General features: G+C 36.8%; 4 protein-coding genes across 8 annotated transcripts; all 4 read left to right on the top strand.

Moving 5' to 3' along the window:
- The first annotated feature begins 1811 nt into the window (after window positions 1–1811).
- LOC144442849 (uncharacterized) lies at window positions 1812–10974 on the top strand. Its single transcript, XM_078132236.1, has 8 exons — window positions 1812–1887; window positions 3859–3969; window positions 4442–4548; window positions 4961–5034; window positions 7341–7459; window positions 8595–8701; window positions 8993–9297; window positions 9879–10974. The coding sequence occupies exons 2-8, from the start codon at window positions 3870–3872 to the stop codon at window positions 9889–9891; spliced, it is 825 nt and encodes a 274-aa protein (XP_077988362.1). The 5' UTR covers window positions 1812–1887; window positions 3859–3869; the 3' UTR covers window positions 9892–10974.
- A 2876-nt stretch (window positions 10975–13850) lies between these two features.
- LOC144442364 (uncharacterized) lies at window positions 13851–22866 on the top strand. Of its 3 annotated transcripts, none has more exons than XM_078131693.1 (8): window positions 13851–13972; window positions 17810–18008; window positions 18455–18561; window positions 18883–18938; window positions 19529–19641; window positions 20584–20690; window positions 21051–21424; window positions 22583–22866. In XM_078131693.1, the coding sequence occupies exons 2-8, from the start codon at window positions 17831–17833 to the stop codon at window positions 22587–22589; spliced, it is 942 nt and encodes a 313-aa protein (XP_077987819.1). In that variant the 5' UTR covers window positions 13851–13972; window positions 17810–17830; the 3' UTR covers window positions 22590–22866. The 3 variants fall into 3 exon arrangements, with proteins under 3 accessions (XP_077987819.1, XP_077987817.1, XP_077987818.1); XM_078131691.1 differs by having other exon boundaries at window positions 22421–22866; XM_078131692.1 differs by lacking the exon at window positions 13851–13972 and adding an exon at window positions 15297–15545 and having other exon boundaries at window positions 22421–22866.
- Window positions 22867–25866: 3000 nt separating this feature from the next.
- LOC144442341 (uncharacterized) lies at window positions 25867–39941 on the top strand. 3 transcript variants are annotated; one of them, XM_078131655.1, is made up of 12 exons: window positions 25867–25911; window positions 27624–27760; window positions 28096–28202; window positions 28805–28968; window positions 29411–29550; window positions 29837–29872; window positions 30687–30725; window positions 33015–33134; window positions 33322–33508; window positions 34030–34367; window positions 35978–36049; window positions 38251–39941. In XM_078131655.1, exons 2-12 carry the CDS (start codon window positions 27649–27651, stop codon window positions 38520–38522), a joined length of 1587 nt encoding a protein of 528 aa, XP_077987781.1. In that variant the 5' UTR covers window positions 25867–25911; window positions 27624–27648; the 3' UTR covers window positions 38523–39941. The 3 variants fall into 3 exon arrangements, with proteins under 3 accessions (XP_077987781.1, XP_077987783.1, XP_077987782.1); XM_078131657.1 differs by lacking the exon at window positions 33015–33134; XM_078131656.1 differs by lacking the exon at window positions 35978–36049.
- A 9425-nt stretch (window positions 39942–49366) lies between these two features.
- Window positions 49367–71774, top strand: LOC144442246 (ATP-binding cassette sub-family C member 5-like). The gene is made up of 23 exons (XM_078131529.1): window positions 49367–49412; window positions 51648–52351; window positions 52671–52829; window positions 53734–53881; window positions 54270–54503; window positions 55384–55560; window positions 56246–56393; window positions 56865–57121; window positions 57320–57670; window positions 58228–58497; window positions 59057–59260; window positions 60266–60521; window positions 61090–61274; window positions 62349–62489; window positions 62750–62879; window positions 64452–64734; window positions 65028–65214; window positions 66347–66436; window positions 67035–67224; window positions 68515–68674; window positions 68981–69173; window positions 69297–69461; window positions 70438–71774. The coding sequence occupies exons 2-23, from the start codon at window positions 51693–51695 to the stop codon at window positions 70546–70548; spliced, it is 4698 nt and encodes a 1565-aa protein (XP_077987655.1). The 5' UTR covers window positions 49367–49412; window positions 51648–51692; the 3' UTR covers window positions 70549–71774.
- The last annotated feature ends 315 nt before the right edge of the window (window positions 71775–72089 follow it).

Raw genomic sequence — 72089 nt, 5'->3', positions numbered from 1 at the left:
ATAATCATTTACGCAATTTGTAATTGTACTATTAGTAAATTTTACCGCATAACACCCTTACCACCCACGTCATCACCATTCTTTCGTGTAAGGTTTGGGGTATGTCCATGGCAGTATCACCGTTGGTGATACTTCCATGGTTTGCCATAATCAAGACAAAAATACTCACAGTAAGTTTTTCTCTATAACCACTTCATTTGGGCTAATCTTCCCAAAGTTTGCCCAACTTGTACTTCTAAATCTCCTAAATATTCTCTGTCATGTGTGACCTAAAGCATCGTCTTAAAAGTTCATTTCACAGGTCAAATTTATTGCAAGTGATGATTATCGTCACAGAGCAACTCAGAAGAATCTTCAAAAAAAACTTTAAAAAGAATGCTTGAAGATTGATTTACTTGAATCAGTGGCATCATACCCAGGTCTGTCTTAAAAAAATGATGAATCAGCACATTTGTAAAATAAACATGGAAGAGATTATATGATAAATATAGCTATTGTCATCTTCACACTAATGCCCTTTCTTTGTTTATTTATATTTTACCAGCTTCAAAATGTACTGCGGACGTGGTTAACGACAGCTTATTAGGGATCGTCATTGGATGTTGTCTAGCTGGTCTTATCATCATTGTCGTCATCGCCTACTTCCTCGGCAGGTATCGCAAGAGGAAGGCCTACACCAGTGTATAATGTTGTCCAAGTAAACGAGGCCATACAAAAAAATGTACCTAGCTAGCGGAGAATTTATTGTTTTAATAATTCTTAATACTGAATTGTTGTATCGCATTTAATATTCAAGAATAGCACACATTGACATGACAAAGTCAGAGTATTGGTACAGAATATTGTCGTTGGTAAGGTGGGGCTCCAATACTGTCCGTTTCACGAGGTGAACTTAACCTCATCGAGCGGAAATTGAACTTATCAGTTATAAAACATCTTTATTGTCTAATTTTAAAGATTAATTGCATGTTATCAACTGACTGTGTGTTGCGTATAATAAACTTCAGACAGCTTCTTTTTTATGATCAATAAAAGAAGTTAACTAAATGTTGAAAAATGCCGTTACTACCCCTATGCCTGCCTATCTATCTATGCATCTATGTATGTATGTATGTATGTATGTATGTATGTATGTATGTATGTATGTATGTATGTATGTATGTATGTGTGTGTGTGTGTATGTGTATGTATGTATGTGTGTATGTGTGTATGTGTGTATGTATGTATGTATGTATGTATTTATCGATCGATCTGTCCGTCCGTCCGTCTGTCTGTCTGTCTGTCTGTCTGTCTGTCTGTCTGTCTGTCTGTCTGTCTGTCTGTCCGCCTTTTTAAAAAAAACATATTTCAGTTATTATCGCCAAATATGTCAATATTATCGATGATTAATTATATACTGAAATACATCTCAGGTTATAAGTGTCTGTGTAGACTGCATATCCAGAGTCACAAATGTTTGTGTAGACATCGCTTATTTGAGATTAATTAGACTACAAGTAGTACAACTTGAATTTCCTCGCAAGCTCGAGTAAGCCTTGTGGTTTTGAGGAGATTTTTCCGTTCATTTTTTTTGAGGGGGGACGGGGTGGTAAAAGGCCAACAATCCAAGAGAAGAACATCTTTTTTTTTCATCCCCAGCAAAAAAAATAACATGAAATAAATAAATAAATATATTGTTACAAAATAAGATCACAGACACGCATAGTCTATAATGAGATGTATGATGTTTCCAAATTTATGTATTGGTCTCAGCCAATCGGTTGACGTTATTTGTCACGCTTGCGCTGAAGTGTATATCACACCGTCAAAGCCCGCCCTCATTTTTCCTGCCCCACGCGCGCCAACTCTGTCAAACCGCCATTTTACTCCAAATTTGAAGCGTTGAAGGTGAGTTCCACACATTGGGTGTAGTTTTGTAAAATATCCTATATATCATCTTATTTATGCCTTATGAGCTGTAATTATTATGGCTAAATAATATATCTTTTCATTTGGGTTGGTTTCAAGACTGCTTATGAACTTACGATGTGTTTAAAACCAGTTGAAAGCTCAGTTGTAATGAAACGAAAAAACGACGCCATTTGTGTTTTTCCAAACCTCAAATTGTCGTGCTGTTTTTGAATTGCTTTTTCGAACATTTCTGAAAGTAACATGTGATACTTATGATGACAAAAATAACCTATAATACCTAAGTTACCTTGTGGTGGTTATTTCGAGTGAAATTACGCGACATTTTTGACATTTTGAAACCGTAAACTACAACATGCTCGCTTTTCTCCTTGAAATGTACTTGCTATGCCATGCGTCACGCTAGCACATGCGTGCTTTGGCTTTGGGCGTTTTACTCCATTTTCAAATATTTCCCGAAAAATTAGATCGTCATACATTAACTCAACAGACTATATCAAGTTATTTACCTTTAGGTATTAGATGAGGGAGGGAAACTATAGCTGATTTTGATAAAAAGTGAGAAAATGTGGGTTTTTTCCTGGGTGCTGGGTCACGTGGGTGGGAGTGAGAACAAAGGACTTTTTTAAGGGGCTTTAATTCCCGCGTTGCTCTCAATCTGGAACAGTGGTCATACTGTCTCCGAGGTCAGTGAAGACTTGCTCGCCTTTTAAGACCGAATTTTTACGGAAGCCATATTCCTTTCATATTTATACTTTTGAAATGGACATGTCTTGTATCCATAATGATTAATATTTTATTTCGATGGTGCTGGTCAAGGTTATTTTATGGCTTCATCGTTGTGAGAGGTCATTACACAGGTTTAGTCACGTTTCAAAATTCAGAATTTGCAGGTCTCAACACTTTTGTTCTGTATTCATCATCCTGTTTTTTTTATGGCAACAACATTCAACATTCAGTTGTCCTCGTTTTTCTCCCAAAGTGAAGTAAAATATTGTGTGAAAATGCAATTTTTATTGAACTGATCCTAACATGCGTCCATATTGATTAGGAGCTCAGTCAACAAAAGGGCTTTCAGAATTTTCCATTTTATTGTACATGTGTAAAAATAGGTGATACTGCCTTTCTATGAATGTTCAAGTTTTCCACATTAGAACAAATATATGAATTGTAGTGCATTTGTCTTGATATGTTATTAAATGGCCATGAATATTTGTTAGCGCAAGTGATTTATTTGGGCACAAGAGGATTAATCTAGACTCCAGGTAGCTGCTGTGATTTTGTGCTTTTTGTTGTTCTGGTTTTTTGATGGAATCGCCAAGTTGGGTGAAATATCAGATCTGAATCGCCAAGTTGGTTGAAATATCCTGCTAAATTACACTGTTCCTGCCAAAAATAAAGACATTTCCTAACTCCAACATGAGTTACGGAGCTTTCAAGATCCAAGAAATGTCCAGGGGTACTCCATTCCCGTCAGAATTCGACAACAGTAGCCGCACATGCAGCATTTTGAAGTGGGTAGTATAAGCTGACATCTCACTCAGGTTTTCAGCGCGATCTCCTCTATTTGTGTTTACGTCACAGGAATTGTTGCGTTTGCTTCCAGTTAAACATTGGAACGACAGAAAGCCCCAAAACAGTAAAAAAAAACCCTCAAAATCACAGTAAATGCTACAATTATTGCAACTAGACCCTGGGTTGTTTCCGACATATCTAAAGTTTGCTGATTTTTTGTCTTGCTTATATAGTGAAAATTAACAGTGATGGGTTGGTTGTTGATGACAACATATCGCCCCACCCACCTGGTACTCTGATTTCCTCCTGCATTACCACTGAACTCATGCGGGATGACTCACTGGACTTTTTGTGAGACAACTGTATATATACTTACTGTCCAGTATAAATAAAGATTATTTATTTAGTGGTACATGTGTTCTGTTCATTTTTCAGAAACTATCAACATGTCAGAGGAGGGCAAATTGTACGTTGGGGGGCTGAATTATAACACAAATGATGATGCATTGAATTCTGCTATGAGGGGGTTTGGCTCTATCATGGAAGGTAAGACATGTTTTGCAAGTGTAATGAAATTGTTTCTCAACATTTTCTTTGTTCAGCCAAGGAAAATATGAGTGATCTAAGGGGCCTTGTCACTACAAACCCTTATGTCAGGAGTATTTTGACCGAGAGTGCAATGTATAATGTTCAGAGAACCAACGGACCTAGGCACGAGTTGTCACGATGTAGAATAACCAGGGTATTTTGTTAAATATTTACTGTTCAATGACGATAACTTTTCTTGTGCATAGTTAAAATAATAACTAATAGATGCAATGCGTTGACAAATTGAATAAATATGTTTACTTAGTCAAAACTGAATAGTATTTCTTCTTTAATGAAGAGAATCTGCAAGAGTTAGTAGTAACACCAATGGAGGACAGCAAAAAGCGTGGAGTTCTTGGCAAGAAATGTAGATATAAGATGAGAATCTATTGTGCTTTAACTGTTTCTTTGAACGTTTTTCCCCCTGTAGCTAAAGTTGTTTTAGACAAGTTCACAGGCAGGTCACGTGGATTTGGTTTTGTAGTATATCACAACCCAGACGATGCCAGGGCTGCAATTGATGAAATGAATGGAACAGTGAGTAGTCTACTTATTTACTACACATTTGTGTACTTGTTGAAATGCCAATCCTTCCAAGTTGTGAATATTTTAATAATTATGTAATGAAGACTAGTAAAGTACCAAAAATCACTCACATTTAAGAAAGTCGACGTGTCTTTTCATTATTTCAAGTCGACCAAACAGATTCGAACACAGCAACTGAATCGGCTATTGTAGCAGCATCAATTAACACTTCAAACGACAGCTGAGGTCACTGCAAACTCATTTTGTAAAGGACATAACATTAAAAGTCGCAATAAAAATGTAATGAAACGAACTGAAACGTAACACCTATGTGACATGCCGACATGTCGCGCATTGTGTCTTGGCAGCAGAAAATTGACTGGATCTCCTTGGTGTGTACTTACATGATGTTTTCTCTACACAGGAATTAGATGGTAGAAATATAACTGTTAGCTATGCCAGGAAAGAGTCTTCATCACGAGATGGTGGCAGTTATAGGTAAGTTGAAAGATGTACTTGTTGTACTTTGCCAACTGTTAATGAGCAAGTTTACAGTCTTTGTAGGCAAAAATGATTCGATATAATATGACACACAAGTTTTTCATTGTAAAAGTCTAAAATCTGGTCCTTTTGTTGGCCATCACTAATGGGCCTAACATGAAATTATATTCACGATGTTTTTTTTAATAGCAAAATCTGTGAACTTGTTTCTTATGCTGTTGGCCACTGATTGGTTTCTTTTATGCTTTTGAATCAAATGCAGAGATCCAAATTCCTTCAATGTCTGTACATGGTGTTGGTTTCCCCCCACTATTCAATGTTTGATTTACTTGTGCCTCTAAATCAAACGAGATTAATGCATTGTGGGAATTAATTTGACTTCATGTACTGTGGTGAGTAAAAGTTGAAGGATTTGGAACTTTGCAGTTAATCTTGCGATGGCTGAAACTGGGATATTTTTACTTGGAAAAGACAAATTTCATCTATAGTCAAAGATACGCGTCGTGTTGCCCTAACAGCCAGAACGCCAAGCAGACTGAGGGCAGAACAACACAGTGTATCTGAAGTCTACCTCATTGTATAGACCTTTTTGTTCTTTTCAATAGACTGTTAATACATTTGCATGTTACTCATTCTAAGCACAAGTTTGCTTGACAACTTGCGTAACAGTAACCTTGGCAGAAACCACGTATCTGATTACAAACTGCAAGATTTGATGTTCATCTGGTTTCACAAAAAGAAAGTTGCTTTCATCCAACCAAATACATATCCGACAAGAAGCTATCGCAAGAATAGTGTTATGAAGTTCCTCCATGCAAACATTTCACTTGAAGTGTTATATGAAGAAATTTTCATCTCAAATGGTACATCTTCTTGGATATTATGTCTTTAGAAAAGTATGCATTTGTTCTTGGTATATTATGTGTTAAAGTTCACAGGAAGCCGTTCAAGAGATGGATAATGACATGAACTCATTAGTCTCTGAAGCTGATACAGTGAATCTGTATAAAATTAGTTGCTGAAACCTTGTCATGTAGACTGTTGTCAAGAGGCCACGAGTATACTGTATACTGACTAACGTATACACTTTTGTATTCAAGCTAAGGAGTTGGTTAGATTTCCTAACATAACCCAGATTTGTATTTTCTGCGATGAGTAGACACTGTTCTACATGTGTTCCAACAAGAGAATGACTAATTTATTACTCTGAATAACTAAATTCCGTTGAATGAAAAAGGACAAGGAAAGAAAACACAGCTTATTTTTAGTTCGGTTTAGAGTCATTAACCCTCTTTGGGTACAAAGGTTTCAAGTTGATTTTACAAGTTGCCAAATTTTGTGTCTCCTGCAACACATGAAACACACTTAAAAGTCGTGGATCGATAGTATTTGTACCTCTTGATGACATCAGCATGATTAGGAGGAAAGGTTTCACCCATTCTGGTATTTGTTTATTTCTCGTCAAAGAGAAACCTTCAAGGGACAATAGGAGTAATTTTATGCAATTTTTTTTGCAGGAAAAAATCAACCCAATATTCACTGAAACTGTTCAATCCCTTCCTAAATACTGTTTTACGTGTCATTAAGTCGCATTCTTAGACTGACAAGCGCACAGTGACTGGTGATGTCAAATGCATTGTCGAATTTCACTCTAGAACTCTCAGATCATTTTTCCCATATTGGACCATTTACTTGTGAGCTGCACACACAGCTTCGTCCTCAGACCGAGTTGCAGTGCTTCGGCAAGTACATGTAGATCATCAAAAGTAAGTTACTTTCTAAAACAAAAAGTACTGGAAAAAAACAACACTGATATCTCGACACCTATTGTCCCAGTATATGTGTAACAATGATGTACCTTGAAAATCAAAGACGTGATGAATTTTGCACAAGAAAAGCTAAAGCCTTCCTCTGATAAATCTTTACATTTGAATATTTAGAGTTCAGTGAATAAAATGGAAATGTTAGACTAGTGCAGATTTCAACCATTATGAGTTTGAACTGTTTGTTTGGTCTTGGGTAAAAAGTACAAATATAGTTTGAATTGAGTAATTTTTGCAGAGAAGGCACTTATTTTCATGTTGCAAAGTTTCACCAGGTCTTTTGATTTCATGAATGAGGTTCAGTGGTACATCTCATTCATGATGGTTTTATTGCATATTTTGGGCAACTCAGATTCGTTTGCAAACTTCAGATGGGTTTCTGTAAATGAGCAAGCAATAATTTTGGCCCACGAAATCACATGTGAATGTGATATCCAAACCAGACACATGAATTTTCCTCTCACAATTAATTGTTCAAAGTTCACGAAGATCAGATAGTGGTAGTGATCCGTATAAGCTGTACATTGGCGGTCTAAACGAAAACACTGACGAGTTTGTCCTTGAAAAGGAAGCCAGTCGATATGGAAAAGTGGAGGACGGTATGTGCTTTCTTATATTCCTGTGGAAACTTTGTGCATCAGCAGCTGAAATAACGTTTCTCATCAAAGTTTCCTTCAGCAGACATCTTTTCCCCAATGACTTCCACGACTTCTGGATATACGACCTCAACTGCCATAATTTGCACAACATAGCAAGACAGTACTACAACATGACCTCTCAGGACAGCCCTGTTGTGCCACACATGCTCTTACTGAATTTAACCACATGTGCTCCTACTGTGTTTGACATGACCAATGTATACTATGGCACAACTGCAAAATGAATGGCCCTCAACTACTGATAACCCACAGATATGCCCACTTCATTCAAACTATATTTGATGATTTAATGAATATTTAGTTGCTTGTAGAGAATGTGATTACTTGTGTATTTGTACTTGCGCATGTAGTGGTTTCCTGGTTGCGGTGCCATCTTGTGATAAATCATGATTTTCACAAGGGATATGTCTTCCAAGTTACTTTCATTTCATTAGACATAAGCAAAGGGTATTTGTGGTCTGGGAAATTTTGCAGGTGATATCTTGCATGTTCAAGTCCAGTTATCAAACCTCTGGTCTACAAAAAAAAGAAAACCTACATCTTGAAAAAAAAATTCAAACTTTGTACAGTTAATGTCAAGTGGCTTACCTACTGAAAAAACCATCAGGTATTTCTGGATGTTTTGGGGGCTCATCTCATTGGTGATTTTTGAAGAATGAAAGGAAGGATCCCATATTGTGAACGTTTTACTCGAAAAATCAAAATGTCGTAAATCTATCTGGTGGTGGGTAGTTCTGAAAACACAATATTCGGTCAGTGAGGAATATGAAGAAGTTCAACATGTATAGCCAAGTTATTTGATCAGGGATTACCATTAATCTTATGATAACATGATAAAATCTGAGATGAGGTGGAAGGCACTTTGCATTTTAATTAGATATCCATATACCCTGCAAGGTAAATATGCAAACATCTTGATTTTCTCCAAGATGTGGGGCGAGTTGTATAAAGGTTGTAAAATAATTGTAAAATGCAATATGGGATTGATCAAAGATTATATTTGTGTAGTCAGTGATGCAAGATATTTTACAAGTGGGAAATAACTCTTGATATGTTATGGTATTTTCTCCAACAGTTTTCTTGATCAAAGACAGAGACTCTGGAAAGTCGAGGGGCTATGCCTTTGTAAAGTATGAAAGCTCAGAGGACGCATCATTGGCCAAGGAGGCATTAGATGGAAAGGTATGTAGAGAAGTAGTTGCCCATCTCTGGTGGTTGTACATCTACTTAGAAGTGGGGATGGGGGTTAACCATTGGTGATGAACATAACTGGAGACCCGAGAGGAAATTTGGGGTAAAACCATGCTGGTGAACATAACTGGAGACTTGTGAGGCAATTTTTTGTCTAGGCGAAGTAGTGTAAGAGTCTGCATTAACATTTGACTTGTGTGCCATTGTGTAACGATGCGTTAAAGTAGCTGTTCATATAACTTGTGATGTCATACCATTTGTTTCTTTTTTCTCATAAAACAGAGCTTTGATGGTGGCCAGCTTAATGTCCAGAATGCAAGGCCCTCACGCCGTGGTGGTGGAGGAGGCGGCGGCGGTGGTGGTAGCCGATTTGGAGGCGGCAGCTATGGTGGCGGCGGCGGCAGTTATGGTGGTGGTGGAAGGAGCTATGGTGGCGGCGGCGGCTATGGTGGTGGCGGCGGCGGCAGAAGCTATGGTGGTGGCGGCGGAGGCGGTGCCTATGGTGGTGGCAGCAGGTCTGGTGGTGGCGGCAGCTACGGAGGAGGAAGCTATGGAAGAGGCGGTGGTGGCCAGAGGAGTTCATACAGGTAAGATACTAGGAATATCTAAATCTGTGTTCCCCAAAGTTTTTCATGAGAAGGTTCAGGCACCTTTTGTACATGTCAATTTTACATGGAACTTCACAAATTGAAAAATACCAGAAGATTGTCGTTTGGTTGCTGAAGGCGTAATTGACAGTAATAGGAGATGTAACAAGTGGAAAATTACCAGTATGTTTGCTCATGGAACTCAGGAATGGGACTTAATTACTGTTGGTAACTTCTCGATAAAGGGTTGCCTGAACCTATAGAGGCACCCCAGTTGTTTTTGTGCAAGTTGTATTGTTATTTTTACCTAATTTTGTCATTGCATGAAATCCTTTCTTAGCACACTATTTAAGACAAACACGAGTGTTTTTTGCGGGTTGTAACACTGAATTTGTCAGTCAACCATGTGGAGGTGACTGCGTGCCTTTTAGGAACTTTAAGTTATCTTCAGCATTGCATTTTGTGTTCCTACATAGAGCCTGCATAAATAAATGCAATACTATCTTCTATGTGATTATTTTTAGCATGCAAATGAACCAATGATGCTCATTCTCAATATTTGTTTTTCATTTCCATTGCAGTAGCCGATACTAAGAAGTTCAACAACATTGAAGAAGCATCTCTGCCACTTACTATCTAGACATCGTTAGTATTATAAGTATTGAAACCGTTATGGATCTCCTAGAAATGGTACATTTATATAAACCCATCCAACTGGACTTTTTTTCATAGTTATATTTCAGTAATGACCAACTTATAAATAAGGAAACACTTCAGTCAAGATAGACATACTTCCGGGTTTTGATGTGTCATACAAGTAAAACTTTCAGCCATACAGAGTCCTCAGTATTTCAACAAGATTGTTTTTTTCTGTCCTTTCATAGAAAATTCCCATGTAAGATTTTGTGATATGTTCTGTTAATTCATTCATATAAAACATGATAGAAGGTCTATGTAGAAAGATGTTTTTTGAAAGTATTCCAAGGTTTTTGTAAAAAAAAAAACGATGTGGAAATGTTTAAATTAGGGGTATTTTTTGTCGAGGCAAGCTCCACAAGTAGTCAAGATCAAAATGTTTGCAAATGAGTAAAGAATTGAAGATTGTCACAACTGCTCAAGTTATTATCAGGTTCTCCTTCCCAGTCAATGATAGAGCTGTGGATTCTAACCAGAGTTTTCTTGAGAGAACAAATGGTTAAATTTGCATATCAATATTGTGCAGATTATTCATAACTCTACCATTTTGTGGAGTTGTTATCGAAATGTAGCATTTAAGATATTCTTGTACTTTGAAAGAAAATATACAAAGACTTTTATGTAAAGATAGCCATTAATACAGTAGTACTTTTTAAAGACTCTTAAGCGACCATTTCTTTTCATACATAATCTATCTGACACTAGAATACGTCCTGTTAAAAAAAATGGGGAAATGGTTTGGATATTTTTGGAAAAAAGAGCACAAGTTATTGTACAAGTGAAAAAAAAGACCAAGTATTTAACGTTCTGGAAGTGTTTGAAAGGACCGACTTAATCATGAAAAGTTTTTTTTTTTTTTGTCCGAGTTTCACCTTGTATTCAATTTGAAGTTAACAGCCTTTCTTTTATCCGCTCGAAGACATTATATGTATCATGAAATATCAGGCTTTTGTATTAAATTGTTAAACGTTTTCAAAATTATAGAGCTGTGGTTGCTTTTGTGTTTGAATGACATGCATTTGTTTGTAAAAATGTAGGATTTGTTAAAGAATGTGAAGAGTCAGTTTCGCTTATTTGTACAAGAACAGACAACGGTTTTATTTTTTATAACAAGTTGAAAAGAAAGAGTACAAATACTTTCTGGACAGTTAGATTTAAAAAAATAGATGTTTTGTCGCATTCTTGTGGCTTTGAAATAGTGTGTGATCTTCTAGACATTTCCACTGGTACTGGTTTTCATGCGTTTACACCCTGCTTTGTGGAGATGCAAGTACATTGAGAATAATTGATAGTCCTTTGATAGACCAGCACTTGAGATACAAAACTTTTGTGTGATTCAATCATTAGGCGACATTACAGTGCTTCCAATCAAAGTACTGATATATGATGGAAGTACTGCAACATATTGGTACATTACAGAACTTACCCAGATGCATTAACACAGATTTAGCTATGGTAGTCACAACATTGCCTACTTGGTGGCAGCGTTGAATAATAGTTCATTTTTATAATGCTGCCAAACGGGAGTGCAATAATCATTGTTGCAAATAAAACCAGTTTAATCATATATTATGGCTAGATGTACAGTGATGTATTAGAGAACAAACCTCTAACTACGCACACAGTTGTGGCACATCTTTGATCTGACCCTACTAAATTCTGTACAAAGACGGACCCGTTTTGGTAATGTATCAATATGCAGTAGTTTGATTAGAAGCATTGTAAGAGTCCCAGAATTTTAAGAGAAATTGTAGAATTGCCAGTGACGAGTCCAGATTTCAAGTGCTACGATTTATTACCTGAAATTACAAAGATGGGGAGGGGCTGTACATAGTAAATAAAATGTTATTGCATGTACATGTACCTTTGGTAAGCCTATAGCTAGCAGGCATTGTACATTAAGACATGGCCACTTTTTCCAGTGTTACATTTGATACATGGGTGGAACAGTTTACTGGATTGCTATGCTTAGAAGAGAAACTTTTTTTCAGATGGTCTCGGTCCCAGACAAAAATATCGTATTGTCACCTCCCAGATAAGTTTGGCTTTCTCATCTCTTCAGCCCTAGTGACACAGGAAACAGACAGCCTCTTGTCATCAGTGACAAACTTCCGACAAGTTGTTTTGTGCCCTACTAATGAAAATGGCCAGTTCTTTGCCATGGCTGTGCCAAACTACTCTAGCAGGGTGTCTCCTGTTTAGTTCCAAGACGATCCGAGCCGTGTTACGATTTACACTATGATGTGCATGTCACATCTAGTCAATGTCATCTCTCTAGCACAGAAATCTGTGATACCCCTGGCAGTAGGCATCTATAAACGAGATGACCTTATGGTGTCCCCACATGAATTTAGTTTCAGCAGAGTGGTGGTGGAGTTAGGTTGGACATTTGCATATTTTGATGTGTGAAGATAAATGTCATGTAAATCGTAACTTGGGTCATATTGGAGCTAGTCACTGGGTCTTTAAAGACTTATTTATGCGCAAATAGTATATGTACAATACGACAAATGGTGAAATATATCATTTTTTCTGAGAATATCACCGGTTTATGTGAAGGAGGCATGCAGATGAATTTCAGAATTTCTTGTTTATTATGTTGCCATGAATTAAATAATTCTGTATTACAATTTCTGCATCTGTTTGTGGCTCATTTTGTTGTATTGGTTCTACCTCTCAGTTTGAACAGTTTTGCAGTCACTGGATTTAGAATCTTGACAAAAGAATGAGAACCCATCTTTTTATCTGTTGCACACGCCAAGGCCTTATTGCAACTTTGATTGGACACTATCCTTTTCTTTAACAAAATTGTTGTCTTCCTGATAAAAATAAAAATGGATAGTCTTCCAACCAAAGTTGCTGCTCCCCCCCCCCCTCCCCAAATACATACAACCCTTCAATGAAACTGATGACATCCCCATAATCCAAAACAGAAATTATGCTGCCCTCCCTGTTGGTATATTTTACTTAGTTTATGTATGTATGTGTGTGTGTGCGTGCGTGTATGTATGTATGTATGTATGTATGTGTGTGTATGGGGGAATACATCTGTAATGAAGGTTTGTTAAAAATAATCGGACATCTTCAAAGGAATATTCAATAGGCCCCACAATCAACGGTCATAGTATTATGAAGGCTGGGTCACAAATGTTTACAAACAAATCCAATAAATGAAAAAAATGCAAATGGTTACAACTGTGACTTACACCAGTGAATATAAAAAGAAACCAAACTGCAGGAATGGAATTTTAAAAAAACTAAATAAAATAAGAAGCCAAACGTTATATCTACATATTAGAAACTGCATTATTGATAATATATATTTATTATACTCTGCATTTTAACTTATACTGTTATATCTTTGTAAGACGAAAGAGTTTATATGTCACTTTTGCCAGGTAGTGAAGCAAAAGGACAAAATAATTTAACGAAAATATTGCAATTGACCTTGCTTATTTGAGTTTTAGACTATTTCTTTGTTCTCTTTGTTAAATATCAAAATGTTCGGTAGTTTTCGGGACTCATCGTTCATAATCGGAGTCACATGATTGATACAGACCCCAGGGAATATTAGCCAATCCCATACGAGGACGCATAACAGATACTTTTTTAACAACTCTCCGCGCTTTGTGAGCTACGAGTACAAATTTTCACTCTGTTTTCGAAATGAGTATTTTCTGAAATAAATAGATTTGAATCAGCTTTCCCCAGTTACCAATATATCCTTGAAAAATGTCTTCAATTTTGTTACCCAAGAAACTGAAACATGTGACACTTTCGTGTTATTTGAGCGGATTGGTTTGTCGAGGGAGTAAATGGTCAAATTTAACCTCGTTCGCCATTACTCTAAATGGTACCCACTTGCTTTACATACTTGAGGAGAGCACGTGTTTTAAGTATCTAAGAACGAGGGTAAATCGTGAGCGTCACAAAGTTGCCATTTTTTGTGGCTATTTATATATTAGCGAGAGCGGCAAAGGTAAGATTTCGAATGTTGTCTTATTTATTTTTTCGCAAAAATGTATAAATTGAACATGAAGGGATTTATAATCATGTCGCTATCGCAGTTTAGAATGTACAGATTGAATTCTCCTCGTCACAATCGTACATATTGAGAGCCAATTGCTGATCATACGCCTGATGGAAAATTAAGTCACACGTGCTGAGAACACTAATGTCACGGTTTATCGATGTTGAAAAAATTCCGTTTTTTCCTCCAAGGATTTTGTCGATGTTTTAAATTCTTACCATCGATCGTATGTTATCATGTGGAATGGATACGAACATGTGAAACTTTTATGAGTCGCAATATTCGTACACAATATATTTGTAATATTGCAGAAGCCATTTCTTGTCTAACCGTCTGGGAAGCAAGCTGAACTCAAAACGCTAAATATATTGAACAATCTGTGTTATAAATATATACCGCGTCCCCACTTAATCGCTAAGACCTTTCATTTCAAAGCTCGCGATCAGTGGATTTTTGTGTAATTCTGTGTGTGCACTACTGCACTTGTAATTTTACTGTTTATGTTTGCTTCTTTGTGAACTCGCTACATCATGTCAGTAGCCAGTTTGAAAATGGCCGTCAGCGGCCGGAGACTGAATGATAGTTGATCATCGTGCCTTTGTTTGAATACAGCTGTTCGAATCAGATTATAGACATCACGACGTAATTTTTGTACATTCACAACGAGACTCTTGTATGGCTTCCCTTTGTCTCTGAAACTGAATACTAATAAGTAATAATGCAAATTGTCTGACTGAGCAAGCAAGCGTCTTTGACCCCACAGCACTTTCCATTGTTCCTTCAGTCACAAAGGAGCGAATACTAAAGAAGCACATACATACTTGCAATCGAAATGTTCTCTTGTGTTGGCGATATTTTATGCCCAGTGTAAGTCATACAATGAATTGTAAGGACCATTTTTCATGTTCAAATAAATTTATTTCCTGGAAGATTTTTTTTCAGTAAAATACATATGTGATGTTCATAATTCTTTATGGAAAAAGTGAATAATTTGATCTTGTGATTGAAGTATTTCTTTATCAGTTTTCCTACATATTGTAATATTGAATGAAAAATCTAATTTTCCCTTTCAAATGTCACAGTTATAGATACTGCATGTTGCTAAGTTGAACTTTGTACATTGTAATTTTCTAGAACTCAAAATTATCAGAATGACAATCTCATGTTGCATTGTTTAATATTATGATGGCACAAGCTGTTTTTTGCAAATGTTTCGTAATTTCAAAGAAATTGAAAAATATGATATTCAGTAAAACTTGAAGTTTTGGTATGTTTGGAAATATTGACAGTCACCAAAAGTGGAAATAAGTTTCAATTGTAGTTTTGGTAGCTTTGGAATTATTTTGAAAAAAAGAGGGACTGAAATTTCTGTTTTGCTCGGTACCAGAAGTGCAAACATGACAGACAGTAGTGTAAAAGATGCTCCAGTGAAGCCTATTATGGTTGGGCTGATAACAGATGCAGACGAAGTTGCATTGCAGCCAGAAATTACTTAAACTTTGGAACCATAATACAGGTAAAGGTGAGTCTCCGTGGAATCAGGTTTTGGTGTACAGCCCCCACCTCATTTCGATTGCGAGACTTCTGTCCACAAGTGGTCAAAAACTGCTTGAGGTGACCATCGCTTGTCTGTTTGCACTATGATATGCTCAACTGTCAAAAATATCAAAATCAACCAATAAATTGCAAAGCCATCTTTCTCACTGCATGTATTCAAATTTATATATATAAATAACCAGGTGCACACAACGAACAGCTTATGGAGATGCATATAAATGAGACTATAGTATTAATGTATATATTGTAACACTTGTGCAATTTTAATTAATACATTTGAATTTAACAAAAAAAATGATTATTAGGAAGTGCATAAAAACCAGTCATTTGATCTCTCAGTATCTGAAATTTCATCTTGACAGACCTTTTTATTTTGCAGTCATTATCAAGAGACATTTTGTGTGTTTTGACCCAGTTGCCCAAGTCAGAATATGTTTTCTAAGTGCATATGTTTTCAAGCATATTTATATACAGTATTGAAGATTACCTCCTTGGTTTTTTTTAAAGATTATCTCATTGGTTGTAAGCAGGGCTTTAGCCAGAAGAGAAAAGCTGCTTGTCATTTCGTACACTTTGTAATATCTAAATCTGAAAGTTAGCCAAATGCTAGCTTTAATTTGGCCCTTACTAAAATGAATGAAAGAATGAAGCGAGGCATATGTAGCCCCTTGTTCATGCAACTGTCACTGGCTGAAACCCAGACTAGGTGTTAGCATTGTTCCTTACATTACAATACTGTCATGTTACGTAAACAGAATGTTTCGCATATAAATGATGTGGTTTCTAGCTTTGTAACTTTACTGTGATGAAGTTTGAAATAATGTAATTGTGAACAATTTCAAAATTGATCATAGATCAAAGTGTCATGTTAGTAATGCAGTGTATTCTGACTTGCCATCAAAAGAAAACAAATTTAATCACTCCAACGAAAAGTTACAAGTAAATTTCTAATCCTTGTTTGAAACCTAGAATTGTAGGTTTTCACAAGTCTTGGGATATTGAGAGAAGGTCTGTCAAGATACCTTTTGTACACAGTCAAGTTCAGTGTATGCCAAATTGGTGCATTATCACTCAGTTTGATTAGAACTACAAATGTTGTGTGTAGTGTGAATACCGAAGTGCTTGACATTTACCTTCACTTTTATTGAAATGTGTTTACCAAGCAGATTTTGTACAACTGCCAAAATTGTAACGGTGTATTGATTGATAGTAAGATTATTATTGTGTTCAAAAATGGTTAGGATGCGGTGTGTAGTCATAAAATGTTGTGAAATGTAGAAAAGAATTCACTGTATTAAGGTTTGATAGTAGTTTTCATTGTGTGCACCTGCGTCAAATCTCTTTTGTATGTACTGTTATATAGAACAACTGAAATATATCAATTACAGAAGTTTGTGAGCCTGTGCTCTAACGGATACAGAGAATCAATTCAACTTACGGATTTCCTGAAAAGTATACAGCTGTCACCTTCCAACAAATACACTTCAAAGTTTCCAGAGTTTTCAATGATGTCGATACAAATCTATGTGTGTGAAACATACCACTAGCAGGGGCTGACCCCATCCAGATTTGTCCCACGTCCAAGGAGTGCATGGGTCTGTATGCGAAGGCTAACCTTCCATTGTAGATGTTTGTTGCTGAACAGTTGTAGAACAAATGCTTCATATCCAGGCTGAGTTGTACTTGGTTGAGTTTGTGTCCCCTCCAGAAGTTTCACATCAAAGTGAAGAACTGTTAACTATCACAAGTCACATGATTCAGTCCAGATTGCTCAATCCATATCCCAGATGTTGTCAGAAAGCCATCATCTTCTTGTAGCCTACAGCTCTGTTTACTCCTCCCATATTCAAAGTCCAGCTGTTCATTCATAAACCTGCCAGCCTTGTACAGTTCATTCCTGTTTTGCCAGCAGCAGTGATCAAAATCTATGAAAATGATGGATGATGCGTATGTGCATCGGATCTAGCCAAGTGCAGACTCAGCATAACAGAAGAAAACATACTGAAGAAAACACATGCAGTTGTATTTCTATTGTATCAATGTTTGTTATCACATACATGATGTACTGAATAAAACAAAATTCTTTGTCACAACTTGTCAAAAAAAATAAAAATGATATTCATTGTCTATTGTCCATATTACTTTGTAAAGCAAACTTTGTTGAAGTAAGCCACAACAGCTTGATGGTACGTTTTATTTTTTTTTAAGTTTCCACCTTCCTATTTTCAGGTACCTTTATAAAATCTTGAAATGGCTACCGAAGGTGAAGAGGTTCCCAGTACTGAGATGGCATCAGAGGAGGTCAAGCCTCAAGGAACTGAAGCAGGCCTGTCAGATGATGGAAAACTATACATTGGTGGTCTTAGCCACAACACGGATGAAATGGCACTTGAACTAGAAATGAGCAAATATGGATTTGTTTCAGACAGTAAGTCTCTTCGTGTATACTCGCATTAATTGGCCAAGTAGATGTACATGTACTTTCTTCGTACATTTCAAAGTATTTTAATACTGGATCTGTGACTCTACTTTACTCCATCCACTGTGTGGTTGATAGTGAATGTATATTAGCAGCGTCCACAGATCCAACATGCATGGTAGATGGGATATTTCAGATTTGGTAATGACCCCATACTAGATTTTTTAATTCATGTTTTGCTCATGGCTTCAAGCATTATCATACGATCAGTGGTCATGAGCAAATTTTAGCCCTCGCCTTGCCAAATCTGGTGTGTCCTCTTGTCATCCTTCTGTGCGGAATGGATGGATCTTTGGTAACTGAAATATGGCAAATTATACGTTGCACCATATCCCAATCATTGCGTGGATACAAGTGTATGTACAGACTGAACTGAATGCTCTTTTCTATTCCAGCTATTGTTGTGAAAGACAAATATACACAGCGGTCACGTGGGTTTGGCTTTGTGACGTTTGAAAATCCAGCAGATGCTAACTCTGCTTTAAGTGCACTAAATGGAACGGTGAGTTATTCTTTTAAGTTCATGCTCTCAAAATCTGATCACCTTGTTGAAACTGTTCATTTGCACCATGCCTCAGGTAATGTAGGGGCGAGGTCTTTCACGAGTCATGTGATTTTATGCTCTGAATAAAGTTTTTGTTGAACCAATATTCAGCGTAGAAGTAAAAGTAGTAAACGTCTTCACACACTGCGTATGCTAAAATATATGTCAAATTCCATGCAAGGGGGTTTGTTACAGTACAAATATTTTATCATGCTTGGCGTAAGGTGTACAAAATGTTTCATTTGTACTCATTTTTTTTTTTTTTTTACCTGTAAACAGACTCTAGATGGAAGAACAATTTCTGTTTGTCCAGCAAAGAAAATGGAAGAGAAAAGGTAAATATTTGAGAGCAACCTTATGATTTTATGTATATTCACTTATAATCTATATATACTACCATCGCAGAATGTCAGTGCAAAGTTGTAATATGTATAATGCAGTGGGTAACACTGAAGTAAAGCACTTTCTCTGTGCTACACTCGTTTATAGCGTTCATATCAAGTGTAAAAAGTGTACTGTTTCAATTGGTTTAATTACAAGACCTTGCATGTGGCCTTTCTAATGTGGTCAATTAGCAAATGAAACAGTATACTTTTACATGGATGCTATAAACTATTGTGGTACATACAGAAAACACTTTACTTTGGTGTTATGGGTTGTAGTATCCTTAGTCCTGCCACAGTCATTATCTTTTACATGGACTTGACTAGAAGAGGGATGTATACACATAGTGTGGGAGCAAGTGTATTTGCTTGTAGTCTAAACAATGAAAACGTGTGTTTTGTGTTGACCCACTGCATAATAAGAGAGAAAATTGGCAAATTTTTTTAGGAAGCAAATAATTAATGTGCATCAGTGACTTTCAGGTTGACTTTGTGAGTGCACCAGTAGAAAGTAATCCTTATGTTTCGCGTGAATGTTACAGGCGGCAAAATTCTGATGAAGATCCAACCAAAGTTTATGTAGGCAAGCTGAACGAAAACACAGATGATGAGACACTAAAAAAGGAACTCGGTAAATATGGAGCAGTTTCTGAAGGTAAGTCACTGATATATATATGGCCTGTAGAATTTTGTGTAGCCTGTTTAAGTCATGATCTTTGATTTTGTTTCACTATTTCACTAACTGCTTGTATTGCATGTATATATTGCTAGCAATGGCCAACAAACAGTTAATGGTGTGTGAAAATTACATGTTCAAAATGATTGGTTTGAAAAAGGCACTCAAACTGGGCCATGCTACGTAGATGGTTAAAAAAAATTATCTACTTTAACTTGTAATGTATTTGATGATCAGCCATTGTATTGCAGCCTCGACTGCATTTACGACTGGTAATTGAGCCTTCCGTTTACTAAGATAGGCACAAACTAAGTGTATTGTTCTTCTCTGTTGTGCAATTCTAATCACCCTGTGATCAAGATAGTGTAAACATTGGGAGTCTAAAACCAGTATACTGCAAGTTCGTTGGAACTTTGTCTATAACATTCTGGGGAAGCCTCCCTATTATTAAACCAACATCCATTCAATAGCTTATCACTGTTGTATCAACATGTTGCAAGAATAGTTTTGGTTTGTGTCAGTCACGAAGGCTCAATTACCAGAGTAATATTATGGTACTTTGTGAGAAGTATTGTGTCGTCATCTTGGTAATGACTCTCCCTGTAATGCATCATGTTTCATGGCAAAATTTTTGCCACGATTGTATTCCAGAATCTGGGGCTGGTAGAAGTGAATGCCTCATTGACAGAAACTGGGTAGTCAAGACTGATACTTATGCATAAATTGAATAGCTGGGTTGCCTTGTAGAGTAGTTGAGTTATTAAATGCAATACAGTTATTGGAGTTAAAGCGTTGGTGAACTGTGATCAGGCAACTATGTAGAAGGCGGCACATTAGTTGGGTTGGAATGAGTAATACTAATAGATAACTTTTCCTTTTTCAGTAGAAAATCTAATCAAATGTCATTTTCTATGTCAACAGTTAATCTTATTTGTGATAAACAAACGGGAAAGTCTAGGTGTTTTGCCTTCATCAAGTTTGATAAAGCTGAAGACGCCACATCAGCTATACAAGGACTTAATGATAAGGTAGGTAGCTATCTTGGATGACATAATACATTCCTGTTGCCTAATGATGTAGAAGAAAGACTGGCAGTACTTTGCTTATGGCAAGTTGTGCTATACAAATTTTAGCTTTTTTGCAATTTATTAAGTTACGAACACAGACTTGGTCTGTTATTTCAGATTTATTTTTCAACTGGCAAGCCATGATAAAATTGTTTTATGAATTAAAATTCCAAAATAGATACCCAATCCTCAGCCAGATGGCCACTTTAAAAGGGTGTAACACAATTATTGTGTAGTAATTTGATGAAATTGACAGGGTAGGTTTTTTTGTGGAAACTGTTATAAATCTATACTAAATGTTCTCTTTGTCTCAATGGCTAGATGATCGACGGTAACCAAATTCTTGTGCGAGCAGCCAAGAAACCAACACAAAGGGGTGGAGACTCCGGGTTCTATGGAAGAGACAGGAGGGGTGGACGTGGTTTTGGGCGTGGACGAGGTGGTGGTGGTGGATATGGTGGTGGTTACGGTAGAGGTGGCGGCGGTGGTGGTTACGGCGGTGGCAACTATGGTGGTGGCAACTATGGTGGTGGCAACTACGGCGGCGGCGGCTATGGTGGTGGCAGTTATGGTGGTGGCAGTTATGGTGGTGGCGGCTACGGAGGCGGTGGCTATGGTGGTCATGGTGGCTATGGCGGTGGTTCCAGAGGTTACGGCGGAGGTGGTGGTTACGATAGAGACAGCTATATGTACAGGTAAGTTTTTGTGATTTTGCCCTGTAGTCAGGTCACTAATACACAAGTTATTTAGTGTACTGTTGTGAGAAAGGTCAGTTATCACCACGTTGGGTTGACTGTCACACCCAACTATTCCAGCATACTTACTTGAAGGATATGGACAGTTTTATCTACCAGGGTAATTCTGAAAAGAGAAGCAAAGTGTGTCTAGTAGCACACATTTGGTCACTGTTCGATTAAGTAAAAGCTAGGAAAGGAAATGTGGTACTGCACTTACTCTATGCACTAACACTTGCTACTAATCAAGCTTTAGATTATTAATCAGTTTCGAGTACATTTCTGTAAGTTGCAGTATTTTGTTTTAGGCATTTTCACAATGATAAGGACAGGTGAAGCAACTATTGTTTCCTACCTTGTACTGTAATCCTGACGGGGTGGGATGGGAGGTGTGTGACCCTGAACAAAATCTAGTAGAGTTTGCGAGACTCAACATAGTTGTATAACCCAGTTACAAATCACAATTTGGAGTTCAAGATATAGGGAATCAGAGGTTACTGTGTCCACTCCCTCTGTTTTGATACATCCATACAGAAACAAGTAAGAAACTGCACATTCTACACATTAAGATAGCAATTTCTTGCTATTGTCGAGTCAGTAAGCTATTTAAACGTACTGCAACTAGACATGGGCACTAGTGTTTTGATGTCTGCTTGGTGGCACATTTGTTCATTTTGTTCAGACAAAATGTAGCATAGCTATTCATTCAAGCATGCTGTCTTGAAGGGTACCAGTTTCTTAGTCTTATTTTCGTTGGCAGTTTTTTTGCGTGATTGTCCCGAACAAAGCGAGTGGACAGTAATCTGCAATGCACTGTGCATACACACCTTTGTGCTCTTGTATTCATTCCCATCACCAAAATCTTTCCAGCATCAATTCTTAGGCTTTCTCTCTGGTAGCAACCTGAATAAACAGAACTTTTTTTTTCTGTTTTTTTTCTCTCTCCAACTTTCACAGGTATTGAAGACACAAAATTGCCAGGCTCTCCAGTTCATAATAATTGATCAATTGAAACAAGAATACCCCTTGTGTATTGTATGTAGAGATTGAACTTTCTGTCAAAAAACACATAGTTCATGTTAGCTTCCATTTGATAACACTTATTCCCACTTATTCTAGTGAATGAAGATAATTTGGATAGGACAGTTGACAAGCAGCTTTATCTTGATCTCGATGGACACTACTTTTAATGAGAGAAGACTTGAGTTGATTTTGAAAAGGAATCGTCTATTTGGATATTGTCATTTATTTTCTCACTGCCTGTCAAATCGTTATCACACATTTAGCTTCCTTGTACTTGATACAAACTTCCAAAATTATGATGGATGAAATTGTCGAAAGAAAGACTTGACTGTATTTTTTTGTATTGTATTTCTTGAAGTTTTCACATGCTTTAACTGGGAGGGGGGGGGGGATGTTGGGAAGAGGGTTGGGTTGGGGGAACGGATTTAACGTTGCAACTAAATTGTCACGTATTATATTGAAAGATGCACATTAAAGAACACACTTCAATGTTGATGTTGCTTCATGTATGGTTTTGTGTAGAAGTTTGGTAGTTGAAGGAAGGAATGAATGAATGAATGATTGGGCTGGTTGGTGAATATCTACAGCATATCTAGTATGTTAGCAACCCCTTTATATGCTTCGAGTTAATGTGATATGCAAGCCCTCCCCGCCCCCTCCCCCATTATGGTCATTCAGTAGTGACCCAGACTATTTGGAGCAACTATCCATGTTTTTAATCATTCTTGCAATCGAGAGCTGTTATTTCTTGCCTGACACTGCGTCCTTGGACTGTGTCATAAAATAGGCTCTGGTTTATGAAGATGGTGTTTTATATAGAGTTGCTATACACCTACCATATATTTTGCTATACAGGTATCAAACTGCGCAATAACAGCAGCATCTTGCAGATATCTGGTTTTAAGATCATTAACCCCCCCCCCCCCCTCCCCAAGCAGCATATTTTGTGTTAGGTATCCCTATCCCTACTTATGGTCAGTTGTGGGTCGATGGACTAATGGGCGCCCATTTGCAAATAGGCAATACAGGTAGAGATCTCTTACGACAAAATCAATAATAATTGTATGCGATACACGTGTAATGCCTCATTTTCCGACCACAAAGGGCGGGCTTTACATTCTCTCCTGCTCCCACTCATTTTCCTACCGCTAGCGGCGGGCTTTCATATACTTTCTCTCCCCGGTCGATGGGGGGGGGGGGGATGTGCATGGGTAAGCGCCCTGGGTAGCAGCGGAGCTCTGTCTTCTCGGTAGGGTGTGAATTTGGAAACGGGTGAAACCATTCATTAGCAAATTATTATTACAATGCTCATTCCACCAACATACAGACCAACATTTTTGTCAGTTTGGTAAATCAAACGAATTATAATAAAGTATATAAACGTACAAGTAGTTGAAAGTTTTCGCATTGAGCTTTCAAATTATTTGTAATGACAGACAATCTTCAAGTCTGTAAGGTACGCCGTGACGAGGTGCCACCACACATGCATCGGTCAACCCCTCTTGCGTCATGAGAGAGGAGGCCGGTGAGGGCAGAACGATACGATGCACTGTGTAACAATCCTCATGAATGTGTCAAATTCCGTTACAACTGACCACTGGGTGGCGGTATGACCAGTCGATTGTAGATTTTGTATCACAGACAAGGCTGTGTGTTTACACATGCATGATACAGATCCGATACAGGTAGGCAGGTCGATGTTCCCATCTCGATTGGATTGAACATTGGTATTAGGCTGTTGGTCTTCCTTTTTCAACAACAACAACAACAACAACAACAACAACAACAACAACATCTGCTACAAACAACAGTTGCTCACAAGTTAGTAAAATGAAAAACAAAAACAGTCAAATTTTAATTTTCTTTTAATAAACTGTTAATGTAATGATAAATTGAAATGGGCGAATTGAGTGATACAGGTTGTTTTTTGTCTGAAAATACCAGTGTCTTTCATGTACACTACTATCTACTGAAATTTGGTTCATTTAATGTGTGAAATTACCTTTAAACTGTACTGAAAATATTCTTTGTGACAATACATTATAAAACTCTCTTTACATAACATGTGCATCACAATATTTGCAAATACAACTAAAATGACATTCAACTGTAACACTACTAGTATAATGTACTAATACAATATTGAACAGAAAACAAAGACTCAGTTGGTCTACTGATCATTTTACAAGAGTTATTCAAAGTGTAATTCATTTTCAAGTATATGTTGTTTTTTGGAAAGGCAATGCACTGGCTAACATAACATTTTGTTTTAACTGGTGTTTGTGTATATATATATACACAATATACAAATTGATTACATATATAATGGACAAAGTTGGTATTAAGTGTATTATGTACAGTTTTGTACTTGGTATGGAATGTTAACGCACAGCAAGAGTATTCCACAAAAAATTTATTCGGGTGGGGGTACTTGAAAATTTATTCGGGTGGGGGTGGGTGGTACTTGAAATATTTGGGGCTTTGGTACTTGAACAATTTTGGAATATGGCAGGGGGGTACTCGAAATTTTTTTTTGTGTGAAAGCAGCCTTATGGAGCAATACATGTATTGGCTATACTCAGCTGTTATCAAAGACTTGTAATGTCACCTACATATGTATTTTCATTCTGATACTCAGAACAACAACCATTCCTATTGGCTTGGTGGTTTGAGCTATTGGCTGGGATTTTGAAGACATTCCGAAAGTCCGATTATGGCTAATTATTTGTTTCCGATTTTTTGGGGTCAGGAAATCAACGACCTTTTCCCCACAAACAGGAAGGACACTCACTCCCGGAACAAAAAATCGAAAGTAAACGACAGTGTACGATTATAAGGAAATAGAAAAGAAATTGAGTCTTTAATTCCTACATACATTCTATTTTGATCAAATTTGTCGAGTTCCTCCCATTGCAAACTAGAATTCGGTACAACGGGTAACACTGAAATAAAGCATTCTGTATGTGCTATACACTCGTTTATAGCATTCACATCAAGAGTAAAAGTATACTGTTTCAATTGGTTTATTTACAAGCCTGGCACATGTGGCCTTTCTAATGTATATACCTTTACACTTGATATGGCTGCTATAAAAAGTATAAACTATTGTGGTACATACAGAAAACGCTACACTTTTGTAATCTTCATATGTTTCTTCAATAAGGCAAAACTAAAAAAGAATTTTGTTTCCGATAACGTGACTTCAGCAAATAGGTTAGGTAGGTCGGGATTTATATTACTTTACATTTTATTTTTGCTATTTTATTGCACATATGAGTTTGTTTTTGTATGACATCATTACTTGGACTAGACTTTCGAAGTCAGACAACCACGAAATGCGCCCTCTTTGACATATCCCACAATGCAACGTATTGGCGGCCATTTTGCATTTAGGAAAGCGCTGAAGTGGTATTGAATTTTTAAAGGTAAGCAAATCTCTTTATTCCAACTAATATTACAAATTATTTGTATCATCAAGCCTTCATAAATAACTAGAGTGTTTTATGAATCGAATATAATCACAGCTGAAGCGTTATTTAAGGCATGTGATGTCATGTTCGTTAGTTAACAAATGGCATTATGCAGCACATGTGACAGTCCACCACCAGCCAATGAGCCAAACAATGCGGCAAACGTTGATCGACAGTTTCTTTGTGTACGTGTGTGATTGGGAAAAAAAGAACCAGAGAAGGTAAAATTGAAAAAGCGGTGTAACAAAAATTCCATCTTCTTGTACGATGCAAACATGAAATATATGCATTTAAAACTGGGCATGTAAGCTCCGAGTGCTACAGTCTTGCTTGTAGACGAAGTCAGGACTCGATTCTGACATTGTCCCTCGCTCGGTGTTGAGGGACAATAAAAATGTTGCCAGTATCAGTACATCGTCTGCAAGCAGGACTAACCAGCTACAAATGATACATTTACGTTGTACACGCCTTGATGAACTACGATTTGTTCATTGTCCATGTCGTTCTAAAATGTCACTGGTATTGGCAAGGTTTTCGTTTTTGTGCCACACTCATTGGAAATGAAAGGCTTGGGTACATGGCATGATTAGTGCTTTTTTTTTTAATAATAGTTTTTGGTATGTTGCAAAAGGAAGCATTTCTACAATTATTACGGTTCATGTGTTTTCATTACCATAAAATATTTCTTGTAAATTTGTGTTTATAGAAAGACTTATGCTAGCTTATGCACAATTTAAAGTTCAAGAAACAGTAGCAATAGAATGCAATGTTCAGAAAATCTCAGCTTGATTTGGTAATCATATGCAAATGCTGTTTATGATTTTTTGTTAGGAAGCTTTCACCTTTATCAGTATTACCAATAATTGAAGTCAAAACCACAACAACTGGCTAAAATTCAACAGCTATGAATAAAAAAACATGCTTGCTAAGTGTATGTTGATCATGACATTGCTATGGGATGACAAATTTTGGAAAAAAATTATTGTGTAGGCTGAACAAGAGTTCATAGTATTGGTTTAATATGTGTAGTTTGTCTGTGACAGATTTCTTGATTCATACTCCTAGAACAATTATAACTTCACTCCCCGAAAACAAACTCTAAATGTATGTGCCTTGCTTTGTCATGTTCAGTACCAGTTGTTAGTCACATTGATTTGCAGGATAGCCATTCTGTTGTGGAGTTATTGTTACTCTTTTTATCTTATTTGACAAAACATTATGATTGAGTTGTCAAATAACATGGATTAGAAATTTTTGGTTAACTTACGATGAAAATTTCCTGCAAGGTGACTAAAAATTGATTCTTGGCAAAAGATATACATGTACTGTCAAAAAGGTTTGAATGTGGCACCCAAGACATTTTGTCTCCATGAGTACAGTGCAGTGTTTTGCCATAACATTATGATCAAGGGTACTTCTATTTATGTAAGTTTCAATTCAGGAAAGGGGTGCTGTGTCCAAAGGCCAATAGCACATGCATGGTTCTTCCTAGGCCATTTTTAGAGGAATGGGCAACAGGGTCTCACATTCTGTAATTTCAAGAAAGCATTAAAAAAATTCTTTCGCTATATCAATTTTCATAGATTGTGGTGTATCAATTTTTGTCTGCTGTGTGTAAGATCTTCTACGTGTGAAATAACTGTTATGTTCATTTTGCTTTGTAACAGAGCTTAAGGTAATTACACAACAATTATGTCGACGGTCAAAGATGATGCCTCCAAACTGTACGTAGCTGGATTGAGTGGAGAGACAGATGAAATGACTTTGGAGCTTGAAATGAGCAAATATGGCAATGTTGCTGAAGGTACGTCAAACACCATCACATTTAAAATCAGCACTTTCTCATCCTAGACGGTCAAAATAGAACAAGAAGATTGACTTACACTCATGCATGCATGGTGCCCTAATGTGTGCCCGTGGCACATGACATTGGCTTCAGGGTCAGACAAGTCATCACTTTGTAAAGAAGAGGGGAACTACATTTTAATGCACCTGGCATCACAAGGAATTGCAGTGCATAAATTGACAGTGAGCCATGTACTCTCTAATTTTGTATTGTCTCAATTGATGTTGGTATGTACAATTCACCATTATGTAAAGACAATGTACTGCAAGAGACAATTTTTCTTTGTCTTTCAGTTCTTTTAATCAAAGATAAAGTGACTGGACGGTCGCGGGGATTTGGTTTTGTAACATATGAAAATGCTGCTGATGCAAAGCTAGCTATAGAAGGGCTAAATAAGAAGGTTTGTGGTTTAACAGTGTTTTTTTTTTCTTTTGCATATCTTGTGTAACTTTACTGATTATTATTTCCTTCTTGTAGTTATTTGTACTGTACAGGATAAGGGAAGCTGATGGTCCGTACAATGTTGATCCTAATGTTCTCGCCTTGACTGAATAGCAACAATCAGCTGCTGACTGTCTATCGTACGGCCCTCCTTATTGTATGTATGTGTGTGAATGGGGGGGGGGGGGTCCTTGTAATTTCCATCAACTATACAGTACACATGCTCTTTTCTATCATTTAGCAACAGTCGCCTACTTCTTGAATTTCCACCCTTGGGTTCTATCTGGTACTGGGGGGGGGGGGGGGGGGTTCAGATTGGTGTTTTCGTCTCTCATGAGTAGGAATAGTTGGCTACTTCTTCTACTACACCTGCAAGAAGCTTTGGGATGTGCTTTCATAATGTCAGCATTGAGTTTTGCCCTCCAGTGTGTACTGTAGCCAAAGGAAGAATGTACAAATCATGAAATGATGTTATGATGTATATAGTTCAAGTAGTTTGTCATTTGACACCACTTTTCCCCAAAAAAGTGGCTCTAATATTTATCTTGTTCCTTTCTGCAGGAATTTCAGGGGAAGACCATTACAGTAGACCATGCTAATAAGCCATCCTTTGAGCAACCAGGCTACAAACCAGATGCATCACGAGGTGGCGGTGGCAGAGGGGGTCGAGGTGGTGGTGGCAGAGGTGGAAGGGGAGGTTTCGGAGATAGAGGTGGTCGTGGCAGGTGTGTATACAGTTACGGTGAAGAATTATCAATAAAATATTCATGAGAGAAGTTTTACAAGTGGGGAGTAAACATCTAGAGTCATGAATGTTCATTTTTCAAGCATGGATAATCAATACTGCTAACTCCAATGAGGCAATGTGGCCCACAGCACAGATACCTTATAAAGGCACAAGATCAACTTAACATTTCTCTGAAATCGCAGGTTGTTTGTTGTAGGTGATCATGAAATCATGAAATTACTCTCCAGAATCCATAGTTCATGAAAATACCTTTATTTCCTGGAATGGCATTCCCTTTATCTCCAATAATCTCTATATGTTACATTAGCTATTGTTGTTGTTGTTGTTGTTGTGAACCTAATTTTCACTTTCCTTGATAGGTCTGTAAAACTGATTCTATAGTACTGATTAGAGCTAACTACATCATTTTTCATTTGCAGGGGGTTTGGCATGAGAGGTGGGCGTGGAGGTTTTGATGGAGGTGATAGGGGAGGCAGAGGTGGTTTTAGAGGACGTGGTGGTTTCATGGAAAGAGGTGGTGGCAGGGGAGGTCCACCATCAAGAGGTGGTATGATGAGAGGTACGTCTAACCTTTGTGTCTTTGAATCCCCAATTAGTGCAGCATTGGTGATTGCAGAAAACAACCAACTGGTCACCTTTGTAAACCTGTTGTAAGCTCCTACACAGTGTCAATGTTTTGATGTCTTGTTATCCATAGTTTGATTTTAATGTCACTGACGGTCTACCACTAAAAAGCCCATGTTGTGTTTAAAATAGTATGATATCATGTTTTGTGGCTAGATTATGTAGAGCTTTGTTGTGAACTATAATTATCTTCATTTATGCTTTGCTTTCTTCTCTTGTAGGAGGCCCGCTTAGAGGTAGAGGTGGCATGAGACCAGGTGAGAAATTATTAGTTATCCATATAATGTGTAGTTGTCAAAAGTTACAGTATTTGGGGTATTCTTTTCTGCTTGTGTGAGTGAGCTTGAAGGCCCTCTGTAGATTAGGGTTAAAAGCTTGATGTGAAATACAGATATTTGATAGAGCTATGGAACAAGTTGATACATGGACATGGACTCCATCATTGTTTACTCCAATGTTACTCGTCTCCCATTTTGTTTGAGTCACAAAACTGGTTAGGGTTCACAACCTCTGGCATACTCTCATGTGCATGTGACTTTCCATTAGTCAACTGTTGTTAAAATTACTTACGAATGGATGTGTAGTCTACTGAAAATATGAGTATCAGTCTTATGTGCATTATTTCCATATGTCCACGCACTTATGTGTTGTGTATGTCTTTGGGGGCCTGGTTGTGGAGAGTAGATTTAAACATGGTGTCAATGAACTGATGTCCCTACTGGGTATGGAAGACTCAAAGTACAGGTGAATGGTACATCCAACCAGATTTAGTTTCTCTTGGTAGGATTTAGCAGATGGGGCCTCGACTACCACATATTAACTAGCATTGTAAACCTTTTAACCTTTTATCATTCAATTTTATCCTTTTCTTCTGTGTGTATCCAGTTTTTAATTATTTTGCTGAGCTGCAGTAAACCATTTGGTTAGCCTGCATAGTTTTCTTGTTAGTCAGTCTGGCATGGCTATTGTTGATATTTGCATTGTTTATTATAAAACAAAACAAGTAAACCATGCTATTTTGTGTGTACATTTATCATGTGTCCCTAAAATGGTGAATTCTGTGTTTTTCAGACAATGGCCCACCAAGCAAGCGGCCAAGGACAGATATGGGTAAGCTGTAATGAAATTAAACTTTTTGCATCCTTTTCAAGTGAAAAACTTGTGATATATTGTTCAGTTGATATTGTATGCTTATATATAGCAATATATGCTGACTATTGCATTGTTGAAATAACTCAAATTCATAACAAAAAACCACATACTTACATATAGATTTGTTATCTCCACTGAAAATTTATAGTTTCTTGATTCTGCTTGCTTTTAAAAAGTGATTTTAAAATGTGCTGGCCTGAAAGTATGAAATTCATCTGACAAAGTGCCAGCTGTAGATATGTACATAATATATTGCAAGTCATTCCACTATAATTTCATGTTGATGTATCGTCTCATGTCAGTGCAGTAAGGTTTATATCTGCGATACAGTTGTATACAACCTTTAGGGAGGGTCGCACAATGTCACACAAGGTCAATAAGTGAACTTCGTCCATTTAGGGCGAGTGGGGGTGGGGGGGGGGGGGTCTGGCGTAAATGCGATTGCTGGACTTCATTTTTGAACTTAGCTTTTGTATTTACTACTGAGATGTTGATAAGTTGATAAAAAATTTACTTCTAATTTGAGATATGGTGCTGGGTTTCTGGTAGTGTTTTAATGTGTTGACAATCATAGTGGTATGACCGATACAGTTTTCATCACAGTTTACATCATATATAAACGTTTGGTGTTGTACTTGTGAATGTATGTGTTCGTTTGTTGAGCTTGTGTGACATTGTACGATTATCCCTTACTGCACTGATGCAAAGATATGTGCACATGATGCAGTGTGTTAGATTATTGTGGCTGAAGGGTAACACAAACCTTAAGATTCATAATCTGATTTCTCTGTGTTTGGGTGATTCATAAAGTTGTGCTGGAGAATAAGACCCTGTAACAGTGTAAAGTTTTGGTTAATGTTTTGTCTAAATGGTTAGTAGTTTAACCAGGATGAGTGAAGTCTAAAATATCAGTGTCAGATTAAGATCAAAACTTCAATTAGAAAAGCAGTTGTTTAGCAGAGTTAGATACAATCTGACTAAAATCTGATTCAGGGAAGTGGGTGCGATTTCTAATATAGCTCCTACTTTCGTTTGTGTGTGACTATGTAGAGTGAGATACAAAATATCAAATTAGAAACCAGAATGCAAAGTGTGTTATCTAGTTTAAAACCATCCCAGATGCCAGTGTGCCCTCTAAGCCAATTTGACGCGCCACTGACACACATTATCTAGTGACACACACCAAAATTTGGTGTTCCCCTATCTCTTTCTATGTAGTGACTCACAAGAAATGCCTGTTTTTCTCATTTCGACTCACAACAACAAAATTTGGCTATCAGCACGGGCACATTGTCAGACAGGCAATAAAACATTGCAATTAGATGTACGAACAGCTATGAAATGATTTATTCACTTATTAGTTTGTTTTGAGATGTTAGCAGTTGTGAACCTGAATAGGAAAAATAATGCAACACAATACAGAGCAAGAATCCTTTTCCTATGTGTTAGCAAGGTATCAGCATGATGTTAGCAATTGGCTAGCTTGGTTTCTGAACATTTATATGGGACAGGCATTAACTTTCTCAGTCACTTACAAATGCTAATGAAGTGTTACTGTTAGTGCCAATTCAGTGTTAGCACTGAGCTATCCATGTGTTAACACAGACCTGGGCGCTAGGCAGTAACTCTCCAGTCCACTACAAATATTGACAGGGTGTAAGTGCCAGTCCAGTGGTAGCACTGAGCTATCCAGGTGTTAACACAGATCTGGGCTAGGCATTAACTCTCCAGTTGATTACAAATGCTAATGAAGTGTGAGTGCCAGTCCAGTGGTAGCACTGAGCTATCCAGGTGTTAACACAGATCTGGGCGCTAGGCAGTAACTCTCCAGTCCACTACAAATATTGACAGGGTGTAAGTGCCAGTCCAGTGGTAACACTGAGCTATCCAGATGTTAACACAGATCTGGCCTAGGCTTGCTAACAAATGTTGCCAGTCTGATTTTGACAACCGTCATGTTGACCCCACATTGAGAGTACACAAGTTGTATATAACATAGTGAAGGTGATATGAATATGTATAAATGCAAGTTCATGTAGGCACCATGTAGCTGCTATACCAAGGTATAAGGGCAAGTATTCAGCTATCATGCTTATTTGCATGCTGCATTTGCCCATTTGTATGACTAGCAGAAAATTTTCCAGATGAAACTGTTCTATCGAACAGACACCTTTGCTAGACTTTGGAGGGCACACTGTGCAGGTCCAAAAAAAAGGGTGAACTTTATTGTGACTTCTCTCTGTCTAGGGGATCTGTCTAATGATGGGGCATTACCTTCACTGATGAGTGGGGGAGACTGGCCAACCCCCGGAGAAAGCCGAAGACGACCATTACTTTCCAGTTCACAGATGAGGGGAGGAGATTCAGGTGATGTTGCGTCTTACCGTAACATTCTTGCATTTAATCTGGGTAAACAGGTGGTGTAGGCGTGTGTGAATTTGTTACTTTGGAGTGAATACTTATATATCATCTAGTCCTTTTGACAGAGTGCCATCGACTCAAACAAGTTACAACAGTATGTACATAAGTTTTTTCTCTCTCCTATATGTTTTAGGAAGGGGATACGGTGATGAGAGGGGTTATGGTGATTCATACGGTGATTACCAGTCTCGTGAGCCAATGAGCCGGGATTATGGCACATCCAGAGAGATACCCCCAGCTAGAGAATATAGTGCAAGGGACTATCCACCACCAAGCAGAGAAGCACCACCACCTGCAAGGGATTATCCACCAAGAGAAAGGTACTGTATGACATATATCCTGTATAAATTATTATTTTGTTAATGTTTGGTAGTTTTGTGTGCTCTCTGATCAATCCCAAGATTGTCCAGAATAGGCTGACCATGCAACAGATACAAACGTTACACCAGGATAAAGGCATATTTGTAACCTTTGGGTTCTAGAGAGTCATCCAGCCAAGGAAGTTAACTTTTGTGCAAGTGTTTTGAGAGCAAAATGCAAGTAAATCCTTACTTTTAAGGAGTAGAATACAGATAAATTTTAAATTTGAGGAGCAAATTGAAGTGCTCCTAAAATTTGAAAATTATGAGAAAACCCAAACTAAACAACAAATGGATTTGTTATAGGTCCTATGATAAATATGACATCCCAAAAATGTCAATTACTCTCTTGAAAGTATAGTTTATTGATGCTCAGTATATGCGAGATTTAAAGCCGTGAATAGTATTGACCAATTTATGATCTGAAGGAGGATATTTGTCAAAATCTTTCTAATAATTGTAACAAATATATGTATTTGCAGGAGTGAATACCCACCAAGGGATGCATATCCCCCAGCCCGTGAGTATCCAGCAGAAAGGGACTCATATTCTGCATCTCGTGATTATGCGTCTCGAGACTATGCTGCCAGTGAGTATGCCTCACGTGACTACCAAGCTCCTAGCGGACGTGAGTATGCTAGCACAGCCAGTCGTGAGTATCCTGCTGCTGCTGCCAGCCGTGAATATGCTGCCACTAGCACTCACAGAGGATATGAAGATGCATACGCTGCAAGGGACTACACCAGTACCACTTCCCGAGAATATGCAGCTCAGTCGAACGGTAGAGAAAGCAGCTATTCAAGAGACTATGAGACGTACAGTAAGTCAACAGCTGATCCTAGTGTCATGGTAGTCGTAGATTAGATCAGTTGTCCATTAGTGTGCTCTCTAGTAACATGACTACATGTGGATCAAAATTGAACGTAAAATTTTGTGACATTGCTGTTGTCAAAGGTATAGTTGTTGGAGGACACCACTGCTCTGTTAGCACGGTTCTTCCCAATCTGGAATGTGTTTTGTTCAGCCATTACTTTCATTCGTTACATTTGTACATTTTAAAATAAATGGAAACAGAAAGAATCACACAATCTGGAAAAGTTCTATGTTCGAATGCTGTGCGGTACCAAGGTGTGTCCACCAACATAAGCAGAGCGTTGTGTTCATGGGTTTTGATTCATTCACAGAATGTATTACATGTTGAATCCTGGACAGAGCACACTGATTGATGACTAGAGTAGGACCTTAGCCAATCAAATCCCTGACGAAACTGGTGCTGGAAAATAAAGTGAAATAAGCAGAAGACAATAGCATACAAAAGAACTAATTAACTGCCATGAAATTTTTCAATTTCGATGAAGTTTAGGAATTAATATGGGGTATGTGAAGATAGCATTCATGACGTGTAAGTGAGTGCTGTAACAACATAGGCAATTAACTAATTTGTCAAGATATGCATGTATTTCCTTGAAGCAGAAGAGATGACCCAGCTGTAGTTGTTGTATCAGGATGGTAGTTCTACATGGCCTCTGCCTGCAAATCACCAGTTTAGGATTTTAGGGTTTATTAATTGTCTGAAATTCATTGTCACCATACAGCAGAGTATGTCATATTCCAGTTACTGAGGCTCTGCTTCTTTAGCAAGCAAGCACTGAAAAGAGTGTGCCCCCTGATTTGGCAAAGTGAGGGCTAAAATTTTATCATTGACACTTATCGTGATTCATATGGTAATGCCTGAAGCCTTGAACAAAAAATGTGTGTTAAAGAGTCTGTGTCTTCTTGAAACCTACAAGAACATTACAGTAGTGGATAGGCACATTTTGATTCCTGGCAGTCACTAATTCAAAAGTACAGGAAAAACAACATGGAAAATGAGTGGTAACTTCATATTTTTGTTGATTTAAAATTTGCATGCAACTTTTCTGGCCATCACTTCTGGCCCCGCAAACGGATTATGAACAGCACTCCTAGTAGCGAAACCTTGAAATCTTTTACTTCTCTGATAACTAGAGTATGGTGCATTCAAAGACAAGGATATTAATATCTTAATCTGTCATGGCCTTTATTGAGAATTTTATTGTTCGAGAACTTAAAATTTAAAACTGTGTAGATTAGGATGAAAATTTAGGTGTAAAAAATAGTTGTATAGTGGAGCTACAGAAAAAGTTAGACTAAAACAGAATCCTATGTGAATCTTTTGGCTCCACTGATAAGATTACACAAATACAGGATTGAATTTGTAGCCTTTAAAAGCAGTGTATACATTTTGTGGAGCGCTTGTCCACAAAGTGACTGTTTCCAGCTCCAGGTTTTTGTCGGGAATTTTCTACACAGAAAGGAAGACCAGGAGAAAGGGGTTAAGGACATGGTTATACATAAAGCATCTAGCAGTTTGAATCCTAATGGCCCTTTTTATTAACTTTTGTGTTATAGATGCTCACAAAGACCGGGGATATGATGACCGATATGCCCTGTCGGGGTCTAGGGAATATGGTGACTATAGTGGTAATGTTATATTTTCTCTTATTTGGTGTGTTGAATCGGCCATACTTTCTCTACCTGTAATGATTCTTCCTCAGCTATTTCTCCATCTCTGTAGTTGTTACACTACTGGAAGATACCTCAAACCTAGTAGTGCCTTACCTCTTCAGTATTCTTTTCTATACTTTCGTTCAATCTTTTGTCGATCCCTTTTGGTGAAGGGCTTGTGCAGGTCAAGCAAAATTACCAGCTGATTTACGTCAGTAAAGTCATAAAGAAATGAAATGAAATGAAAAAGAGAAGGAAACTTTAGAAAGAAAGATAAAACGTTGAAAATTAGGGTTCTCTGTTCTTACCCTATACCTGATGTGATCGATATGATTTTAAAACTTTGTAAAAATTGAAACATATATTGATAACCGTTCATCATTTGATTGTAGATTTTCAAAGGAAAAAAATTGAAAAACTTATAAATGGAAATGTGTAAAAATCTGTTATTAGGACTAGTGGTCCATATTTGTATTGAATGAATATGAATGTATGATGAGAAAACCAGAGAAAAGAAAACTTAAAAACACCAAAAAGATGACAATGTAAAGTTGTGTAAAATTACTTTGCTCTTTTGAATGATTTAAAAAAAGTTTCATTGGTAGTTTTAGTACTTGTTCGAGTGAAAAATAATTGTTTTGAACTTATAGGTAAATTGAAAAATATCAGGAAATGAGTTGAGAAATAAAACTTAGAAAACTTGTGAGGAATATACAAGTCTACAAGAAACATAAAAAAAAGGGGTATCAAAATAGAAAAACAAAAACTCAAAAGGTGATAGACAAAAAGAAATGACGCCAGCCAAAGAGAGACTGTGTGAACTCTACCTGTGACTTGTACTAATTTATTTTCCATGTTCATTTTTTCCTCCCTCATCTCTCAAACCACATGTACAGAATAGTAGACATAAGGAGTCTGTCCCCAATCAAATAGTAATGATGCATTTCTTCTGACACAGGAGCAAGATTACTTGTGAAGAAACCAGATTTTAATTAAAACAAAACTTTTTTCCACAGCCGTACAAATATGTTAGTATAGCACATATCAATAGTTTTTGTGTTTAAAGTACCTTTTTTTACCAAAATGTTATAAAGTATTTGTTTCTGCAAGAAAATGTGTGTTTTAAGAAGTTGTTGTTAGTTTTAAAATCACATTTTCTCAAAGGGCAGCACTTGTTTGGTTTAATGTAATATTAAAGACACTTCTTTCTAATGCAGCATGTTTGCCGCACAACAAGTTAACAAAATGAGTTTTCAATACTGCCAAATCTTACCAAAAATGGTTTTGTCATGCAAAACTTTCCTTTGTTGAATAAACATTTGAATTTGAATTGAATTGAAATTTTTTCCACCAGATGAAAACAAAATATACATTCTTTGAAAGTAATACAAAACAGAATTCTGGTGAGGGCCATGGAAATAGTTCCCGAGGAACTAATCAAAGTTCTTTGAACAACGACAAGCAAATTTTCAAAATGATAAAATGGAAAAGAAGGCAAAGAAAACTGTCATAAAAACTTGAAAGTTAACTATCTGCTCACTTTATTTTGGAACAATGATTAGATGTAATGAACTCAGAATGAGAACTGTTGCCTTGAGGATTCTACTTGACAATCCTTGGCCACAATGGATGTCACGTTAATTGACAATAAAGAATGGCAGATGTAAATGACTTCTTAAATTTGCTATTCATTAACCAGCCATGTCTTTTATTAAAGCCACAGTAAAAAAGTAAATAAAAGTCATAAAGTGTTTGTAAATTAAGTCAAAATTGAATGTAATATTTCTGAATTGTATGTGCACAATTCTGTATGTTGTTAAAAACCACCTTGAAGGTCATAAATGAATGGAGACCGTTTTCGCTTGTGTATCCGCTGCCCTTTGTCTTTAAAACCTTTGAATGTGCAAAAAATATGTATTATTTTGTATGATCTTAGTGTAGTGAGCTCAGCTTCAGGTATCACGGAAATGTAATACCAAAGCAAATCTATGAAAAAAATGTATGTTGAAAAGAAAGACAATTACATAATGACAATCTTTACTGTGGCTTTAAGATTTAAATTTCTCAAGCCGGAAAAAGACAAAGTTAACAAGTGTCCGGAAGTATACCATAAAATATAACTAAATGTGGCATTTTGTGTGTTTACCAATATCCCATAATGTTGAATACTTTTTCAGGTGCCTCCCATTCTGCTCCTCCGGCTCGTGGCCCAACAAGTTCTTATTCCGCTGATGCTAGTCGGGGCCGTTACGACAGTTACGCCTCTCGTGATCCTTACGCAGATGAAAGAGCCCAGGCTGAAAAATCGGCTTATGCTGCTAGAGATCCATATGGGGTAGATACTGCTCGCAGTGCTAGGCCCTTAGATCATAGCGCAGGCCCCCCACCTACAAGAGGATATGAAAGTGCAGGCCCCCCACCGGCAAGAGGATATGATCGCCATTATTGATTAGCTTGATCACGATCACCAGTCAGATGTGAGAGAAATAAACACAACAAACAGATATATACCAAGAATAAACATTTCAGCCATGGGATAAAATAGTACTCTTGGAAAACAAACAAATATTGAACAATGAACTGAAACCTATATGAATGAAAGAAATAAAAAAAAACGTTAAAGAGAACAAGAAGTTAAGAAATGAAGAAGATAAAACATTAAGAAGACAAAGATATGAAATCTCAAATGAAAAATGCAAAGAGTGAGAATATGTTGAAATAAAACCCAACCGTTTTTAACTTCTCATTCCACTGAGGCTAGAAGGAGCCATCATGACAGCAATGGCTCTTGTGAAGAAAATGCAAGGAAAATGGAAACATCACAAACACTTCAATGACTAAAATTTCAAATGTAAAATTTTCTTTCATTTTTTCTTATATTCTGTGAAAATGGCATGCAAGAAAAATGGAAATGTTAAAACAAATTTGTGAGAGAAATCTCTACTGTAAAATTTGTTCGTTTGTTTAAGATTTAGTGTAAATGGCATGCAAGAAACAAAAAGAAATTAAGAATATATTGGTGAAATCTTTTTATCATACATTGTTAAAAGGTTTAGTCTAATGGTAAACAAGAAAACAGAAAAAATGGACCAACCATTCATTAAGAAAATCTCAAAAGTAAAATTATTTCATTCATTACTAAAGATTTAGTGCAACAAAACATGTTCAAAATATTTTTTCCGTGGTTTTTATATTTTCGCCGATTTTAATAGATTTTTCTAAAATACAACAAAATGGTCTTCACTGCCAACTATTACATCAAAATGAAACATGGAACACTGGTGATCATGGCAAAATTTCGGATTTTAATCAAAGAAAATGTCAGAAATCATACCACTTAAATAGCTAAAGAATTCCTGTTGAGAATCTAAAATTTTAAAATTTAATGTTCTTTCGGTTTTGTATCCTTCATGTGTGCTGTAATGAATATTTGAAAGAAAAGACACAAAGTTCATGAACTCACATTGATTAAAAATGTTGATGGTATACTATTTAGAACTTAGAAGTCTATCCGGGTTGATAAGTTTTGTCTTAGAAATGGAAGTCTATATCAGCATAGAAAAAGTTGCATACCTCACAGTAACTGTACGTTTTGTAGTATTTTTTATATGAAAATTGTTTATCTGTTTTAAGCTATTAAACCTCCTAAATGAAAATGTCTGATATTTTTTCACTTTCTTCTCGGATACTTCCCAGCAGAGATGTCCCACGTTTTGTAGGCCTGAGTGGTCCAGGCCGTAGACATAAGACTTCCGTCTTGTGTTTTACCACCCCTGTAGTAAAAAATCTTGTTTCATCAGTAGTGCTTAGCATACAGAAACATGTTTGAAAAATGAAGTCGCACAAAATATTTCCCAAGTTTCAGCAAAAGTACCATTATGTAAGAACATCCGTTATGCCAAGCACAAGCCAAGTTGAACCAAAAAAAATACTGAATTTATACCCAGGTTGGTCTACGTCCATGTCACTGGTTCTGCTGTGTTCCAAATGTGAGTCAAAACATTCAAAATTGCCATTACTTTCCCCAATTTTTCTTTGATATTACTGGCGCTGGTATAATTGTTATTCTCCATTATTTTTCTTCATTCAGCCGAAAAATACTCATGACCTAAGGGGGCTTTGTCACTACTTGACTAGCGACTTGTAGTGACAAAGCCCCCTTAGTCTAGGAGTATTTACCTTTGCTGATTAAGGAAGAAAAATTTTGGGGATTATCATGAAATTATACCATTTCATATTGTGTTTAACGTGAAATGCACCTTGGAAATGAACTTTAAACCTTGGCTGTTACTTCATTCAATAAAGCTCCAACCCATTCTTACTCAAAATTAATTAAAAAAATCGGGGATTAGCATACACATTTTAAAGTAAAGGTCAGAATGTTATCAAATTAAAGCCGTGTTAGAACCCAATATGGCAACTGAATACATGTACTGTGTTAACTCTGGGAAGGTAAAAGATTGATTATTTCATTAAAAACAAGACGGAGACTTGCATTATTTGAACAGAATCAGGAACTAGCTTTATTGTGGCAAAGTTTGGAGAGATGTGAAAAACTTTGATATTTGTTGAAATTCATCACAGTCAGATTCTTCTTTAAAGTACTTCTCATGATTGAGAAAAAAACCCCAAAAATTGAATATCAAGAGAAAAACAAAATATGATGATGCTGGTGAAATATGGAGATAAAATGGACATTTCGTCAGGAGTGCTTTTGTGCCTTGCAATAAAGATGTTTCCCAACAAATCAATTTGGCACAAATTGCAAAACGTTAGTTTTTGGAAGTGCCCAATGTTTTGAATATGTATTGTGTAAGTGAAAAGGGTCTGGTAATGATGGCATAAAGAAATAAAAACAACCAAAGACTGCAGTTACATATAACAACCCCCACCCACCCACCCACCCACCCACCCACCACCACCACTACAATGGGCTGTCTGTTATCCAGAATACATCATTAATAAAACATGTAATATCCGATTTCATTCAAACCTGACACAAAGGTGGCATATCATATAGATGTGCACATCAATTGTTTTTTTTTATATATATGCAAATTTGACCGAATGGCGGCCATATTTGTAGTGAAAAATTCATACTTGCTGTATAACTCAAAAACTATAATATACAGAAACTCCATTCAAGTGTCTACACCATATTATCAGATGCAAGCTAGATTTGACCGCCTATCACAGACATGTTGAAGTATTTACATATTGCCAATTTCTCTTAAATCATGTTTACAAGTAATGTTGAAGAAAAGAACTATACATTATTTCTAGCACTCATATAACTTTAACTGAATGGCAGCCACATTTGTCGTTAAAATCATTATTTACTGCACAACTCAAAAAATGTAATACATAGACAATATTCAAGTGTCTACACCCCCCCCCCCCCCCCATATTACCAGGTTTAAACTTTCTGTTGAGACATTGACCTTTTGCCTTGACTCTGATCTTCAGGTTCAATTATCGAAATTCAGCAGTTTCCTGCATTATCAGACACTTTGTAGTATTTATTTGTTGCAGTCACCAAAAGATATCAGAAATGTCTATTTCCAATTTTCAAGGATGAACACTGCAAAAAATATGAACTCTCCCATATCAGGAAGTATTGAAATATTGCCTGAAATGATATGTCACCACAAATTTTTAGAAAAAAACAACAGGATGTATACATGCCAAAGGGAAGAATTATCTAGAAACAGTTGACAGATGGCCCTGAAATGAAGGAACAGGAGTATCTTGAACTAACAATGAATGCTTGTAAGACGACATATATGTCGTTTACAAATGTGCATGTATATAAACTATGATAAATGCAAAGATGTTTTGGAAAAAACTAAAGAGTAATTAAAAAACCCCCACTATATCTGTATGAATGTTATGAAATATAAATATATAATGTGTATATAAAAGTAGTGTATATACAATGTATATACAAGCACATAATATATATATATATATATATATATATATATATATATATATATATATATAGTTTTACGCTCTGCCACTATTACGCTCTGCCACTCTGCCACCAACTATTACGCTCTGCCACTGCGGTATAGAGCACTGTCTTAGCAGATTGATACTCACCGAGTTATATATATATATATATATATATATATATATATATATATATATATATATATATATATATATATATATATATATATATGTGTGTGTGTGTGTGTGTGTGCTTGTATATACATTGTATATAATAGATAACGCGACTAGCCATCCAGTATAAATAATAAACATCTTGATGATTACCTATGCCACTACCTACGTCTTCCCAAGTCAATTCTATCGACACTGACAGTGTATGTTATTTATAAAGCGTGTATACCCTTGTAACGCCCATCATGAAAAATCAAGGGGTCGCCAAATCACTATTATTCACGTTGCATTCCAAGCGCTATATGTTAGCACGCCCACAGTGGCCAACGAATAATCATGTAGAGGGCCACATGACTCGGAACTGTAAATCCTATCCATATCATGTGTGTGAAATATGTTATGCGGCCATACACAGTGGAGGCGAAGCAATGTCCATTATGCAAATTTGCCTTCACAGATTCTTGTCTGTCAAATCAGCGAAACCAAAAGCAAGGAGAAATCCGATTACAATATGGTCAAAGAATGGAGTCGAATGATGTTTTCACGTCTGTCTGTACTGTGCGGGTCATTTCTTCAAAGGTGGCCCGAAACCCAATGTACTAAAATGAAGAGACCCTGAACGTATATGCCATCCACAGTACTCGTGAAAACGACAGAAAAAGAACAACAGATAAACAAGCAAACAAAAACATTCTCATGCATTTTAATAACCCTGAAAGAGAAACAAAATAAATGTAAACGAATGAATGTTGATCAAATATTGTACAGATGTTGAAATATTTTGATAATGCATATTAAATGACATGCAAGAAAGCGTAAAACGAACTTTCATGTATTTACCCTCATGAGAAAAAAACTGCGATTTACTGATGCATTCGTTAGAATTACTTGGATATCACAGTCACTAGCGTTTGATATAGTATGGAAAACACTTCATTTGAGACGGAACAGTCAGACTCACAAAAAAGCAGACTAATGTCATCGTCTGTGGTCTCACAAATGTTACCAACATTACTACATGTTATCAACAATTGTAATATTACTACATTTACTTTGTGTGATGTACCATTATCTTAACAAATCGTCGCCAAAGTGTTCACAGTGTAACAATTTTGGTAAGATTTTTGTTGTGGAAGACAACAGTGTGTTTCAGGTGACGTAGTATAAATTGTATCGTGGGATATATACAAATCTGAATGCCAACGTGTTTAGTATCTCTAACCCCGTGTGGTCAAACTGACTCAATCATGAAGCAAACTTTGTTCATGCAAATGAGTAAACCCCAACTGTTATAGAATGATGTAAACAGTGTTGTATAAGAAGTGTCCCGAGCTGCTTTGGACATTACGTACGTAGCTGCCCCAATAAACAATTTTATTATTGGTTAGAATGCTATGATTACCATATTTGGACATTACGTAGGTGGCCCAATAAACACTAATTTATTATTGGATAGAATTCTGTGATTACCATATTTGGACATTACGTAGCTGCCTCAATAAACACTTTTATTATTGGTTAGAATTCTGTGATTACCATATTTGGACATTACGTAGCTGCCCCCAATAAACACTTTTATTATTGGTTAAAATTATGTGATTACCATATTTTGACATTGCGTAGCTGTCTCAATAAACATTAATTTATTATTGGTTAGATTTCTGTGATTACCATATTTGGACATTACGTCGCTGCCCAATAAACACTTTTATTATTGGTTAGAATCCTGTGATTACCATATTTGGACATAACGTAGCTGCCCCCAATAAACACTTTTATTATTGGTTAAAATTATGTGATTACCATATTTGGACATTGCGTAGCTACCCCAATAAACACTAAATTAATATTGTTAGAATTCCGTGATTGATTAAACAAAGACGTGGACGACTGTCGGTGGCTCTGAATGAATTCTAAATTTCAGTCATCTCCTGTATCTCAGGACTTCGTTGAGGTAGACTGAAACAGGGATTTGAACGATTCGATGAGAGATATCATTAGACTAGCTTTGTACGAAAGCTCGAAAATACGGCTGTGGAGCACAGGATAGGAAAGATCTAAAGGGAGTTACACAATATGCAAACTAGGTGTGTTATCGTTATTAACTACATTAAACAGACAACGGAAGTCTGAGCTGTAACCAGAAACGTGTGGATAAACTCCCGTTGTATCGACAACTTCAGATTTGCTCATTGCACGCTTGTGAAATTTACAACCCTAACCCTGAAAAGTTCTATCAGTGTAGAAAATTATTCTGCATTGGTTTTCACCAAAGAAACTTGTAATATTCGACGAAAATGTGCCTTCCATAAGAGTCCAATTACTCTCTGACTCCGTACTTGTATGCTATTGTGATATAATGGTGCAGTACTGCTATCCGATCTGTCAAAACAGATCACCAGGTAAGTCTATACTGAATCGAAATAAAATACGCGTTTGATTTGTTTGTATCTAAAAGACATAGTCTCTAGATGTCTTGAACGACGTTAATACCAGAAAGTATTACACCATGGTGTTTTTGAGGGGTCGTACAGCTTGTAAACTTGTATACAGAATTCGTACTTAAAACTTTACTCTTCGTTTATCAAAATAAAGTACTTTTCCGGACATTTCAAGAGCGGTTAACCTTTGATTCAAAACACAATTCTACGAATGCCAAACGTGATTTTAATACCAGAAACACTGAAAAGCACAAAAAAGCCCCCACCAACTAAACACCCCCCCCCCCCACTAAAAAAACTCAACAACATGCAAAAGAATAATGAAATAACAGCAAAACAACTGACTTTCGTAGATTTTTTCCAATATTCTTGGCGATCGCAGCAAATAAACGTAACGTAGGGACTGTAAATTTATTACCGGAGTTTAGGGTGGGAATGTTTTTATAGGGCGGGTCACTCTTTTTCATCAAAACAGTTTGGCATTAGGTCGCTACATAGTTTATGGATGCATTTGAGCCGGGTGGTACTTTTTTGAGCAAGGGTTTCGGAGCGGCTCATCATTGTTCATGCATTGGACTTTTGGAAAAACCCTTATTTGTTTGTTTGTATGTATAACTATTATTCGGCAAATAATAACAATAATGCTGGTTTTTTAAATAGCACTTTCCCACTCTGTGCTGAAAGCGCCTTTACAATTATTACCCCTGGCACGGATCTATAGCATCACAAGGCCCTTCACTTCCTCAACTCCCTGGAGAGGATACAATATCGAAAAGAAAGGAGTGCGCGCAATGGGGATGAAATTGTAAAGCTTTGCCCAGGGCAGATGATATCTCATTGTGACCATAATATATAAAAACATTACTCAGGTATGTTATGGAAAGCTTTGATGTCATCTCTTGTGATTTAGTATTTTAGCCAATTGACTGAGATGGTACTCTTAAAATATATCTATAGGTGTTTCAGTACAGAGTAAAAGAAGATAACGCGATAATCTATACTTTTGACATGTGTTCTAAGTCCAGGGTAGGTATTTCGCAGTTATGGAGGCCTAAACAAAAGATGAACACACCTCATCTTTTAGAATGATATTGAAGTATACATTTGTGTTTATTTGGCTTGCCAAGGGAAATTTCAAGATACATATTCTATTGAAATGTATATTGTACGCTTATAGGTAACCATGGTGATCCACTAACGTGAAGTATGATGTCACTACTTGCAGCCTTCATGTAACCATGGATTTTTTAACGAGATCCACGATGCAAGTTTCCCGGTACTTGTCGACAATACGCCATACCAATCTATTGGTTAATGGTTTGTCATGTGACTGTGGACATGGCCCAATCAGGTGTAATCTTTGGTAAGTGACGTCAGGAAAAGAGTTCGAAACCGATTAGTGAACGTCTTCAGTATCTCGCAGTTTGATAACGGGATGAAACAGACAATTTTCTGTAGAATGTTGACCTGCAGATTGTTTTCCTTGAGTACATTCAAAATCTGCATATCTGATGGATAAATGTAATACATTATCATGATAATAATTTCCCAACTACAGCAAATTCAGGGGGGGGGGGGGAGTGCTTGAGTGAGTTGATGAGTAGAACTAATGTGTCTCCAGGTGGAGTATTGCTACTGTACATGTAACGCCGTATGTTCTTTACCATAAACTGACAGCACGTCGTTCCATAGCCCCCTCATGTAGTAGACGGGCTCACGAATACATCTCAAACCCAATTTGACTCGGAATTATTGTTTGTCATTTTGTTAGGAGTAAAGTGTTGCCGTGGTAACAGTCACACAATGTAGTTTCAGTACTACCGGTAATTATGTGTATACAATGATTATGTAAATGGTTCCTAACTGGCGAATAAAGTAATTGTATAATTTAACCTATGTTGTGTCATTTCTCTATGTTGTATGCTTGTGCAGTCGGAGATTCGTCGTTGATGGCGTCCATGTTAACTATCAATTGTGTACACAACGACGAATACTTCAGTTGACAATCCTGTTGTAGTTATCTTTGTAACCCCCAGACGATTTCCAACATTAGTTCCTCACCTTTTTTAACTTCCAGGTTCCGGTATAATTATGACTTTTTGTTCAAAGGAAGCAAGTAAAGTTGAAACAAATCATCTAGTTGGACAAAATCTTAGTAAAAACACTTACGATGACCCTATTTTTTCCCTGTTCCTCATTACCCGACCGACCCAAATTTTCAGCTCCGACATCCAAAATTTCTTTTCGCCTGCCCCTCATATTTTTTTTCGGAATATAGCCCTCTCTGGCAACATTGAGCAAGTGCCTGAACTGTCGACCCACGTCATTCAAGAAGGTAGAAAGGGTTTTAGAGGAGAAGCAATGCCAATTGTGTAGAGGAGCTGGGAAAGGGCCTGTTACCAGGAATCCATTAAAAAAATAAGAAGATAGAGAAGAGGAAAAGGAGAGGCAGAGAAACATGAAGATGATTTTTTAAAACATTTTTTAAAATTTTTTTCTATCAATCGACCAACCGACTCATAATTGCTATGCAAAAGTAACGAGGAACATAAAAAAAATAATATTTATTTTATCTATTGTGGTCTATCTATCCTACACTATCGTCTGGCTCGGCAAACATCTTATCAACATTGCTACATGTTGAGTATCATCTGACACGATAACAAGTGAAACACTTGTTACATTTTAATCCATTGACATGCCACAAAATTATACGTTGTTACAATGTATATGATTTGGCAACATTGTACTAACATAAAAAATGCATGAGAATTAAATGTGACAATGATGTTGTCATGCAAGACAATGAAAAGAAGCAATAGTAAGAAAATTGCTTAGCCAAACAATTGACTGTAGCAATGTTGGTAAGGGGTGAGATCATTTGTTCAATATAGGATAAAACAAACAACTACATTCTTATACTTGGGCCTCAAACCCCACCCACCCCTTCTAAATAAACTGGCCAAAATTGAAAACTGCTTCAAACTACACAATCAATTTTAAAATCAGTATAAAAGTAGCATGTAATGTTGTGAATACAAAGCCAGTATGTAGTGAGGAAAAACTCGTTCTTTTGTTGACACTTTATTTTAGTGCTATGCATTTACTAGAGCGAAAATTTTTCCATTTCTCATTTTGACATTTAAAAAAGAAATATTTGTATTTAGTTACAAAACATCCATTAGATGTAAAATCGATTTTGTAGGATGAGAACTAAAATTCAAACCCCTCACCCATCCCCAAAGTAAAACAACTTAGTTTTTTTGTCCTACATTGAAATATTGATCTCGACTCTAAAATCTTTATCTGTCAAGACAGACGTTTTGCTTCAAGTCATTTGGCTTCCTACATATATATATATATGTGTGTGTGTGTGTGTGTGTGTGTATATATATATATATATATTATATATATATATATATGCCTGTATCGTATTTATTCACAATCGTAATATCAAAGTTAAAAGACGATTTTGACATTAAAGAAATCTTGAAGAATAACACGAGTATCACATTCTTAAACAAACCTGGTCAGGCTAGGAAGGTCAGGCACATCCAGAGCTGTATGTTTATGAATTCGGTGAATGTAGTTTTTGGTAATATATCTGACGAGGAAAGGATTGTGTTATCACAAATATACAGCAAGGTGTATACATATTCTCCAGATTCGAAATAAGTAGATTACTTTAAAGTGTACCATGGTTGTACCTTTTGGCACAGTTTAAAGATTACCATTGTATAAATTGTTGTTGGAAAGGTTAAGGCATGTGTAACAGAAGAGGTCATATTATGAATGCAGCATAGAAATCGCGATCGTGTTGAAATGATATGTGTATGTAGCCTAGTTTCTGATCATTACAGGTATAATGTAAGTCGAAATGGAACATCCACAAGGTACCTAATATGAAACGGGGAATTTATACCTGGTGGTGTTGGGTCGGTTTGGATGCTGGTGGTGTGATTAGGGTGCCAATTCCTATATGACAATTTTGGCCTGGCTCGCCGTGTGCGATGTTGTTTTCATTAAGGTCAATATTCCTTTCTTCGTGTTTTCTGGTGTCGATGTCGCTTGCTTAGGGCACAGACAAGGCAGACCTGTCTGTTCTTAGGGTGTATACCCTCAATCATTTGTGGAATTTATATTCGTTAGTATTCATGAACTTATTTAGTGGCCCATCAACTTCAAATTGGGTGAAAATGGTCGTTTGGCTATTGAAAAATTTGGGCCGGAACAGTAATATGACAGTACTATTTCCATGACGCCATATTGAAACGTAGTTTTTTTTTAAAATTAAACGAATCTGTCTGTCAGTCTGTCTGTCTGTCTGTCTGTCTGTCTGTCTGTGCTATAAAGTAGGCTCTCCTCAGTTAGACTCTGAATGGATAGATATGTCAGCCACCATTCAGAATCAGAACAATTTCAAACAGTTGGAATTCGACGTATGCTAAAGTGTATAATTAACCGAGTGACATTCATAATAAACCTGTCGGGAGATGTCTTGTTTGTTCTCAACTAACAATTGCACTTTGTCGTGTAAATTCAATATTTAATCTAGTAAGACTTCCTTGATACCATAGAAATGTGAGCCCAATTCGTGTTTTTTTCGTGGTAAGGTCGGATATTTAAACAATGTGTGAAGCTGTCATCATATTCACATTGGGCGTAGAGGTCAACGTTTGAAAGTGAAGATGAATATGAATATGTTGGTAGCTTCACACTCGTAGCACGCAAGGTGACACTGTACTTAGAGCTGACTTGAACGGCTAGCTAAGGTGAGTACGTTGTTTGTTACCGAAAACACAGAACCAGTTTTAAAATATTTGTTGTCAAACCTGTTTGTAAACACATTTCTTCGTGTTAAGTAATTGGTTTTGACAGGAAAGAAATCTTGAAGAATAACACGAGTATCACATTATGATAGGTCAGGCGCATCCAGAGCTGTATGTTTATGAATTCGGTGAATGTAGTTTTTGGGTATGTATCTGGCGAGGAAAGGATTGTGTTATCACCAATATACAGCAAGGCTAGGTGTATACATATTCTTCAGATTCTAAATAAGTAGATTACTTTAATGTATACTACGGTTGTACCTTTTGGTGCAGTTTAAAGATTACCATTGTATAAGTTGTTGTTGGAAGGTTAAGGCATATGTAACAGTAGAGGTCATATTATGAATGCAGCATAGAAATCGCGATCGTGTAGAAATGCTTTGTGTATGTAGCCTAGTTTCTGATCCTTACAGGTATAATGTAAGTCGAAATGGAACATCCACAAGGTACCTAATATGAAACGGGGAATTTATACCTGGTGGTGTTGGGTTGGTTTGGATGCTGGTGGTGTGATTAGGGTGCCAATTCCTATGTGACAATTTTGGCCTGGCTCACCGTGTGCGATATTGTTTTCATTAAGGTCAATATTCCTTTCTTCGTGTTTTCTGGTGTCGATGTCGCTTGCTTAGAGCACAGACAAAGCAGACATGTCTGTTCTTAGGGTGTGTACCCTCAATCATTTGTGGAATTTATATTCGTTGGTATTCATGGACTTATTTAGTGGCCCATCAACTTCTGGGTGAAAATGGTCGTTTGGCTATTGAGAAATTGGACCGGAACAGTATATGGCAGTACTATTTCGATGACGCCATATTGAAACGTAGACTTTTTAAATTAAATGTCTGTCTGTCTGTCTGTCTGTCTGTCTGTCTGTCTGTCTGTCTGTCTGTCTGTCTGTCTGTTTGTTTGTTTCCATTTCGAATGTGGTACAATCGTAAGAATATTGTTTAGCAACTGTCGTTAGAAGTTTCACTGATGTGATATCAGGACTGCTATACTATAAATACTTAGGTTAAGTCAAATAAAAAAAAAAATGTGATTCTGATAGTTCAAACCGCCGACCTTAAGTAAAATTATGGCAATTTACTTATATTTCCCTATAGATTTTCTTGCCAAAGTATCTTTGGTTACTTTAAAAAAAAATCACATTCCAGAGTGAAAAGGTGTCATTTCAGCCTATAACAACACAGTCCGCATATTGTGTTTGTCTACTTCTAAATCACATATAATTGTCTCAATGGTCTATAATTGTCACCCCATCAACTGTTACCGTAATGGAAGTATTGTGACCAACAGAAATGACTTGCCTTTGGGTCGGAGTAATAAAACTAATAAAATGTAAGATCAAATGAAATAAATTCCCTGCCGACATACCAATACCCTCTTTTCTGAAGTCATGTTATCCGAAAGAAAACTTTTCTTTATTTTTGCCGTTGAATATAATAGGGACGACATTCCAACTTTTCCTCTTTAATACAAAAATAAACTTACCAAAACTATTCGATGGTTTTTAAATATATTTGGGGTTGTATTATCTATAACTTGAAATCCCTTCATAATCTTATTCTGTTTATAATTAATTCCTCAACAGTTTTACCACAGCCACAGAATGGCTTTGTTGTCTATGCTTTTACCTATCAAGTCCTCAACCAATCTGATTTCCCATTGGGCCTAATAAAACAAATTGTGTGGTTCCGATTACGCTCAATTTTAGAATAGGTGGGGTAGGTAGATTTGTAATTTTATCATATTATATATTTTTCGGTGTGAGTGTCTAGTTCAGGTTTTACATTGTTTTCCAAATGGTTTCTGTGTTGTTTATTTCTTCCTATGAGATGTACAGTCATGACATATTGGAAGAACAGTTTTATTTTGTCTTTTTACGTATTTCTCGTGAGACTCACAATTTTTGCGATTTTATCATTTTTTGTCGAATACGTACACGAATGGTTAGGGTCGGCATTGAAAAGCTAGGAGGGTCGGGTAACCGGGACCAAGGAATTATTTTTTTAGGCCTTATCACTACAATTAAAATAGAACGTCGATAGTTTGTTTCTGATTTGGGTGATTATTCATTGCATTTGATCTCCATCACAAGGGTGGATGTGCACATTGAGATTACATATGAAAGTTTATGGTAAGATTGTCTATGCTAATTTATATTGTTCTATATTGAAGCAAAGATAATGCAGTTTGGCGAGTAGATACAATATTTGTAACAAGATGGCTGACTCAACCAGCTGCCAGGACAACAAAGCTGGAGAACCTTTAGGAGAAGGGGCTAAGAACTTAAGTGTTGAAGATACTAACATTGGTGAAGCTGAGCAGAAAAATGGGTCTTTACATGGAGAAGTTGCGAATAGTTTTGACATTCATACCAAAGAGAGTGAAAGTGAGGAGAAAACTGACAATGATGATGAAACTGGAATAGACAATGATGTGAGTAACAGGGATGACAAAAATGATGACTCTAAACCAGTAGAAATTAAACCCGAAGAGATAAGTGATATCAGACCTACTGAGACATCAGAGACTAAAGGTGAAATTAAGGAAGATATCCCCTCCGTTGATGAATCCAGATCATTAGGTGAAGGTGCTGGAACCGACCCAAAAGAGGAACCATCAGTGTCAAACAAAGTACATACTCTTGATAAACAAGATAGAGATGACAAGAATGGAATTCTGAGTTCTGAGAAAGAAGAACTAGATGATATAAAAGTAGGATTTCTACCCTCACAGGAGAAAAAGAAGATGAACGATTCTGGATTTGATGAAATTCCACTTAATGAAAGGGATGCTGAGATTACCACAGACAGGGAGAAAAAAGGTGGCAGCAAATATAGGGACACTATGAAAGTGCTTATTCCCATCCGACCGAAAATGTAAGTAACAGGAAAACCCATACAAGTGTAATTGATTTTGTCTTTCTTCATATTGCTGTCAAGTTACACCGTTGGATATGTCAGGCTACATCAGTTGGTGAAACTTCTTAAGTATGAGGCTCATATCGTAACCGCTATAGGACAGCCATTTTGAAAAATTCTATCCCAATATCATGCCGATATTGGGATAGCAAATAGGAAGGACATTCTTGAGCTGCAGTATGGTTAATACAATAAGTAAAAATAGTTATTATGCATATGACCATGATGTTGTGTTCTTCAAAGTCTCACGTGTAACATGTTTTAAACACACTTACAGAGACACGTCGAGGAGCCCATTGGATCAAGTTGGTTTCTTCTCCTATATCACCATTAATTGGATTAACAGGATTGTATACTTAAGCTACAAGAATAAACTTACTATGGATACAATCATGCCCTGTTCACCTAAAGATGCTGCCCTGGTAAATGCTATAAGGTAGGCACTCCTCAGTTAGACTCAGAGTGGATAGATATGTCAGCCACCATTCAGAATCAGAACCATTTCAAACAGTTTCGAATTCGACGTATGCTGAAGTGTATAATTAACCGAGTGACATTCATAATAAACCTGTCTGGAGATGTCTTGTTTGCTCTCAACTAACAATTACAAATTGTTGTGTAAATTCAATATTTCATCTAGTAAGGCTTCCTCGATTACCATAGAAATGTGAGCCTATTTCGTGTTTTTTCGTGGTAAAGTCGGATATTTAAATGAATTCTTGTTGATTTATTCCAATGTATTCACACTAAATGGAACTCAGTAAACAGTAGTCTATCTGTGGATGTATACCAAATAAAAACCCTCATATTGCGATATTCTTTACTTACAATAGGTAAGATTTTTGCATTTTTTTGCGAGGTCGCTTTTCTATTGTACAAGAAGAAGGACCTCAAGTAGCAAGATATGGAAAAGTATTCAACAAACTTGCATGGCACCTGCGACAATTTCATTATTGAATCTCTCAAAATAGAATTTTAATAATATACAGAACGTGTACGTGAAAATCCGCTTACTCTCACGGTATATCAGTTTGTAAGTTACGCCTCTCTTTGATTTCTTCACTACGCGTGCGCATAATTATCTCAAACAACAGTCTTCAATTAGCCAATCAAGGTGAGCGTTTTGACACTAGTAAAAATCTTTTCATTTTATCATTGTCTAATTCACAATTTCATATTTACTGTGATGACTCATTATTGGGGGGGGGGGTTTCTAATAATTTGCTTTCTTTGCTTATGTTACTTTCCAAGACATTTATTGAAGGCCAAGGAAAGCACTTCTAGTTTGTTTTGATACTGTCAGCTGTGATACCGAGCCATTGTCTGCATTGTTGTTACAGGTTGGAAAGACATTGGAATGATATTGTAGAGAGAGATGGTATAGAGAAAGCATCATTCAATAAAGCCTGTTTTGGACTTATGAAATCAAGATTTCTATTGGGTGCCACATTTCATTTATTTACTCCAATTTGTATGATTGTTACAGCTGTGAGTATATCTAATGTTAACTAGCATTGTACAGACACCAGTCGTAACTAGAGACAAAATTTCTCTTTCACTTTTAACAAGGGCGACGATTTTATCTTAGTTTCAAGTTCTTTTGTCTTGGAAACCCCAGAAAAGCCATTTTACCTAACCCTACATTCCACCACTTGTATAAAATTGAGTAGTACAATGGCGGAGATGCCTGATGTAGACCGGGGTGAGGCATTCTGGGAAATAAACAATATTAGCTGCTTCACACCATTGGAAACAATGTTGAGGCCAGCTGCCAGAGTTCCTATATGAGTGGATTGCACTCCATATAACTGATTTCGAATTTGCATACACCTACAAATGGTCGAAATTACACACACGTTTGTACTTACTACTGCAGGGTGTTATCATTCGTGCCATACTTGAATATTTGGAGCAGCCAGAGGAAGATCTCACATATGGTTTACTACTTGTATTAGCCTTGCTTGTATCAGGAGGAATACGGGTATTGTGTAATGGAGGGTTTTTCGCTACTGGTGCCCAATCAGGTGTACGTCTACGAACTGCAGTCATTATGATGATTTACAGAAAGATGATACGACTAAGAAGTTTACAGGATAAAACAGTAGGGGAGGTTAGTAGTTGTTACTCCCAATATTTTCCTTCGTTTAGCCAAGGAAAATACGAATGACCTAAGGGGCCTTTGTCACTACGAGTCGCTAGACGAATAGTGACAACCCTTAAGTCACGAGTATTTTCCAGTTGAATGACAAAACACATTGGAGAATAACATAATTATAACAGAGCCAGTAATATCAAAGAAATATCGGGGAAGGTAATGGCAATTTTGAACGTTTTGACTCACATTTCAAACACAGTAGAACCAGTGACGTAGACACGTGTTGCCTTGACATAGACGTGCGTTTTCGTGACATAGAACGACCAGAGTATATATTCCATATTTTTTGTTCAACTTGGGTCGTGCATGGTATAAGTAGTACTTACTCTAAGACTTGCATTGTTGAATAGTCTTAAAAGATACGATAATCTGCCAAGAAACGTGGTTTGGTGTTACTTTTGGTGTTTTTTGAAACAATTCTTGCTTTCATTGGCGCATGATCAGATAAGAAAAGAAAACAGAATGAAAAGTGAAAATTGAAAACTCGATTCCTACTAGACTAATGAGACTAGTAATTGGTAGGATTATGTGCATGGATGCCTCAATGTAAAATAAACTTATATGCAAATTAAGTCTAAGAAATGTGATTTTTACTCCAAAGCTTAAATCCCCAAACTGTCAGGGGATTAGTCCTATCTTTGATTTAGAGGCGTATTTGTGGTGTAAGATGGTCCCATCTTTAATATGCAAATAAGTTCAAAGAGAAGAGATTTAATATTGGTAAAAACTTTAAAATAAAAAAAAACTCAAGCAGGGCTATCTAACTAAGCTCTTTTTTCGGGGTGGTGTGAAGGGTTTATAGTTTAGAGCGATTTTTCTGCTTACTTATTTCTAGCTGGTCAATTTGTGTACCAATGATGCCCAACGATATGTGGAACTGATGTCATTTGCACCTATATTGATTTCTATGGTTCTTCTTGGAATGTTTGTTATCATTTACTCAGCTGTACTGGTTGGGCCTGCCGCTTTACTTGGGTCATTGTCGGCTTTCTTTGTATTCTGGCCTTTACAGGTAAGACCATAAATTCATTTCAAAGTCTGTACCGGTTGAGCCTTCTGCTTTACCTGATAAATTATCAGCTTTCTTTGCCCTGTGGTCGCTTCAAGAAAGATCATAATATTAAGATTAAGATATATTTTTTCCCGAAATGTGGGTGGTTTAAATTTGGGTTGTTTAAACACCACTTTTTGCAACCTTGGCTAAATGTCAAAGACAACCAGTATTTCACACTTGCGGAAAAAGCTTACGATTACATAACAACACAAACACAACGTACATGTAATTATTTACATAAATTGTTGTTTGTGGTCACTTTAATATGACGTGATGGTAAATCTTTCATTGCTAGCATATATGAGGAATATGATATTTACTTCTATTAATTATGAATCACTTGTTTGGGTGAAATAGTGATAGGAAGTTTAGGACGTATAATTAGCGAAGTGAATCAGCGGTCTCAGGGTTGTTTCCGGGTCTCGGTGTTTGTCTTTCGCGGACTCTTACAGAGACAGATAGCTCTTTGAATGTGATTCTGTCGAGTCATCTGTCTCATTCCCAGGTAATTCACAACTCTTCATCTATGAGACTCCTCTATGATGCATCAAAGCACGATGCGATTGGACAGCACACACATTTATGTAATTTGTCCATCGCTTAGAACAGGGAGTACTCATTTATGACTTCTTTTTCTTTTTAGGCAGTAGTAGGAGTGTGGTCCCAGAAGATTCGTGCCAAATGTATCAAAGTGACTGACAGGAGAATTCGTCTGATGAACGAAATTCTAAACTGTGTCAAATTGATCAAGATGTATGCCTGGGAAATACCATTCTCAAAAAAAGTAGAAGGTAAGTTACATATATACTTTAGCGCTGAATCGTTAAATTATAATTTGCTGTTACTTGTCTTTCTTACAAAATCAACTTATTACAATGTAAAACATCCACCAACCCGTACCAACTAACTAGTACCCATCTGCTCGAATCCATCAACCAGTACTTACCAACTATTGCTCACCAACTAGTACTCACCAACCAATATTTACTCTAGTACCAACCAGCTATTACCAGCCAACTACTTCCCAACAACTAGTACGTACCAACTATTGCTCACCAACTAGCACTCACAAATCAATATCCACTCTAGTACCAACCAACTAGCGTCTACCAGCTATTACCAGCCAACTACTTCCCATCAACTAGTGGATGGTATGCAACTATATGGAAGTGGTTATCTTGTTGACTTAATGCAGGTTATTCATGTAGGTTGTACGTCAGTTCAATGTGATGTCAATCCCATTCTATTCCTTTTTATTACAGGTATTCGTGCAGAAGAAAGACAATTTCTTGAGAAAGCTGCATATGTTCAAAGTATTGGCATATCATTGGGGCAGATTATTTCAAATCTCGCCACTGTTTTGACAATCACCGTTCTGATACAGATGGGTCATAATCTGACGGCTTCTACTGCTTTCACACTGGTTTCTGTGTTTAATACGCTTAGAACGGTAATCTCTTTGGTTCCTTGGGTCATCAAACTACTAGCTGAAACTGCTGTAGCTCAGGAAAGAATAAAGGTAAATATCACTTCTATCATAGGCTCGAGGAAAATAGATGCTGTTTATATCACATACATTGTGGAGTAGAAAAGTCTTAACATATATATCAATGATGCAGAAAAATGAATATGTGTTCATGTACAAGAGGTTGAATTAATCAAGTTATAACAAAAAGATCAGATGTGAAATGAAATTCATTTTATTAAACAATTTTAGAAACTTCTAGTGATGGAGGAACTTGTACCAGTGACCAAATTTCCGACGAACAAAAACTATGCAATTGTTATCAACAATGGGACATTTGCATGGGATAAACAAAAAGATGATGAAAAAAAGAATGGGGAGAAAGGGGAACATGGCAAAGAAACTGACAAAGGTAGAAGAAGGAAAAGAAAGGAAAACATGGAGCAAACTCTAAACAAGAGAGACGCTAATGGAGATGTTACAACAGGGGGACAGAGTGGTGTGTATAGGACAACAGAAAACCAGGATGTCAGAGATGACGATGTGGACAAAGATGAGAAAATTGTGAAAACCCTGTGTGATATTGATGTGATTGTGACCAAGGTAAAGAAAGATAATGTTACTAATTGATGTTATGTGATCACATGGTGGGCATGTGATCATCACATGACAGGCCATGTGAGCATGATTTGATATCCAAATAAATATAAATTGTTAAAAAACAGTAAGGCTTATCATCTATAGTAAATAACTCTTCAACTAACATGCAGATATTATTTTACCTCCTTCTAAACCTCAAGTAGACGTGATGAGTAAGTCAACATTCACCAGAACCTCTTGAAACCATCATAATTCAGGACACCTACGGGAAACCCTTTGAAACTGTCTGGTACTTATAGTCCATGTGAATGTGTATGATCTTGCATCATGTACTATGCAGGACACAACAACAGCAACCAATCTAACTGATTTAGGATTGTATGATGTATGATAGAGAGGGCTACTTTATGTCCTATAAATTTTGAAATGGGCGCATCAGTCAAGGACATCCTGCAATGTAATTACTAACACTATTTACTCATAAAATTATGTCAGTGTAGTTACTAAGAATATTTACCATAATATTACATCCATGTAACATGATTTCGATATTTTTATAGGGACAATTACTCGGTATATGTGGTTCTGTAGGAAGTGGTAAAAGTTCGCTGATATCTGCCATCCTTAGTCAAATGAAAGTTTTGAAAGGTGAAGTTGCAGTTGATGGATCCTTAGCATATGTAGCACAGCAAGCATGGATATTCAATGCCACTCTAAGAGACAATATCCTGTTTGATAAAGCCTTTGATGCAGAGAAGTACAACAGTGTTGTACAAGCAGCATGTCTTCAACAAGATATTGATATGTTACCTCATGGAGACACAACTGAGGTAAGTGAACACTTGTAAAACGTGCAACATATCAGATAAATTACACACACGCACGCACACACACACACACACACATATATATATATTTGTGTGTGTGTGTGTGTGTGTATGTGTGTGTGTGTGTGTGTGTGCAAACAAATGAAAATGGGGTAATCTAAATAAAACTCAACTCAAAGGTTTCCAAAAGTACCATTAGCTTTCCCCTTGGTTACAGAGCATTATATATATATATATATATATATATATATATATATATATATATATATATATATATATATATATATATATATATATATATATATATATATATATATATATATATATATATATATATATGAACATGCACTGGACGGTCTAACGGAACCTGATACATTTTCTATTCACCACTGCCCGGTTATGCTAATTGCCCTGTGTGCACTTCATAAATGAAAGAATGCACAAAAGCCTTTGTGCAATTCACAAGAGTTATATATCTTAGTGGAAATAAAAAGTGTTATTTTGTCTTTCTAATACCAATTCAGTCTCATACAAAATGTTATTGCTGCTTTGGTTTTCCTAGATCGGTGAGAAAGGTATCAACCTCAGTGGTGGTCAGAAACAGAGAGTAAGTCTAGCCAGAGCTCTGTATGCTGATTGTGATATCTATCTGTTAGATGATCCTCTAAGTGCTGTTGATACCCATGTAGGACAACATATATTTCAACATTATCTCAAGGAGGCACTGAAAGAGAAGACAATTGTGTTTGTAACTCATCAACTGCAGGTATTTACAAGTCATGGACTACATTGTGACTAATAAACTACAGGATCGCTAATATGTTCTAAACTAAAGAATTTCACACATATGCTGACAGAAGATGGATGTTAAAAATAATTTTTTATACCACTGATTTATGCAAGGCATTACCCTAAACCTAACCACTAACCCCATATTCTAACCTCAGCCGCAGGCATTCTAGCTGCTTTCACCACTTCAGAGGTCCGTTGTTTGCTACAGTCACTCATACTGTGAACATTGTCATGATGATCTGTATGATTATAAGCTCATTTGTAACAGTATGTATATTCTTCATGGAAGCACCAAGATTCATACACAAGTCCTCTTCTTCACACTTGAATTTACATATAATGTTTTCACACATCTGGTTACTCAACACCTCAAGAAAATTTGGATTATTTGGATTATTCTGTCAGATCCAGTTAGACAATGAAAGAGGACAAGTGATTTGTTCGAAACATGTCTGTTTCTCAATCAAAAGAGGATGAAGAGAACTTGTGTATGAAACTCATTTCTGTTATCATATTTTTGGGAATTAATTTATATGTGATGTTCAGACTTGTCTGCCTCAAGAAAGAGGCAAATGAAATACAAAATATCGCTAATAAACTAACTGAAATTGTAATGATAACTGTGAACATTCTAGCATAGTATAATGCATTGGCACAAAAAGTGTGCCCTTTAACTGAACTTTATCATTACTCAGTTCATGAGATATGAAAAATATATTTCCACTCCACACATGATGTGTTTGGTATCATTTTAAGATCGTTCCAAAGAGATAATGAAATGTGCTAAAACTTTAAGCAAAATTCTTGTATGATCTTAGATATAACATCTAATGACGTCAGTTTGCCAAGATGTTTCAGAAAGAATCTCATTGCAATGTCTTAATTTCGGAATTTAAACCAGTATGATAAAGTAATGCCGACGAAAGAAGATAAAATTAAGAATTTGTGAAAATTCTAACATCAGTGGTTTTAATTCCAGTACTTGAACCAGTGTGATAAAGTTATACTGATGAAAGAAGGTAACATCGAGGAATATGGAACACACACAGAATTGATGACAGATGACAAAGAGTATGCAGGACTGATAAAAACATTCCATGCTGAGCATGAGAAGGATGAAGAAGAGGAGAAGAAGGAGGAGGCAGTGGAATTTCAAAGACGAATGCGATCAGCATCCACAGAATCAAATACAAGTCATATAAATGAAGAATCTGAACAAACTGTCAGTGATGATGGTAAGACACGTTGTATTGTTAGCAAATGTTTAGATTGCCATGGTATTGTACTGGAGGGCGCTGTTGAATTCTCCAAATAATCAACTCCTTGCAATTTTGTACGTTTGACAAATAGGTGTAACTTTTCAACATAAGACCGTGCCGTGTATAAACATAACTTCCAAAGTCGCTGAAGAGCAGATAATTATTTATTTGCTGAAATTCTCTTATTGTTGTTTTACGAAATATGTGTGCATTAGTAAAGAAATCCCAAATCTCTGTAAATTTGATTGGAGAAGAAAGTATAATATTATGTAATGTGATGCCATGCAATGTTATATGATATGCAATGTAATGTAATGTAATGTAAAGTAACGTAATATGATGTAATGTGAAATGTGATGTAACACACCGTAACACAACGTAGTGTAACATGATGCAGTGTCATGTAATGTAACATAATGCAAGACACTGTAATGCGATGAAACATAACATAGTTATTGTCATGTAATGAAATATTATGCCACAATATCTTGGATGGCGCTTACCAATTCCGAAAATGTGACCCATTGTTTCTGTCTATTTGCAGGTAAGCTGATTAAAGTTGAAGAAATGGAGACTGGGGCTGTGAAAGCATCCGCATACAATGCCTATGTAAAAGCTGGAGGTGGTTACTTACTGCTAATCGGGGTGGCTCTGTTGTTTGTTGTGTATACAGCTGCTCTGACGTTCAATAATTGGTGGCTTAGTTATTGGATTGCTGCGGGCAGTGGGGTGAGTCATTTCTTGTTTACAGCTAAAAATGATGTAGACTTGGTGTTTCACTCATGTGACATGACATTTGATATACACCTTCAGACAAATTCTAATTATAAGACACAATTACATAGGTGCCGTGCATAGTGGGGATATAGAAGTAGTCAACTTAAAATGCTGATTTTCAGTTAGAAAATAAACAATTGCAGTCATTAAAATCATCAAGTCCATGTGATTGGGCAAAGGATCCTGCTGTGTTTATTGTGTCTCTGATATTATTAGTTTAGATTTGAAATATGTCTACTTTTGTGTCAAAAACGTAATGTTATATCAGTGAAACACCAAGCCTACATCATTTTAGCTATCATGATAGAAACCCTATTGACCATATCAGTCTGAACTTAGTTTATTTATTACCACCTGTATATCACCTAATTAACCACCAAACAGACACCACCCAGAAGAGGTTACTGGAACATCATTCCATGTGTGCATATGGACATTGATTTTATTTTTGTTCTGTGAATGTTATGAATTATTATTGTTATGGGTGATGTTATGAACTAAACTGTACTTTACCCTCGAACAGTAGTACCTTGCTTTAGAAGAAATACGGCATATTAATGTGTGTATGTGTGTGTGTGGGGGGGGGGTGGGGGTGGGGGTGGGGGTGGTGGTGTGGTATCTTTGACCATAGCAGACTCGTTTTCCCTTTGATTTTCTTGACCTTAGGGCTTTATTGGATATACACTGATTCCTGCATCTGAACACCTAACTGTTGCAATGGTATTGTCATTTCAAAAGCATATTCCAACATTGGTAGAATAATTGTTAAAATGTCCCTTTATGAATGTAACGAATGAAAACAGTGCAATGGTCATCTATGCCGATCTGTCCTGACATCAAAGGTGCAGCTAACTTTTGCGATAAGTCTTTGAGAGTCCCCCACAAAAGTTATTGGCATCGTATTGGCATATGATGAAGTACGTTGGTGGTTATTTTTGCAAGATGCTGTCTCTTATTATTACCCTGACCAAATGCATTCACTGGAAATTCTCAATCTTACCATTTCCTTGTTATTTTCGTCCTCAGAACACTACCATTGGTAATACAACAGAAATCAGTGATAGCATGTTAGACAACCCCATGGTGGATATTTATGCAATGATTTATGGTCTAACTATACTTGCAATTCTGCTTTTTGGTGTCGTCAGATCTGCCAGTTTCATGAAGGTAGGAGTTTTTGAATAATAAAATCACTCAATTTAAAGTGAGATATTTCTTGACTAAATTTGCTAATCTTCATAGCTCTTTCAGACCGCACGTGTTTGTAGCACGTATTAGTGTTACCTGCTGTTTTACCGGATATAAATGCTCAACTGTACTTTATAGCTGCAACCGGAACGTTTTGGTTTTGAAAATGTTTTGTTAGGTACAATAGCTTACTCGCAATATGATACACCGTGAACTGTAGAACTATTTTTCATCTTCAGGTATGTCTTTTAGCATCATCCGCTCTCCATGACACCGTCTGTATCAGAATCTTTCGCAGTCCAATGAAATTTTTTGACACTACTCCAACGGGACGAATTATCAACAGGTTTTCAAAAGATATGGATGAAAGTAAGTACCTAATTTTGTTATAGTCTAATCTAATCTAACCTAATCTAATCTAATCTAATCTAAATTTTAGTATAACATTACATTCAATCTCTATCCACTTTTACAACTAACAAAATACCTTTAAAAACCAAACAGCGTACGTGATAAAATTGAGTTTAAATCTATAAATTCCTTTTTTCAATCAAATATATTTATACTTTTGTTGTTTGTAAATAAAAGCTAGGGACACTCTCAATTAACATTTCCTACTATGTGCTAAAATGTAACTATTGTAAAGCTTATCTAGCCTTTAGGTGTGCAAAAACTTCAGTGATGGTAGAAGTAACAGATACAATCCGACCAATATGCGACGAGCGGTAGCGAGGCGCATATTGGTCGGATTGTATCTGTCTTGTACACCGGCTAATTTCCTTTGTTGTGTATTGAGTTTCGAAATCCGGTCCAATATACTCCGGAGATAACTCATACACTGCTATCATACCACCACCACAACAATAATAATAACAGTGTCTGCGCCATCGTGCATGTCTGCATATCTTCCGGGCTATTTATACACTCTAGCTATAGTAACAAAATTAGGCACTCACTTCACACTACAAGTTCTCAAATACAGTGTCTGCTGTACTGTGCATTTTCTCAGAGGATATTTTTTTACATTGGAGTTAGAAGACATACATCAATGAAGTTGATACTCTTTGTACTCTCCATGCTCTTAAATGTAAACTGAGCGAAACGTCGCTTTCGACAAGACATGCTTAGCTACTGAAAGGTTCACACACACTAACCAAGCTACTGAAGTTTATTTGGTTGGGCTTTCGCCATCATCAATCATTCATTTTGACAGCTCTTTCTGGTTGATAACAAACTCAATACTTTTAATTACAAACATCTTCCTGTTGGAGTCTATTGTGCACACGGTCAATGTCTGTCTAATAATATACTCCGGATGTTGACTTTTCATTACCATGTCTGTCTAATATGCTCCGGGTATGGACTTTTCATTACCCGGATGGTATTTCTCATATTCTCAGCTCCCTGGATTTTGAAGCGGGAAGTTTGCGGATACCTGATTGGCTGATCGCCTGATTAGTCACTGTCGCTTGACAAGTAACGCCCACGCCGGTGTACAAACAGTAATATACAGCTTATCAGAAAGTTGTCTGTACACACATGGTGTGATACAATGTATGATTATTATCGTAGCTGGTTGTATTTTAGTCTGATATGCGTAGACATGTTGGCACCATCATATAAACTTTCCGTCACCCGCCACTAATATACTGTTCAACAAATATTAATGTTTTGTCTAAGGTGCAGTGCTCAATACCATTATAATTGATTCACTGTAGATTTTTTCCTGTCGCAAACACCTCTCACCGAGAGCGTTGGCGATAACTTTTCAAAATCAGTAGTAATTGCGTAGACTGTACTCTAGAAAAAACATCAATGTTTGTAGTAACCTGGTGTAAGGATATTATGAAACGTTAGGCTAACGTTTTGCAATTGTTGTCTGCTTTCACAAAAAAACATACGAGTAATACTGACATTTCTTTCTTATTTTCTGTTTTGCAGTTGATGTCTTTTTGCCACTTACTTTGGATGTGTCGTTACAGTATTTCGTCTACCTGCTGTTTGCCCTTGGTACAATCTGTGTCGTGTTTCCATGGTTTCTAATCGTCATGGTTTTTCTAACAATCGCGTTCATTGTGTGTTTGAAATTTTTCCGCGCGGGTATTCGTGAGTGTAAACGTTTGGACAACGTGAGCCGTTCTCCATGGGTGTCCTTACTGACATCCACCATCCAAGGACTCGCCACCATTCATGCTTATCGTAGAGAAACTGATTTTGTAAACAGGTGAGAGGATATGTTTAAGTAAAAGGACGAATCCATCCGAACAGGTTTTGATACTTATACCCCAAATAACAATGCACTTTTTAAAATCAGTTTTCCAGGCCTACAACCGAGAACGTCGAGGTACCCATCAGTGTGTCGGGCAATAAACGACAGCTTTTGTATTTTAAAATATCTATAGAACTTCGAAATGCTAAGCGTTCAAATGAAGGAGTGTGCCATGGCAACTGTAAGTTAAACAGCTCTGTCCCTCCCTTACATGACCATCTATCTTTCTTGATTTCTTTTCTCCACAGTTTTAGCCATCTTCTTGAATATAATTCAGTGCCGCTTTTGTATTCCTTGATGTGTGAGAAATGGATTAAAATCAGAATGGATTGTCTAACGTTGGTGGTGATTACAGGCACGGCATTGATAGCCATACTTACATATGGTCATACGCCGCCTGCGCTAGCTGGATTAGCTCTCTCTTACACCATACAGGTTCGTGTTACAAAGACATACTTAATTGATAAGTGGATCGACGCTCTCTTACACTATATATTGTATAGATTTGTTTTATCAGTACTTCAGTCATAATTAACAATAATGTGTGATATCATATCTGGCTTGTTTCTCTTATTCTAGACAGGCTTGTCTTTTTTTATTTAAATATTTATTACTGAAAAGATACAAAAAACACAAGACCAAGGAAAGCCAAAGAAGGAAAAAGCCAAAAACTGCAACAAAAGAGAGGAGAAGAACCTAGCCCAGTATTGCAATATACATTACATTTAGATGCAATCATGGTAGAGGAGTAAGACAAGGGGATCCCCTGTCACCCTATTTATTCATTATTATTGCAGAGTTGTTGGCCATTGCCTTTAAAACGACCCTGGTGTCCGCCGTATCAGTTTATATAATATTGATGTTCTCCTTGGTCAGTATGCAGGCTTGCCTTGAAAATATTTCCATCATATGAGTAAATTCAACAATGACTGCAGAATGACATATACATATACTCCATTGTGTTTCTAAACTCTGTATCCAACATATCCACGCTACGGATATTGGCTTAATACTCATTATTCTGGCCATGTCACGGATAATAGTTTGGCTTCCAAATCATTGTCGTATTCCCATTTGTTCTTGCCATTGATGACTGGAAAGACATATTGCTTATAATTTTGTTATGACGGCAACATATAGAATTAAATACCTTTTAAACCAAAATGTATATAACGTGTACATCAGAACACACACACACACACACACACACACACACACACACACACACACACACACACACACACACACACATATATATATATATATATATATATATATATATATATATATATATATATATATATATATATATATATATATATATATATATATATATATACGTGTGCCTGAATTGATACATTCGTGTTAATTGTAGATGAAACTAATATTTCAAGTGAAACTGTAAGTTTAGACCAAATGCCCCCCATGGGGATTTATGCTTTGAATATCTATGCATGGAAACGTTCCAAATAAAAATGGTCGCATTATTGGTTTGAAATGAGGTGAAGGCTGTACACTGTCTCATTTCAATGTAGTTATTTAATAATGACTTTCAAATCTACTACAGGTTATTGGGTTGTTTAATGCGAGTGTGGTAATGGGAGCAAAGGCAGAAGCAAGATTCACTTCCGTTGAGAGAATGACACACTACTCCAAGGTAGCTACCATCTCGTTCAGCCCCATGTGGGCAGGGTCATCTACTGTGTTTCGCTCATCCTTGTTTGCATGGGGGCATGATTGTATGTATATGTGTCCGTTCTCCGCAAAAAGAGGATATAGCATCGCTATAATGTGCACGGGCAAATTCGAATGAGTGGTATAATATACATTTGACGCTTATTACCTCGCCATGATGGTACTATGAGAGAGGTCGAATTACAAATACCGCAATATGGTCAGCAATGGATGTATTATATCCTGTCGATGTCACACTCCCAAACATTTGAACGTAGTTGAGTGTAATCTCCTGTCAAGTTCCTACATAAATTTATTGATATTTGGTCGTCTATAGATCTAAGGTTTTTCCTTTCACAAACGCATGTACTTCATTTCTTTTGTTTAATTGTTGCTGTCGACAGGTTTTTGAAAATCTTCATCTTTTGATTATAGCTGACAGATAAGGCTGAGCCATTCTTCTTCTCTTAGTTTAGTTGCAGCCCAACAGAGAAGTCAAAGTAAAGAATATTTTTAAGATTTTCATTTATTTTTTCAAATCGTAGAGTATATTTATTGTCTTTTGGTTTTTCTCTTTCTAGAATTTAGAACAAGAGGCTCCTGCAAAAGTCAAAGATCATGAACCGCCTGCTGATTGGCCAAATGACGGCCGTGTTAAGTACAATGATGTCAAAATGAGATACAGGGATGGGTTACCATTGGTTTTGAAGGGAATTAACGTAGATATCAGACCAATGGAAAAAGTTGGTATAGTTGGAAGAACAGGGTCAGGTACGTATTTTTAAGCAATAAAATCAATGCACAATCCTGAAATATCAGGGAGTTCCAATATTCCAAAACAAATTCGATTTCACCAGGTTCATTTGCCGGATGGTTGATATAACTTTCGAAGGATTGTCAAAAGATACTGACCATACACCAAAGTACATTATTAGCGTGGTGACTATATATTACCTCAGAGTGTGTTTTTATTATGTACTTATTTAATGTGGTTGTGTGTTTACAATTGTATGACTCAAAATGTGAATTTAAATCAAGGTACATCTTTAAAAGAATAGTCTTTCATTCTTATATTGCCGTGTTCTGTAATGTTGTCGAGTTCCACAGAAATATATACAAACATTTGAAGGGAAAAACACTTGAGTTTTAAATCAAGTCGATTTGATAATTAACCACTGAAGCTGGTACACAAGGCCGCCAAAACCTCCTGCCAATTTGACCTGTCTTACATACAGGATTGAGGTTTACGCCATTCAAGAAGACCCGTCTCCTCAAACTCAGTCACTGCTGTCTGCCGCTAGGTTGTTTTTGCTAATTAGTTAACTTGTTGAAATAGATGTAGAAGAAGTGAATTTATAAGACATATGTTATATTTGAAGTGTGTTGGGTAGTAACAAGCCATGACGGGAAAGGATCATCAAATACTATGATATAGTGTATACTCTAGTGTAACATTTTGAAGAATTAAAACATTCAGGGGTGCATGTTAAATACATTATATCATTAGATAAGCTGCCAATTCGTATGGGAAATATAGAGAATTGCTTAAAAGTTACAACAATGTTCGACCAACTGTATTTCTTAGCCTGACTCAAGCTGTGCTAAAACTACCTACTAGCAGCAAGTTTCCCTATTGATAACCGTGTAATCTTTCACTCCCTGATGTTTAATTAGTGTACATTTCACCAGTGGTGTTTTAAGGTAGAGGTCTTCAGGATAGCGACACTGTAGGATATCTAATCTGGTATAATAAACAAAGTTGTAATGTTGTGTGTTCTAGTCGCTAATTTAACATCAAATGTTGTAGTTGTTTGTTTACCATCTGAGTGAAGCGAGTGAGTGTATATGTCACATTATCTGTGTAGTGACTAGCCAGCTTTGGTCTTTTCAACAATTTGTTTACAATTAAATATCAGGGAATGAAAGATTACACTGAAATCAATAGAGAAACATGTAGCTAGTAGGTAGTTTTAGCACAGCTTGAGGCAGCCTAGAGATACAGTTGGTCGAAGATCGTTGTACATTTTTGGTTTCTTGTAATTTCTTTATTATTTTCTATAGGTAAATCTTCCCTTGGAGTATCCATGTTCAGATTGGTAGAAGCTGCTGATGGAAATATTGAAATTGATGGTATAGACATAGGCAAGATTGGATTACAAGACCTCAGATCAAAACTGTCAATCATCCCACAAGACCCTGTTCTATTCGTTGGAACTGTAAGGTGGGTGGGATTTATAGGTGGAAACCTGAAAACACTAGATTCTGTATATGCCCAAGTTCATTGTATACAATGACTTTCATCTTACCTCATAGCTTTTTCTAACAAGTGATTTTGAAATAAAAGACCACCAGGTATCTTCGAATAATGGTTTGTAATGCCACGTGATCGTATTAATCGACACAATCATTCAATAGCTCATCAAAACTAAACATAGTGCAATTATGTCATTTCTAATGTAACTCATCTCGATAGATAACCCTATATTGAAAATGTTCAATGGTGACTATCATCAATAATGTTTTTCAGGTATAACTTAGATCCCTTTAATGAGCATTCTGATGATAGTCTGTGGAGTGCTTTGGAGAAAGTTCATATGAAGAATACCATTAGTGCCTTAGATAAACAGTTAGAAGCACCAGTTGTTGAGAATGGAGAGAACTTTTCAGTTGGGGAAAGGCAGTTGATATGCATGGCAAGAGCACTGCTCAGAAACAGTAAGGTAAGAATATCATATATAAAGTATTCAATTATACGCTGCATAGCTAAATTATAGAAAAAACCCATCAGAAACCGAGATTCCCCAGTAGTGACTAATGCAATCTTATGGGTTTTATATTTTCAGATATTGATGCTGGATGAAGCTACAGCAGCCATTGATACAGAAACCGATTCTCTTATTCAGAATACCATCCGTGATTCCTTCAAAGATTGTACTATGTTAACAATAGCACACAGATTAAATACTGTTCTGGCATGTGATAGGGTATTGGTGATGGAAGATGGAAAGGTAAGTTTATACATTGGGATCCAAATATGCAATTATTTAGAATGTTGTATTATATGACTATCTGAGAGGAGAGGGTTTACTTCTCCCCATATTTGACTGTACTTGGACACATGACAGTGTATTGGTTATGGCTATTATTAAAGGTAAGATTATGTATTGGGAACCATGTGTTAGAATGCTATGTACTGTATGACCACCGGGAAGGAGGGGGGGGGGGATTAGGGATGGATGTAAGGGTGTACCTAGACATGTGACAATGTACTGGACTACACCGACAGCCAAATATAATCTTAGTACATTACATGGGGGTGGGGTGGTTCTAAAAGCATGCAGACTACCTACTTACAGTTAACTTGAGATTAAGATATGTTTTATGCTTTTTAATGTACATTTTGTGAACTAATCTTTGAAGTCATTCAGTTTATACTACTATATGCTTCTTGATGTTTTCTGTAACTCCCTAGACAAGATACTTCTCCTATCCTTAAAGTTCACATTGGTACTACACATTTGTGAAAGGAAATCAATCCATCCTCCATCATGAATAGTAGCATCCCATTTTTTGCTACATTTAGTCTAAATGAAACCATTTAAATGTATTGCGACTGTATGCAGACATTCGGGCGCCAACACCCAATGAAGGGCGCATAAAATGTCCTAAGCAGTGTTCATTTGATGTCTGTATGATGGCATGTGTAGCTCATTTCACTTAGACAAAATGTAGCAAGAAACTATTCTCATTGAATCTTGCTATCTTAAAGTGTAGCATGTCCAGTTTCTTATTGGGTTCTGAGTGTTTGTATCAAACTGCAGAACTGAACTGTATCGTGTAATTTGCTGAATGAGATAAATAATATTGTAATGAGATTTACAGTATAACTCCTGTATTCATATTTCAATGCTCGGCTTCTTTTTGCGCTTGGTTCCAGCCAAACGTACTAAATTCATAATAGTTTGACTTGTGTTGAATTTTCAGGTTGTAGAGTTTGATACGCCCAAAAACTTACTGGCAAATCACAAATCCAGATTCAGTGCAATGGTGGCTGCTGCTGAGAAGATGAAAACAGAAGCACACGATCTCCACTGATATTGTTCACCAATCCCCAGTATAATATATTAACAAGGGAATGTTCTTTTGTTTGAGTGACTTTTGGAATTTTAGTCACATTAATCACCTACACAAGCTCTATAATTATGTAACGCTTTAGAAGGTGATCTTCAGTCTGTGAATTCCACCAATAGTATTGGATAAAAAAGATGCCGAACATATATACTAATACTATGCAGCTAACTTTAACTTTGCAGACATATATGAATTGAGGAGCATACATGCTAGACATGTGTTTTTGTCCGAATGCTGAAAGCGAGGCAGTGTCACCAGGAATTAGAGTATGATGACATTGCATTTTGAGGCTGAATCAGTTTTCCAAAGACACTTACTTACATTTGTCAAACACATCCAGCGTTTTGACCCACTCAATAATATTGCTGAGCTTCTGGTGAACCACTTCTAATCTGAACCCTATACTAAGGCTTGGCAACACCTACCACAGATGATCTTCTCCAACCTATCAGAGCTAATCTCCCATTGATTTACGATGAGCTCCCACAGATTAAATTTAAGCTGAGCTCCCACCCACCGTTACTGAGCTCTTACCTCCTAAAGGTGAGCCCCCCCCCCCCCCATTCATCGAAACCGGGCTCCCTGATACCATTGTTGAGCCCCACCTACTAAAGGAGCGCTGTCACAAAGCATTGCTGAGCCCGTTTTTACTAAACCTGGACTCACACCTATCAAAGCCGAGTTCTTAATTACTAAAGCTTGAAACACGTTCAACTTCATAACTCCCACCCACCACAGCTAGGTTCCTACCATCAACGCTGGGCCCCTACCTAATGTTGTTTAGCTCCCAACTCTACCAGAGCTGGACTCCCACCTGTCATCGTTAGGCTCAAGCCAACCATGTTGGGCTCCCAAACCTACCATGATATGCTTTCATACAAACCATCATGGACACCAATTTTAACACTGGCTTCCACCTACCATTGTTCAGCTCTCACCTACTAAAGCTTTGCACCACCTACTATTGTTGGGCTTAAACCAACCATGCTCTGCTCTCACCTAGCAGTTTGGCTTCCACGTACACTTGTTGAGTTCCTACCAACTACAGCTTACCACCTCTTACCTTTGCTGGGTTCAAACCAACAATTACTGGGCGCCTGACTACTAAATCAAACTAGCACCTTCAAGTACTGTGATCCCATCTCGTAAAGCTGGGCTCTAAATTGATTCTTACTCGCATTTTTCAATTCATTGTTCTGCCATGAAGTGGATTTTATTTCTTCAGTACATTAATGTATTTCTTTGTTTTCAGAAATATGTAAATACAATTTTACTAGTTCATAACTAATAATAGTTATTGTTCATCAGCATACGTTTCTATAGTATGATGCATGTAGACACTATTATATAATATGTATACTATTTTCATGTGTTAAAATATTGTAAGTGCATCATGGGATCATCAGAGCATTATTACATTCGCTGGTGTTGCCTAATTACAGCCTTATTTATATATTTTGGGTGTTTGAAGAGGCTCACGAGGGACTTTGCAGTTAGATATATAT

This window comes from Glandiceps talaboti, chromosome 11 (genome assembly GCF_964340395.1).
Source record: "Glandiceps talaboti chromosome 11, keGlaTala1.1, whole genome shotgun sequence".
NCBI lineage: Eukaryota > Metazoa > Hemichordata > Enteropneusta > Spengelidae > Glandiceps > Glandiceps talaboti.
The sequence above is the reverse complement of the archived record's forward strand: the minus strand, read 5'-3'. Positions and strand labels throughout refer to the sequence as shown.

Bases quoted from the DNA above. Each gene is read 5' to 3' on its own strand.
- LOC144442849 (XM_078132236.1), top strand. From the start codon at position 3,870: ATGTCAGAGGAGGGCAAATTGTACGTTGGGGGGCTGAATTATAACACA. The intron at 5,035-7,340 runs GTAAGTTGAAAG...AATTGTTCAAAG, and splicing joins CGAGATGGTGGCAGTTATAG to TTCACGAAGATCAGATAGTG. The intron at 8,702-8,992 runs GTATGTAGAGAA...CTCATAAAACAG, and splicing joins AGGAGGCATTAGATGGAAAG to AGCTTTGATGGTGGCCAGCT.
- LOC144442364 (XM_078131693.1), top strand. From the start codon at position 17,831: ATGGCTACCGAAGGTGAAGAGGTTCCCAGTACTGAGATGGCATCAGAG. The intron at 19,642-20,583 runs GTAAGTCACTGA...CTATGTCAACAG, and splicing joins ATATGGAGCAGTTTCTGAAG to TTAATCTTATTTGTGATAAA. The intron at 20,691-21,050 runs GTAGGTAGCTAT...CTCAATGGCTAG, and splicing joins TACAAGGACTTAATGATAAG to ATGATCGACGGTAACCAAAT.
- LOC144442341 (XM_078131655.1), top strand. From the start codon at position 27,649: ATGTCGACGGTCAAAGATGATGCCTCCAAACTGTACGTAGCTGGATTG. The intron at 28,203-28,804 runs GTTTGTGGTTTA...TCCTTTCTGCAG, and splicing joins TAGAAGGGCTAAATAAGAAG to GAATTTCAGGGGAAGACCAT. The intron at 33,509-34,029 runs GTACTGTATGAC...ATGTATTTGCAG, and splicing joins GATTATCCACCAAGAGAAAG to GAGTGAATACCCACCAAGGG.
- LOC144442246 (XM_078131529.1), top strand. From the start codon at position 51,693: ATGGCTGACTCAACCAGCTGCCAGGACAACAAAGCTGGAGAACCTTTA. The intron at 58,498-59,056 runs GTAAGTGAACAC...TGGTTTTCCTAG, and splicing joins CTCATGGAGACACAACTGAG to ATCGGTGAGAAAGGTATCAA. The intron at 62,490-62,749 runs GTAGGAGTTTTT...TTTCATCTTCAG, and splicing joins GATCTGCCAGTTTCATGAAG to GTATGTCTTTTAGCATCATC.